Source organism: Camponotus vicinus, unplaced genomic scaffold (assembly GCF_025532165.1).
Source record: "Camponotus vicinus isolate PSW18456_S1 unplaced genomic scaffold, iyCamVici1.0 SCAF_7, whole genome shotgun sequence".
NCBI lineage: Eukaryota > Metazoa > Arthropoda > Insecta > Hymenoptera > Formicidae > Camponotus > Camponotus vicinus.
The window spans coordinates 14,818,058-14,890,146 of NW_028141979.1; the positions used below are offsets into that span (position 1 = coordinate 14,818,058).

Here is a 72,089-nt window from a genome sequence, read left to right on the forward strand (position 1 = left end):
AGGAGATGATTTAGGAGAGGAGGACAAGAGGACAACAGGAGAGGAAGTATGGAGGAAGTTTGAAGAGAGGAGGGAGAGAGTGAGGAAGGAGAGAGAGAGAAGGGAGTTAGAGAGGAAGGAAAGAGAGAGAGGGGAAGAGGCGGAGAAGAGGAGGGAAAGAAGGAGAAATGTGGTGTGGAGAGGTGTAGAGGGGGACAGTGCGGAGGAAAGGAAGAGGTTGATAGAGGGGATCATGAGGGAGGAATTGGGGAGGAGGGTGAAAATTAGGGAGGTTCGGGAAAGGAGGGGGAGCGTGGGAATGGTGTGAAGATGGGGAAGGTGGAAGATAAGAAGGAGTTGTTGGAGAGAGGATGGGAGATAAGGAGGAATTGGGGGGTGGGGGTAGACGAGGATCTGACGATGGAGGAGAGAAGGGTGAGGTGGAAGTTGGTGGAGAGGGCTAGGACGGAGAGGGCGAGGGGGAGGGTTGTTGTAACTACAAACAGAAGGATCTGGATAGACGGAAGGACTTGGGGATAGGATTTGGAGAGAGATAGGTGGTATGAGGAGACGGAGGAAACAGAGGAGGAAAGCGATGAATAGAAAGAAAGGGTGAGAAGGGTAAGAGTGTGAGGAAGGTAGGAAATGGAGAGAGGGAAGGGGAGGATGAGGAAGGGGGATGAGTAGGGACAAGGGGGGAGAGCAGGGGTAGAAGAAGAAAGGTAGGGAAGGGATAGAAGAGGGGGCTGAAGGGAAATGGTGGAAATGGAGGGCGTAGAAAGGAGGAGTCGATAGCCGCTGTTTGGAATAATTTTGTTCTGTCTAGGCTTTACAGTTATGTACGGTGCAGGAAGGAAAAGGGAAAGGAGAGGATGAGAGCGGAAGGAATAAATACGAGAAAGGAAGAGAGACAGGACGGAGGAAACAAGGGACAGGAGAAAAGAGAGAAGAGGGAGAGGTGGAGAGGAAGCGGTCAACCACGAAAAGGAAACATAGGCGGGAGAAGGAGGGTCAGGAGCCAGGCGGGAGACAGAGGGGACGAGGGAGGGAGGGCAAGGAGGGGGAGGATACGTGGGGAGGGTGAGGGTAATATAGTATGTAATGGTCGCACAAGGACCAGGTCGGGGGGGGGGAAGTTGTACATTTTAGTTTGTGAGAGGTTCGGGTACGTTCTTAAAAAAAGCGCCTTCAAACCCCAAGGGGATGAATAAAGATATTGATTGATTGATAAATACTCATACTGTGATTGTTAAAATACTATAGAGGTTATTTTTTTCATATATAGTAGAGATTATAAATTATTAAAAATACAAATGTATGTTATTCTTATAAATTCTATTTCATGTTTGTTTATAATTATTTAATTATATTCAATTTAAATAAAATAAAGAATATAAAAACAAAATATTAATACATATGTATATTTTATTTACTATTAAAAAAATATGTGATACAAGATATGATATCTCATATATTGTTTTGTATTTACGAATTTTAATTAATCCTTTCAAAATTATCATGAGCAATTATATTTATTAATCTGTTTCTTTTAATATTCCCTTCTTCCTTCAAAGCATTAGGAATATCTAGTGGTTCCATATCATGTAATATTTCAGGTACAATAATAGGTATTTCAATACCATCATTTCGTAATAAACATATGTTATGTAATACACAACAAGTAATAAGGAATTAAATTTGTTCTTGTCATAGGTAATTTATCTAATAAATATCGCCATCGCCCTTTTAATAGTCCTATGGCTCTTTCTACAGTCATTCGAGCAGATGACAAACGATGATTAAATTTTTTTTGTTCTCTAGTTAAGTGGCCGTTATCATGAAATGGCACCATAACATTTTTCTGAAGAGTATATGCTGCATCGCCTAATAAATGGCTGTTGTCAGGAAAAAATTCTGGAGTGCAATATTGTTGAATTCCAGAATAAAGAAACACGCGCATATCATGGATACATGCTGGCATTCCCGCAAATACGTGAATAAAAGATAATTCATTGTTACATATTACCTAAAAGAATATAATTTATTGTACAATAGTTTGCTAAAATTGCTAATAATATGTATGTATTGTTAATAATTATTACTTGTAATTGTATAGAAAATCTGCCTTTTCTGTTTATATAACTATTGGGATCTTCTTTCGGCCAAGGAATGTTTATGTGCGTTCCATCAATAATACCCAAAACTTTAGGAAATCCATATAATCTCTGAATGTTTGTCCAATTGTTTTCAGCTTCTTCATGAGTGGGCCATCTAATAAATTGATTTCGGATGCTATATATAACACGAACTACTCTCTTTACGTTAACCCATGCACATGATTTGGATACATCAAATCGTTCACTTATAGAGCGATATGAATCTGGCGTTGCTAACACATAGATAGTAATTAATATTTGTTTTGTTATATCTATTTGTTTTCTTCCTTTAAATGGAATATTATCCAATTTTGGGCCAATCAAATATACTAAAAAATTAAAAATATTACGTTCCATCCTGTAAGAAAAATATATTATTAATACAATTTTATTGTATAATGTATGCAACATTTCTTATGTATAAATAATATATATAATATATATATATATATACTTACCTAAGATGTGATTTAAATTCAATATCTGTGTATCGTGCAACAACATGCTCTAAATAATTTCTAATTTTTGGTACTTTTCTTCTATTTCTATTATCTTCCATAATATTTAATAATTCTTCATTATTATCATCGCTGTCACTTGAAGAAGAACTGGAAGATTCGAAAATAATATTTTCGAGTAAAATATATTCTTCCATTTTACTGATCTTTTTATTTTTTCTATGCTAATCTAAAAGAATAAATGCTTTTACTTTGGCACACAACTTTTATTGACTTTACTGGCACTTTACTGGCAGTAAAATAAAAACGCAGCACCAGTAATTTTCACTGCTGCCAACTGCCCCGGTTTTACTGCCAGTAAATATAACTATTTTCGAACACAACCTATATAATATAATAATTGCGAGTTTCGTTTATCTCCATATTCATTGCTTACAGGTTGTCAACAGTATCAAAAAGGTCATTTAATTGACATCGCCATCCTCTGACATTTTATGTAGCATAAAGTATTTTATGTAGCATTTCAAAAGGGTTGCTTTTGATGCGTAGATTGATTCTAATTTGTCCCAGATATCCTTAAACGTCTTGCAACCTCGGATTTGTTTAAGTTCTGATGGATTAATGGATAAGATGAGATCCGATTTTGCCTTGTGATCCTCGATGATCCATGATTCTTATGCTGCTTGTGAGGATGTTCATGTAATTGAATCCGTGAAATTACGGGTTTTGGTTTCTCTCCGGAAATATATGCCTATGTCATTCTTTATTAATAGTGCCTCTACTTGTATATATCATGTGTCGTAGTTATTTCTGGAAAGTAGTTCTAGGCGAGTAGAGTTTATAATATTGTGCGATATATCGTTTCGGTACGTGCAAAACTGACACATGATATTTCAGATTGCAATATTGTTCGGTACCGAGTTTCGTTTATGGTATCGTCCCAAAGTGAGATTTGCTATCGTATCAAAAAGACTGTACGATGAAGAAGATTGATTCAAAATCTCGTTTATCAGAGTACGTTTGTGTTCGTATCTAACCTCAGTGGAAGATATTCCAGGAATACTGGATCCATAATCTGTTGGGCAGAATATACGGCACTACGTACTGGTAGATATAAATTTATTAAATCTCACGTAAATGAAATGACAATGCAGAGTGTAATATAATAACATGCGTCAACTAATCTTTTGTAATTGAATGCAATAATGTTAAATTAAGAGAGTAACGCAAAGACATACAACGGTGACAATGCGGTGTACACGCACCGGCAGGAATGGTGTCCCAGTCTGTATGTGTGGACGGCCGATGTCATACGCACACACCAAACCCGCACGTAGCTAAGAATTTATTCTTCATTAAATTTATCTTTTTATATAATTTAATTATTATTTAATTTAATAGAATGAATGCCGACCTTTAGTGTACGCGATTAAGCCGCATTTCTTAAAGCAAGAAAAGAAAAGTATGCATATCGATACTAGAACGCACGAGACACGTATAGAAACAGCGCGGTGTCCCGCGCGGTATATAACTGTCTCGCTCGCACTCTCTCGTTCGAGCGTCGAGCGAGAGAGACGGCTATCGGACACCTCTAACTCGGTATCATGTCTTATAGTGCTTTCTCTCTCGCTCTTGTGCCGTGCGCGAAGGACGCAACATCGGAATGCCCCCCACTACTCTACCCCTACTTTCTCTCTCGCTGCCCGGCCCGCGTACATGCGCGCTTCGCTTGTATGAGTGTGACGTCAGTGAGCGTCAAACAAGCATACCGGGACACCTGTCCTGCCGGTGCGTATACATAAAAGGATAACATAGAGAGGGCGCAATAAGGGCGATCGTGATTACAGCGCCATTGGCGCAGTGAGCATTAGAAATGAATTTCCAACAATTTTTTTGTTTATTTGCTTGGTTTTTTATTTGCTCGTCACGGTTTCATGTTTACTTGTGTGTTTATATTTTTTTATTTATATTTGCTTATTGTAGTTGCAATATCGTTAAACTATAGAATTATTCTTTTCTTATTCTAAAAAACTGTGTCCTGATATCTGTGGAATTTGGACCATGAGCGAACAGATGACTTATATACCTATGTATTAAGGACAGTCCGAGAAACAGTAATATCCAGATCCTGAATATCTACAATGTATGCACGGAGTTATAAGAAGAGTTAAAGTATATATACTGACCCAAGCTCTTGTGTGCAAAACAGGAAAAAAGATAAAATACAGTTCCGAAAATGATAAAATACAATCCAGACATACATACTAATAAAACAAAGTACGGCGAAGGAAAGCATTACTGCAAAAATGGCACTTGTACTGTAAGACGCTGTGCTCATGTTGATTGCACGATAATACGATATTTAGGATACGTTCGATATTTAAACGTGCCCATAAGGCTTTTCCGATCCAGCCACTTGCATCTCGCATATTTTTCTAGTCCACGAATATTGTTTTCTAGCAATTATTCGTTGGGCTGAAAAATGTGTGCTCTCTCCACACGATATACGTCGATGCCGGATGGATTTTGTCGTCCGTTGACCCAAATGGGCGTATAGACACGTCTGACTTCCTCCCACATATATCCCTATCTTTTATGGCTACCATACGTTTAACACCTCTGATAATGATCCTTGATTGAATCTGATTTTCTAACCCTCATACTTTTTATACACATACGAGCTTAGGAGCCAAAATGTTTATTTTCTTAATATTTTCAGTGTACCCTACACATTGATGTATAAATCATCAGTGTTCGTTACATGGCTCAATTCGAGACATGATTTTTTCCAATAAATGTTTGTATGTAACTTTGCTTGCTGATGTGAAGTTAGCACTTCATATTTAAAAATGGAAAGATTTATCAAGAATTCTATTTACACGCCAAATAGTTCTATAGTTCCTGATAGGTTTTAGAAATAGTTCCGGCGATTTATCTAAAAAAATTGCATTTTGAAAATATGAGGTGCCAACTTCCCAGTGGCACTGTAACATGCGAAAAGTGCCATTTAAACTATGCAATTCTATATAGTTCTCAAAGAATTTTATAGTTCCTGATAGGTTTTAACAATAGTTCTACCCGCTAAATATTTTCAAATAATTTTTTAATATGGTAATCGACACCTCATCTTTCGCTAAAAATGGTCAGAACTTTTTCGCCCTTTACTCTACGGCTTTCGGACATTAATACTTATCGAGAGAACTCTTCGAGGTGCAAACGGAATTGTCATCAGAACGCCGAAATTAAAAGAAAATTTTAACTTCTCCGGACTTGAAAATTTTCATGTATCTTAAAACTAAAAATGTTGAAATTTCTGTAATTTTTTATTGTAATTATTCGTTGCTTACTAAATATCAGCAGAATTGGTAACAATTAAAGATATATGCTAGAGAACTAAAGATATATACTAGAGAAGTTTATAAGTAATTATTTAATTTTTAATTATTTATCTGCAGAAAGTTATTTTTTTATTTTTATTTTTTGTGTGTTTGCAAATTATTATAATGTAATCACAATGAATTAATAAAAGTACTTTACACACACACACATACACACAGACACACACACACACGCACACATATATATACATACATACAGGGTGAGTTTTATTGCTTGTGTCAATCTTTCTACCATGCGGGAGATTACCGACTGCATAATAAATTAATCGGTACATAAATATCAATTATTTAGATCGACCATATCGAAGGCCCGAATATAATGTATATCATTAAAGCAAATTAAAAGCTGAAATTATGTAGTATGAATTTTTATTATTATATGGATTATTATTATTATTAAAACTACATATTTAGTATTATTATTATTATTATACACATTATATTCGGGCCCTCGATATGGTCGATCTAAATAATTGACATTTATGTACCGATCAATTTATTATGCAGTCGGTAATCTTCCACATGATAAAAAGATTAACACAAGCAATAAAACTCACCCTGTATATTGGTTGCGCTGTCGCTCGTTCTGACGCTCGTAGGTAGAAAAGATCCGCACAATTATGAAAGCGTGGTATATGATCTATGTACAAAGTTTATTACATATTACTATTTACAAGGTTTTTGTTTTGGTCCTGAAAAGGACCGTTTGTACAGCCGTTTCCGATAGGTTAGATGGGATCGTCCCAATTGCGCACATTCCCGATCGGACACGATGACATTTCCCGATCGGACACAGACCCGATCGGACACATGCTTTCGCCCTGTGCTTTTAATGCGAAACGAAGTCTATTATTGTACGGTTCCACATGGGTTTGCAACTTTACACGCGAAATGAGTTCAATTCACACCGCCCTGTGCTTTCAGTGCGAAACGAGGTTTATTATTGTACGATTTCACATAGGTTTGTGTCCGATCGGGACTGTGTCCGATCGGGTCTGTGTCCGATCGGGTCTGTGTCCGATCGGGACTGTGTCCGATCGGGAATGTGCGCAATCGGGACTTACTCGGTTAGATGAGGGGCCGCTTTGGTGACCTTTAGGGTCCCTAGGCTATTATTATTGGGATCCTTGATTCCTTCGATCAATTCCGTCTGTGTGACCGCAGTCTTTGTCGTTGCCTCCCAGCCAGAGTCTGATTGGGTGCCTTGCTCTGAGGTAGCGCTGCTGACTTGAGTCCCCCTATGCCTTAAGGAGTCCGTCTGGATACTTCTTGTTACTCCTGGCCGAGGCGAAGGTGGCAGTGGTGTATTGCCTCGGGGACAGACCACGGTCCTGTGGGCAAGGTGTAACGTCGGATACGGATATGATCCCATACTTCTAGGAGCTGCTGAGGAGGTTGAGTCAATCGCGGTGGCTCCAAGGCGATAGGCTGCAGCCTCCATGGCAGAAGCTCGAAAGAGACTTGTGTGTCGGCCGGAAATCGATGCCTGGCTGATGCAGCGTCCTCGTCACACGGTTGTTTGACTGGCCCGGGTGATCGGGGCCGTCAATGGCCGTGACAGGCGGCTTCGCCGGATCCGAACTTTGGCGAGTCGTAAAGCCTCGCTTGCAAAAATGTTTATTGAGTTTTGCGACTTGTTCGTCTTGACTAGAGCGAACTCACTCTGTAGACTACTGAACCGTGACTCGATGGCTTGGTGCCGCATGCGGTCTTATATACCGCTCCTGCTTTTTCTTACAAGAAGTTGTTCGTCTGTCTTGCCATCTAGTGCCGAGGCGTGAAGCTTGTGGGGGAATCCCCTTATGCGTCGTAACAATCTTGGATAGCGTGTGTGGCGCGTGGCCTATCGGCAGGTGTCCGCTTAATATGTGTGGCGTATGGTTAACCGTCACACACAACACACACACACACACATATGTATATACAGGGTGTATCAAAATTCGCGCATGTGGAATGCACAGTGTGATTGTTCGTACCAAAACAAACAACTTTTTCCTTTGGGAAAATTGCGTCTGAGCATTACTTTTTGAATGAGAGCAACTTTAAGCTAACGAATAAGCGCTTTAGATTACGCTTGAATCAGGGGCGGCGCGCGCACGGCATGTGTGGCGTTTGAACGTGTAAGCTATTTTACCATTTCATTAAAGTTTTACATGAATTATGCCCGTTTCTACCAAGTTTGGTTTTAACTAAAGTTCAGTAAAACTTTAGTTAGAATTAACTCTCAGTTTAATATTGATTGGTTTCTATAAACACTCCATTTGGAACGTTTAACAAAACTTATAACTTGTGCGACATAACTCCAGAAAATTTAAGGATATCGCATATGATTGGTTCAACATTTGCTCTAACGGACACACGTACAATATGGTAAATCTAAAAATTTATCTTCTGTTATTTCCGTAGTATCGTCCTGAGTGAAGAAAAAATAACAAATAAAGCACAACGCAAACGTGCTCAAAATTTCTCCGAAGCAGAGAAAATGATTTTAATAAATTTAGTACAAGAAAATAAAGATGTTCTTGAAAATAAGAGGTCTGACGCGGTAACCTCAAAAGACAAAGACAAATGTTGGAAAATTATAGAACATTTATTTAATAGTAGATCTTCGAGTGAATATCGAAGTTCTGAAGTTTTGAGAAGCTGTTGGGATAATTTAAAGAAGAAAACAAGAAAATTTTTTGCTGATGAAAAGATGCAGCTGTATAAAACAGGTAAATATTTTAGTTTCACGTTTTTATGTGGTATCATTAACCATGCTGTCTTTGAATTATTTAATGATTATTCCAAGAAAAATAAAAATTAATTTGCAGAAATATATTTTAAAATAATATAATCCTATATTATATAATTTTAACATTAGGTGGAGGATTTTATCAATCAAAATCAGATGTGCTTCTGGAACATGTACGGGAAGTTATTAAACCTTCAGTTGATGGTATAACTAATAATTTTGACAGTGATACAATAGGTAAAATATACTCAATAGGTGTCATCATAGAAAGACATATTAATGATGTATGAATGTATCTAATATATTATGACATTATTTTTCTATTATCTTTTAGATGACAATTTAAATTCATGCAAGCTCCCTATTACAAATACAAATACAAATACAAATTTATATGAGGCAACAACAAGTAACATTAACAATAGTATAATCGAATGGCTCGATGATACAGATGAAAGCATTAATGAGAATGATATACTAAATGTAAGTATTAAGATATATCACATCTATTTATATCTTGCAGAAAAAGCGAAAGCAGAACGTTGGGAAAAAATCTGTAATAATTAATTGATTGTTTTCAGTTTCTTTCAAATATATATTTTATATCCAAATGTGCACGCGAGCAGCATAATAATATATTCAATGTATTAATTTGTAGGTGTTGAAAAATCGAAATGCTACTGGTATGGAAGAAAAATCATCTAACAATGTTTTAAATATATATACAGCATTAAACAACGACAATGAAAATAACATTAATGAAAGTAGCGATTCAGATTTAAACACTAATAATAGAACACCGATAAACTTACATGTAAGTTTAAATAAAACTATGGCACATATTTTAAACTTTCTTCATTCTGAACCTTCTTATCGATAAAAGTGCTTCAAATGTGTGGCTTCTAGCCAATTAAGTAGTTTGTAAGTTTTTTTTTGGAACTTTTATTGTTCGCGAGCGGAATCCGACAGCGCGACGATAGGAACGAAAGGTCTTTCAGCGAAAAAAGTGCGCCACGTTTGACGAAACGAAAAGTGACATTTATTAAAGCCAAAAGTAAAAACAAGAGTGTTCAGTGCAGCGATTGAGTGATTCGCGGAACAGCGGTGTAACGGAGTAAGAGTTCCGCGATCTTCGCGAGCGGAATCGCGAGCGTTGCAGCGAGATAAGAGCGTTTTTTGAATTCGTAAGCGGTCGTATAATGCAGTTAATCAGCGGTTTAATAAAGAGATAGCGGAAGTCCGAGTGAGTAAGCGGTCGTTATAAGCGGTTTTACTATGCGGTTTAACTAAGCGGTTTAACAAAAGTGCGGTTTAGCGAAAAGTGCGAGACTTCGACTTGCTCGCGTGCGGTGCCCGTTATAAAGCGAGCGGAATCTTAAGCCCGTTGCGACGTGGCCCAATAAATTTTGTACTTTAGCAGTGACCTCAGGGCGCCGCGTACAATTGGCCGCCGATGAAGTCCGACGTAGACAATTCTTTAATTGTCATGCGCGCAACCTTTTTCGATCAGCTGATTGGCAATCAGCTGATCGTGACGTATGGGCGCGCATGCCCGTACGCTACGCTGATTTTGTCGACGGTTGACAATGTTATTGTCAACCGAATGTTTATGATCAGCGTTTCTCGATCGATGAAAAAAATGCGAGATAACGGGAACGATCGAGTTTTTCTGAAGAATCGAAAGCTCGAGAAGATTCTTGACGCCCGTTATATTCGAATTCTCGAATTATAGAATATTATGAGAAATTTAATCCGGGATGATTTTTATGATTTTCGAACATTTATCGATAAGAAAATGTGTAGAATACGAGTCTATTTTTATTTTATATATTTCTTATTACGTATATATATTATACGTACATGTTTTTCTTTTAGTGCATGGATAATATTTGAAAGGAAAAGGGCAGAAAACAGAAAAACAAAACATTGATAAAACATCTGCAGTAGGAATACTAACTAGCAAGATAAGTACACTACTTAGAAAAAGAAACCTTTCGAAACATGAAGATAGTCTAGGAAAAGTCTGTAAGGAACGCAAATATAAGAGACAAGAGTCTATAACTGAAAAAATATCGCAATATAAGATATTGGGGGACACAAAAATTGAGCTTGTGCAATTTATGGTAGAAGATTTAAAAACAAAAAGTGATATTGAAATAAAAATATTACAAACGCAACTAGAGAAGGAGAAATTGGAAGTACAAATATTGGAAAAAGAGCTAGAGTTAAAAGAAAACATGCTACAAAGCAAGCAACAAAAGTTACGTTTCTAATGTTTAATTTATATTTTATATTTTTATATTTTATTTAAGGTTTTCTATACTCTATTTAAGATTTTCATATAAAAGAGCCACAAAGATTAATTTTATTTTATAGCAAGTTTTGAAATTATTTTATCAAAAATATTGAATTTCTTTTGTTAGAACAACACAATAAGATTGTTTAAAAATATTAATTATTAGTTTTTCTATAAAATACTGAGTTTTTATAAACATTCTGCCAATATTTATAATTATTTTAAGAAAAATAAATATATTTCCGTTATTGCGATAACTATATATTTTAGTTTAATAATCTAATATTTTAGTTTAATAAATAGTTTTAAAGAAAATGTTCCTGTTTTTGTGATATTAAAATAATATTAATTATATATTTTGTTAAACAATAAATATATTTGAACATATAATATATATAAGTATTGAGCGTATAAAATAATATAATATATAAAAATGTGTATTTTTGAGTTAAATATATATTTTATAACAGACAAATTACATAATGTATTTTGTAACTTTTTATATTTAAACCTCTGTTCACATACACATTTATATCTGTTAAATTATTTATTTATAACTTGATTTCCAATATATCTCTTCAGATATAAAATTGGTATTCGATATTGTATTTATAGCAAGCTGAAAAAGATAAATATATTATATACAACATTGAATAATTTACATACATTATAATTATGTTAATATACAAATATTGACGAGTTTTTTAATTCATTGATTGATCAATCGATGAATTAAAAAACTTGTTACACACACACACATGTAATCTATCAGATATCAAAACGTTACTTTTATACAAAAATTTATGCTAACATACTTGGCAAAGTAGTTATGAATTATTTCTGTTCGAGTTGCTGCACCGTTAATTTCGTCGTTATTAATTCTATTGTTAATGTTGATATTACATTCTCCTAACATTTCATTCCATGGTAAGAGTAAATGCAATTCTGGATCGAGATTTGGCACCACATCATTATTCCTTCTGGCAATATTATGAAGTACATCTGTGGCGACAATGACAGACATTATTCTATGTAAATGGTATCGCATCCCAAGTGCTAGTATTGGAAATCTTCTTTTCCAGACACCAAACAAGCGCTCTATTATATTTCTTGTACGAATATGTGACTCGTTGTAAAGTCGCTCTGCAGCAGTTTGTGGATTTAGCGATGGAGTTACAAGATACTGCTTTGAAGGATAAGCAGAGTCTTCTAATAATAAACTATTGCCGTATGTTCCATCTTCAAAGTTTGCTCGCAAGCGACTATTGTTAAAAATAGTGCTGTCATGTACTGATCCTTGCCAACGAGCAACTACATTCGTTATTTCTAAATTACTATTGCATACTGTTTGAACATTTAAAGAAAAATAACCCTTTCTGTTGCGAAATAGTTCGGCATTTTCTCCACCTGCAATAATCAAAATATAAATGCAATATAATATTAATAAGCCTATTTCAGATAAATAAAGATAAAGATAATAATTAAATAAAGATAATAATTAAATATATGATTGTGATAATACTTACCAAATGATTGGACACGTACATATGTACAATCTATGCAGCCAATGACCCTTGGAAAGCAAGCAATATTATAAAAACCTAATTGTTCTTTTCTTATTTCTTCTACAGTACTTGGAAATTGAATATAACGAGGTCTCAGTCTAGCAATTGCTGCACTGACTCGATGAACTATATAATGCGCAGATGTTGTGCTTACACCAGAAAAATCACCCATTGTTATCAAAAATGAGCCGGTTGCATAAATGCGAAGTGTTAACAATAATTGCTCCATAGAAGATATGGCACTATTCCTAAAAAAATATTGTATATACACACCTTTTTCTTAATATTTAAAAATTTAATTATATAGTAATTTAATTATAATTTAATTATACAGTATAATTTTAACTTACCGGTTAGCAAATTCTAATTCTTCTCTTATTTCTTCTAATATTAACAATACAGAATGTTTATTTAATCGAAATCGCATTTTAAATTCTATATCATCTAATTCGTCAAAATAATTTAGACGTTGTTTAAACATTCTTCTTCGACGTTGTTCTTGATGATCATCAAGATTTTCATCACCTGAGAATGAAAGCACAAGATTAAATAAATTGGCCATATCTGAAAAATATATATTTAGAGCTACTTTTTTGTATCAGATAGACTAGTTACATTTTTAAACTGGACAGTAAAGAAGCTTTAAACGGCCAAAATTGGTCGCTTAAATTGAACGCAGTTTACATAAGTTTAAACTTGAACAAATCGTTGATTGAAATCAATATTTTGTTAAACTTTGGTTGATCGAATGTCATTAGGGATTAACGCTTTAAACTGCGTTGGTAGAAACGGGAATTATGCATTTAAATATCGCTATTTTCAATACAACTTACAAAAAAACGTCCAACGTATACAAAAAAATCTCATACGCAGAGCGAATATACAAATAGAAAGTCTACATTTCGAACATGTGCTAAACATTTAAAACATTTAATCGGCCCTTTTCAGAGCCAAAAAATATTTAGAACGTAGGAGCAATAATTTTGGATCAAAATTATTCGCATGTTTGGATCAAAATTATTCTAATCTACTTATTTTATTTTCAGTCGCTGCTTCGATGATATCAATTTAAAAAATCTCTTATTAAGTACGTTGTATTGAAAATAGATATTTAGATATCATGCATAATTCTTGTAAAACCTTTAGTGAAATAGTAAAATAGCGTACACGCTCAAACGCCACATATGCCGCGCGCGCGCTGACCCTGATACAAGCGTAATCTAAAGCGCTCATTCGTTAGCTTAAAGTTGCTCTCATTTAAAAAGTAATGCTCAGACGCAATTTTCCCAAAGGAAAAAGTTGTTTGTTTTGGTACGAGCAATCACGCTGTGCATTCCACATGCGGGAATTTTGGTACACCCTGTATATATGTGTGTATATACAGGGAGTTCTCGGTATCTCGGAACAAAGTAAATCCATAAGTAGATCTCGTTAAACTAAACTAAAAAATTCTATACCATTTCGCAAGAAATCACACAAAATTTCGAGATATTAATTAAAAAAGATCGGCCAATGTGCGTGGTTAGAAGCGCGCGCCGCCATTATGTTATAGTGAAACCGCCTTCGCCGCCACACGCTTCTAGTCAAACGCATTGGTTGATCTTTTTAATTAATATCTCGAATTTTTACGTGTTTTTGCAAAATAATCAAAGACTTTTTAGTTCAGTTTAACGGGAAGTTCAGTTTATCTACTTACTGGTTTTACTTTGCTCCGAGATACCTGGAACTCCCTGTATATGTAACGTACTTTTATACAGGGTGTCTGAGACGAGTGGCTTTCACTTGGACACAATGCAAATGGACACGGTGCAAATAGACACGGTGCAAATAGACACGAAACTTTGCACACGGTTCAATTGGACACAGTGCATTTGAACACAATAATTTTGGACACAGAAGAAAATTCATTTGGACACTGTTCAGTTGCACACCGGTCAGTTGCACACCGTTCAGTTACACACTGCTCAGTTGCACACCACTCAGTTACACACCGTTCAGTTGCACACCGCTCAGTTACACACCGTTCAGTTGCACGCCGTTTGCTTGGATATGTTACATAGGCGAACGGTTTACTTGAAAAAATTAGAAATGTGATTTTATTAATATGATTAGATTTTTGCTGCATATTTTATTTTTTAGAATTTTATTGCATAAATCTTCGCCTTAATAAATACTTGATAAGTCTACATTATACTAAAAATGATAGATACTGAAAAGATTAGCGAGGCCCCTACGCAAGGTAGAGTGTATTATGAATCGCAAATGAAAGCGTCCTATCTTGCGTATAAGTTTTGTTAATCTTTTCGGTATTTTTATATATATTTGTTTCTATAATAGATGTTAGCTTTATGAAAGATGGACTACCACCCTCCCCGCCAGCGCCCATACTAGAAACATTTAAATATTTACAATCATGAAACGCAATAAGATAGCTGATTATATTTTTTCAAATAAACCGTTCGCCTCTGTAACATATCAAAGCAAATAGTGTGCAACTGAACGGTGTGCAACTGAGCGGTGTACAACTGAGCGGTGTGCAACTGAGCGGTGTGCAACTGATCGGTGTGCAACTGAACGGTGTCCAAATGAATTTTTTTCAGTGTCCAAAATTATTGGATCTGTGGATTGGCACTGTGTCCAATTCAACCATGTTTCGTATCCATTTGCATCGTGTCCAATTGTAATGTGTCCAAGTGCACCGCTCCCGTCTGAGATCACCCGTACACCCCTTTTGTTTCAAAAACTAAGCATTTTTAAGAAAAATGTTTTAGACAAAAATTGTATGATTTTGAAGGGAACATAAGATGGTGTCATTGGTTACACCCTCAATAGTCGTTTGAAGGTCACGTAAAGGTCACTTTCAATTTCTTAAGTGGGACTCCTTACTTTTCATTGCATATTCTTGTAGCTTATCTCAAGAACTTTCGAAAACACTATAATTAAATATTTTTTCATTAAGTATTTTTCGAGTTATAAGAAAGGCTCTTGAAAGTGACAGTATTTTGACATAATATTTTGTTAAATAAATAAATATTTATTTTTCGAATTCCTTACTTTTGATTTTTGCAAGCAATACGAATGAATTAATGTAAAGAAACACATAATTGTTTTAAAGAAAAACTTGTTCTATAACTGCTTATTGCATATTCATTATTTTCTTTGCCTTTCACGATTCGAGGGTGAAAGTAGTATGTACTATGTGTTTGTGTTTGCTCAAGCGATGTGTTCAAACTGAGCACCATTTTCTGCGATGCATCTACTTTATTTTGAAAGCAATTGGCTGTTCGAAGAATTTCATCGACATCTAAGGATTGAATTGCTTCATTTATTCTACATATCATGTTGTTCCTCGTAGTCGAGCGTTTATGGTAAACCAAGTCTTTTATTTTTCCCCACAAATAATAATCAAGGACAGTGAGGTCTGGTGCTCGGGATGGATAATTGATGGGACCGTATTTGCCTATCCACCTGTTAGGAAACATAACATTGAATACTGCACGAGCAACTCTGGATGTATGCGATGGACATGCATCTTGCTGGAACCACATGTCCAGGCGCAATTGTAGAGGAAGATTTTCTAGTAAGACAGGAAGATTTGTCTCTATCAAGACGGAATATCTATCACCGTTTAGATTTTCGTCGAAGAAAATAGGACCTACGATTTGACTTCGAACAATGCCGCACTAAACATTGACTTTCCAAACGTTTTGATGATCCATTTCTCTCAACCAGTGAGGATTAACTTGTGCCCCATAACGGCAGTTCCAAGTATTAACAGATCCATCACTTTTAAATGTACACATTCGTCAGAAAATAAAATTTTTAAATAAAAATCAGGTGGTTGCTGTCTTATCCAGTTGCAAAATGCAAATCTTTGTCGGAAGTCGTTATAATTCAACGCTTGGTGAAGAGACATCCTATAAGGGTGAAACTTGTTTCCTCTTAAAATGCGCCAAATAATGTCACGACTAACACCAAAATATCGTTCTCGGCGTCTTAAGAGGATGCTGGACTTTCTTGTTTTATCGACTAAATCGATTATCATTTTGGACACCGAAATCTTTTTATTGATTACACAGAACAATAAACGTTTCTCCACGATTAAAGTATACATAGAAATAAAATGGGAACCTCCCGGTTGTATGTCAAAAACAAAAGAAAATTGAAAAATTATAGTTTTTCTATCGGCTCTTAGCGTCATGTCGTAACAATACTTGCTTTATATAAAAATTGTGCAGTTTATATGCATAAAATGAGATAGCTTCCTGTTCGAGATTGCATGAAAGAATATAAATGAACTTTCAGAAATGTTTAGAAGCCTAGTAAAAAATATTTAGATGTCTAAAATTTTCATTCATATGTGTGTGTGTGCGAGATCGAGGCTCAAGAGTAAAACAGAGCAGTAGATTAGTTGCGTGATATCGCGACAGACGGCGCTATAATCGGTTTGTGTGATAAGGAGAGACAATCTCGTACCATCCTTTTCTTCCATCTTGCGTGTAACAGTATACGTCAGTATACATGTACGCGCACACTAAAGCATTACACTCTTGCTTTTCCTTTCTCGTATTCCGCGTCATAGATATTCGCTGTCGCGCGGCGCCATAACAATCATACGCGAAACAAGCTGCGCGAAAACACCGTTACAACGGTTGTGTTGTAGAAAATATTCTGTGTGATATACATATACAAAATATATATATGTATATATATATGTATATATACAGGGTGTCCGGTTCGTGAGGGACCAAACGAAAAGTGGTGATAGATTGGGTCAAACTGAAAAGAAAAGTTCTCTACCATATTGCAAAATTCGCAATAATTATTAAGTTATAGGCAAAAATGTCTCAGCGCATGAGAAACGATCTGTCTACCGCTTCTTATACTCTGAGACATTTTTGCCTATAACTTAATAATTATTGCGAATTTTGCAATATGGTAGAGAACTTTTCTTTTCAGTTTGACCTAATCTATCACCACTTTTCGTTTGATCGCTTGATAATCACACACTACAAGCGATTTACCGCTTCTCATTCGCCGGGACATTTTTGCTTATTACTTAATAATTATTGCGAATTTTGCAAAATGGTAGAGGACTTTTCTTCTTAGTTTGACCCAATAAATCATCACTTTTCGTTTGGTCTCTCACGAATCGGACACCCTGTATATATGAATGTATATATATATAATATGTATATATATATATATATATACATACATACATACATACATTTTTTTTGGTATCGCGGGGGTAATGCGTTACGCATACCCTCACCCTAGGAGATTCGGGTGAGGGTTATGTGGGACTCTCGGCCTGACCTAGTAGCCAGACCGGTATACCCACTAAAACCCCCGCGGCGGCCTTCCGCGCAATGGAGGGGCCGGCAGGGAGCCGGAACTAGCTGATGCAATACATCGGTTACCCTGGCTGTTGCTCCCCTCCGCGCTTGGGACAGGACGGTTTGGTGCTTACTGCCGGGTCTTCTTCCCGGGGAGGGAGAGCATTTTGATTGGCCCTCCCCCTTACTCCTTCCTATTCACGGGTGGGCGTGGCCACGCCGCCCACCCGTTTTCCTTGGGGACCCGTTACTAGCCGCCGGGGGTCCCCACCCCACGGCGACTGGGTCCCGAGGGAATGCACTGCGACACCCCCTCTCAATGGAGATGGCTGGCGTAGTCCTCTGAGAGGGAGGGGGAGAAACGTGTCCCTCGCCTTCTATCTTGATATCGCTGCTATTTACCGGGAGTCTGCACGTGGTGCTCCCGATCCTTCTCCTCCACCCTCACGGTGGCTTCGTCGGGAGAGGGCCAAGGCCCTCTCCTATAACCCATCCCGTTTGTCCCTATGTGTGTGGGGGCGGCGGGTTCAATTGTGACAGGGGTGGGAGCACTGGCGGAAAATTCCGCTATCTTGCGTCCCACCCCCTCTTTTTTTTGTAACTCTGAGGAAATGCTTTATGCATACCCTCGCCCCCGGGGGAGGATCGAGGGTTATGCGGGACTCCCGGCAGTACCAAGTGTTGGTCCGCCGGTTTACCCGCTAAAACCTCAGGAGTGGCCTTCCGCACGTGTCTGGAGGGGCAGGCGGGGACCCGGAACTGGCGGGTGCAATACGTCGGCATCCCCGACTGTGAATCCCTTCTGCGCATAGGACCCGATGGTCTGAGATTTACCGCCTGGTCTCCTTCCCGGGAAGGGCTTTTATTTGTCCTCCCCTTCCTTCCTAACCGTGGGCGGACGGGGCCACGCCGTGGACCCGCTTGGTCACCTTGGCCCCCCCGCCCTTGGTGACCGGGTCCAGAGGGAATCGCACTGGGGGTCGTCCTCAGACGACTCCCGTGCATTCCTAGGGGGGGGTGGGGGTTCTCGGTCCTCCGTCTTTATCACTGACTTCGTCCTTAACTGGGCTTGAGGGAGCCGTAGCTCCCTCGCTTCGCTCGGTGCCGAGCATCTGACACAGCGAGGGGGGGAGGGGAATTTACCCTCCTTCCACCTCCTCGCCATCCCGTCTGTTACAATCTAGCGCTCGCGTACAGGGGAAGACTACGGGGGAGGCGTTGTCGTGTCTCCCCCTCTGTCTCAGCTCCCCTGTATGGGGGGGAGTATGGCCCCCCTTGCGAGCGTCAACCTTTGGCTCCTCCTGATAGGAGGGGCCCGGGGGGGAAGATGGAGGGGATACCAACGCCCCCCATTGTCCTCAGCTTCCTCCTCCTCCTCATCGCCGCTAACAGCGGCCGCCGCCGCCATCCCCCCCGCTGGTGCTGGTGGTGCTACCTCCCGACGGCGGATTCGTTCCGCCGTCTCTTTCAGCAGCATCACCTCCTCGCAGAAGGTGACGACGGCCCTCCAAGCCTCCCCACTGCCGGCCATTTTGGTAACCAGGACCGGCAGTGAGAGGTCCTCCCCAACTACCCCTCTGAGCGCACGGCGCTGCGCGTCCCACGCCTCGCAATCCGCGAGGGTGTGCTGCGCCGTGTCGCACAGGATGGGGCAATGGTGGCACACCGTGGTGAGTTCCCGGTTTATTTGACGCAGGTACTTTCCGAAGCATCCATGCCCTGTCAGTACTTGCGTCAACCGGAACGTAACCTCCCCCTGAGCCCTGTCAATTCACTCCGAAAGACAGGGCCGGAAGGCCCCGACGGTCCTCTGACCCGCAGTACGCGGGTATGAGAGGTGGGCATCCCACATCTCCAGCATTGACCGTCGGGCATGGATCCGGATGATCCTTTCCGCTCTGAGCGGCGGCTTTCTTCCCGTGGCCTCTAGAATCTCTCGCTCGCGCTGATAGACTTCAGCATACATTGCAGCGAGAAACTCTAGGGGGGGCCATCCTGCCAGGACGGTGGCCGCTGCATGGGACACAGTCCTGTAGGCCCTAACCACCCTGGCGGCCATGCATCTTTGGATGCGACGCAGCCTATCTTTGGCTTGTCGCCTGGCCGCCAGGTCCGCCGCCCATATGGGTGCGCCATATAGGGCCACCGAGTTGATGGTGGCCATATACATCCGGCGCACCCGACCATCCGGACCCCCAAGATTCGGGAGGAGCCGGGCAAGTGCCGCCGCGACTCTCTCCACCCTGGGGGCTAGGGCATCGAAATGATGCCCAAATGTCCATTTGCCGTCCAGCAGGAGACCTAGATACTTAATCCGGTCCCCCACCAGGATAGAGGTTCCACCGACACGGATGTGGGTCGGCGGCGGTACTCCGGAGGCTCTTCCGTAAAAGAACATCGCCTCCGTTTTCTGTACCGCCACTTGAAGACCCATGTCGGTAATTTCCCTCACCACGCGTGCCACCGCGATTTTGGCCCTGGCCGCTACGTCCCCCCAGCTGTCCCCCACGGCCACCACGAGAGTGTCATCTGCATAGCAGATGGCGTGGCAGCCGCGAGGGGGGAGGCAGGCAGAGTACTCTGTCGTACGCGAGGTCCCATAGTAGGGGTTCCAAGACGGACCCCTGCGGGACCCCGCAGCGGATACTCCTGGCATGCCGGCCACCATCCCGTCCGACATACTCCAAGTCCCTGTCCCGGAAATACTCTCGTATTACCCCCATGAGGTAGTGGGGGATCTCGCGTTCGCGCAGGGCGTCCGCCACCCGGTCCCAGGGCAGGGTGTTAAAGGCATTCTTGATGTCGAGCGACACCGCCATACACACCCTGCCCTCCGATGTCGCGGCCTCCGCGAGGAATCTGACGCATTTCACAGCGTCAATTGTGGATTTTCCCTCGCGGAAGCCATATTGTTCCTCATGGAGGTCTCCATTACGGGACAGGTGCTGAGTGAGGCGGGTTGTGAGAATTCTCTCGAAGATTTTGCCCACCTCATCCAGCAGACATATCGGCCGGTACGCCGACGGAGTACCCGCTTCTCTGCCTGCCTTTGGAAGAAGGACCAGCTTGGCCCTCTTCCATTGCTGGGGAAACTGCCCGTGTCTGAGGCACTTGTTAAAGATGTGCGCCCAAGAAGTCTAGGGCACGGACCCAAATATTTCCCGGTATGCCGTCTGGACCTGGGGCCTTTCGTGACCCGATCCTCCGGACGGCCCGGGAAAGCTCATCCCCGGAGACCAACTGTTCCTCGGCCAGTTCGTGGGGTCCGTCTAAGTTTGGACCCCACTCTAATGTGGACCCCTCCACCCAACGCGGGAAGAGGGTGTCCACAATTTCGCCGAAGAGACGTGGCTCCAGGGTTTCCGTCGCAGGGGACGTCCAGGCTCTATGCCTTTTTAGTACAATTTTATACGGACGCCGTGTCCTCTGGACACGTCCAGAGAAAGATGGGGATGTATGTGGGAGGAGGTCGGACGTGTCTTTACGCCCATTTGATCAACGAGCGACAGAATCCATCCATGGCAACGGCATCGACGCATATCCTGTGGAGAGAGCATTCACGCATTTTTCAACCTAACGAATAATTGCTAGAAAACAATATTCGCGGATTAGAAAAATATGTGAGGCGCAAGTGGCTGGATCGGGAATCGAACCCGAGTCTTTCGCTTTCCGGGCAACTGCTCTAGACCACTGAGCTATCCAGACCTCACACCTAATGCTGCTTTTTAACACAGTGATATGCGACTCCAGAGCGATGTTGGTATCTCACTCGATGGATGCAATGCCGATTGCCACGGAGGATCCCTGAAAGATCGCTCGCTGACCAAATAAGTGCCGGTGGAGGTATTCGCGTACATGCTGGCTTCCGACTGGCCTTCCGTATGAAACGGCACCGACGAGCACAACGCCGTAGAGTGACCACATCCCCCAAGATCCCTCTAGTATATACTAAAATCCCCACTGTACCAAATAGCAGTGGCGGATGGATTCTAACATAGGGCCGGGGCAGGCCTCCAGAGAAAGATAGGGATGTATGTGGGAGGAGGTCGGACGTGTCTTTAAGCCTCCAGAGGAAACCTCGAGAGGGCCCGGCGGGCCTGGACCGACGAGCGCCGAAGTTCGGTTAACTCGTCGGTCCACCAGTATGTGGCCTGTCTGGGGGGGGTGGGACTTGGCGCGGGGCATCGCATCATTACAAATGCGATGCATGCTGTCCCGCAGCCAATCCACCTCTCGGTGGATGTCCCACTCCCCCTCCTCCTCTCGTAGACCCCATGCGGTGGCCATGAGGGCGGTCTCTAACTTCTCATCATCGAGCTTCGTGAGGGCCCAACGCTTCTCGCCCTCCCCGGTGGATGAGCGTCGCACTTGCTGGCACGCGGTCCCGAGGACCACCTCTATGTATTGGTGGTCCGAAAGGGTTTCCCCCCTCAGATCCTCGACCATGCGCCAGCTACTGACTTTGTGTGCGGCACTCGGGGAGGCCATCGTGATGTCGACGATGGACTCCCCCTGCGGCCGCACACACGTGCTGCCACGGCCCACGTTCAGTAGACTAAGGCCGTGCCCGCCAATCCAATCCTCCAGGGGCTGACCCCTGGGATTCCGGCGAGTGTCGCCTCAAGCCGGGGACCTCGCATTGAAGTCCCCGGCTATTATGATAAGGACATCGGGGGCGTCGCGACGGATGTCGTCCGCGATCACCCCCACTCGCTCTAGGAGCGTATCAAATTCGCCGGAATCCCATCTCGGGGGGGCATAGCATGAAACAACATGGTAGGCTTCCCACTATGCTGCGATGTATCCCTCTCCTCTCCCGATGGACTGGAGAGGAGGGGAGAGATCGACCGCCGCCCTCACTATCGCCGCCGAGCCGCTGCTATACCCGACCCAGTTTGGGTTCTCTTCGGGGATCCTATATGGCTCGGCGACGATCGCCAATCCCATGCCACGCTCTGCCAGGCATTGCATCATCAGGTGCTGCGCCTGACGGGAGTGGTTGAGATTGGCCTGGAGTAGTCGTGTGACCATGTTTAGTTGCCACACGGCTCCTCCGATGCCACCTCCATGCGGGTGCTCCACATTTATAAGTGGAGAGCCGTCCGCGGGCACAATGCCCATCCTATCCTTCTTCTCCCTCTGCGGGAGGGGTTCGTATCCTCTCCTCCTCTTTGGAGAAGGGAGGAATGAAATCACTGTCCGCTTTCTTCACGGTAGGGGGGGAGCTTTGGTTTCCCCCGCTCTGTCGTGAGGTGGTGAGCTTGCCTCCTTGGGCTCTGCCCACCCCTCCTTTTCTCTTTTTGGGGGCGTTGCACGCCCTAGACCCTGCCCTGTGCGCGGCCGGGCGCCCCAAGTCTAGACAGGCTGGGCAATTTATTGGCCATGCACAGTCCCTCGCGACGTGTCCGGGTTGACCGCACCTATAACATTGTGTGCTCCGATCCACATTGCTCGGGCATTGGGCTCTGACATAGCCCTTTCCGAGACACTTGAAGCACTGGAGGGGCCTAGCCTCCAGTGCCTCAACGCGGGCGTGGGTCCAATCGATCTTAAGCCTCCTGGCGGCAGTCAGCATGTTCGTCACCGCCAGGGGGCATCTTGCCCAGGCCGTTCCGAGGCCTCTGCAGGTCGCCCTGATAGGTCCTACTTTGACCTGCTCAGGGGAACACTTTCCGGCAGAGGCTATCGCTTTCGTGAGGTCCCCCTCCTCCACGGTGTCGCAGAGATCTCTGATTCGAATCTCCGTGGGAGAGAGGCGCGACACCCGTACTCCTTCCCTTCCCGCAAGGGCCTCGCTGACGCGCTTAGTTAGCGCGTCAGCCTTCTCATGGTGGTTGGAACTCCCCACCTCGAAAATTTGGGCCCCCGTGAATGACAGCCCTCCTGGCCGTCATTCCTTCGATTCCCAGGCTGGCCGGATCCACCTGATCCATGGCCAGCCTGAGAACCTCCTTATATTGCCCCTCGGGGCATGTGATGATAACCGCGGCTGTGCGCAGTACCCTACGTTTCTTCCCCTTTTTTCCTCCCCTCTTCGAGGAGTGTAGGGGGTTGAGCCCGCAGTTGAGGCTGAGGAGGAGCTAGTCTCTTCCCGGCTACTTTCGACTTCGCCGGGGCAGAGGCGTTTTCTACGCGTGCTGCGTCGGCTGGGCCCTTGCTTTTGCGGACTCCTTTCTTGATCACCTCCGTTCACTCGTTGTCTCCCTTACCAGGAGGCTGCAGAGCGGGTTTAGCGGTGGTGGTCTGAACCCCCTTTTGGAGGGGGTTTCTCCCTTCCCCTGGCCGGGCCTCAGTTGGCCCTTGGGAAGTTGAGGGGGGCGAAGCTCCCCTCCTTCTCTTCGGGTCCCTTGCGGACCGGCTGGCGGGGCAGGGGTCTCCCCCTTACTCCCCTTTTTCCCCTTCTTCTTCTTTTTACCTCCCCTCGGTGCCTCCGCGCTCACAGCGGTAGGCTCCGGAGGACTCGCCTCCCTCTGGAGCTGTGTGTTCCCCCTCTGAGGCTTGGAGGCCTTTGCCTCCTTGTCGATGACTGAGGGGGACACATATTGCTCTAGAGTTAACTGGGCGGAACTAGACCGAGCGGAGCGGCTTGGAGCGAACCCATATGAGGTTGACTCCGAAGGCATGGGGGGAGGAGTATACTTCTACCCTCTTAGGGAGCTCAGCTTACTCTTGATTGAATTTAGCTGGCTCCACAATGTCTTATATTCCGGCCCCTTCTCGTCACCTTGGAGGTTGATGTTCTCCAGGATAAGAGTCAGAGCGTCCCACCCCTTAATGTCACCTTCTCCTGATAGGAGGTGAAGCCCCCCTTTGTAGTCTCCTGGTTAATGGCCAGGAGTCTGGGGAGGAGGGGCTGTCTTCCTCCTCCGCGTCCGTCTCTTGATCGCTCGCCATCGCGACCGCCTCCACCTCGCTTCGGCGAATTCGTTGCAGCATTACTGCTTCGCAGAAGAAGGAGACGGCGAACTACGCCTCCTCGCTGCCGACCATTTGGCTTACCAAGGCCGGCAGCGAGAGGTCCTCCCCCACAACATTTTTCAGGGTACGGCGCAGCGTATCCCACGCTGGACACTCCTCCAACGTGTACTGCGCCGTATCCCTCCCATTCCCACAGTGGTGGCAACCGGGAGTGGCTCATTGGCGCACCGTTCGATTGGACACGTTACATTTGCCCACCGTTCAATTGGACACAGTTCTTTTGCGCACAGTTCTTTTGCCCACAGTTCTTTTGCGCGCATTACTTTTGCCCACATTACTTTTGCCCACATTAATTTTGCGCACATTACTTTTGCCCATAGTTCAATTGCGCACATATACTTTTCCATGCGAAGGAAGGTTCCACATGGGTTTGCAACGGGGTGGGGGGCGGGGGTGCAGTCTGTGCGTGTACTTTCCAACGCAAACTGGGATTCCACATGGGTTTATAAAACTGTGGGCAAAAGTAATGTGGGCAAAGTAATGTGGGCAAAAGTAATGTGCGCAAAAGAACTGTGGGCAGAAGAACTGTGCGCAAAAGAATTGTATCCAATTGAACGGTGGGCAAATGTAACGTGTCCAATCGAACGGTGCGCAAAAGAACTGTGCGCAAAAGAACTATGTCCAATTGAACGGTGGGCAAATGTAACGTGTCCAATCGAACGGTGCGCAATCTTATGTGTCTAATAGCACGGTGTGCAATTGCAACGTGTCCAATTGTACTGTGCGCCAATGAAGGCTTCTCGTGGCAACCAGTGGTGCGCTCTCTTTCTATGTGACACAGATACTGGCCGAAGCATCCGTGGCCTGATAGTATCAGTGTTATCCGGAAGGTGACCTACCCATTCTGCGAGGCAGGGCCGGATGGCGCCGACTGTCCTCTGACCCGGTGTTCGTGGGTCAGAGAGGTGGACATCCCACCTCTTCAACATGGACTGTTGGGCTTGGAGCCGGATGGTCCTTTTGGCCCTTTCCGGTAAGGGCCACAAACTCCTCCTTCGAATCTCCCTTTCTCTCTCGTATCTGCTGATACATAAGAGCGAGGAGATTCAAAAGGGGCCAGCCCGCCAATAACGAAACCGCCGCGTGAGACACCGTCCGGTAGGCCTTTACTACCCTCGCGGCCATGCTACGTTGAATTCGACGAAACACGTCTCGTGCTCGCCGCATGGCCGCAAGTTCTTTGCCCAAACGGGCGCTCCATATAGGGCCACCGAGTTGATGGTGCTCACGTAGAATCGGCGGACTCTGCCATTCGGACCCCCCAGATTGGGGAGGATTCGGCCTAACGCCGCCGATATCCACCCGGAGGGCTAGGGCATTGAGGTGATGCCCAAATCTCCATTTGCCATACAATAGGTGACCGAGGTATTTTAGCCAGTCTCCTACCATGATGGAGGTCTCACTTATCTGGATCCGGGTCTCGGGCGGCTTTCCAGAGACGCGTCTGTGGAAGTATAGCGCCTCCGTCTTGTGTGGTGCCACCTGAAAACCGCATTTATGCGGCGGCTGCAACACTAGTTGTGGCGCAGAGGGGCATCACCTCCACGCCACGCCCCCTCGGTGGTTCCGGGGGGCGGAGTCGGAGCTCGTGTTTCCCGCTCGAGCCCCGGCCCCCCCGACCACGAAGTGGGCCTCCCTTCCCCCCAAAGGGGATAGGGATTCGGGCAGACACTCCGGGGCCGCACCTATCTTGTCCCTCAAGGGGTGCGCTCCTTCCTCTCCCCGTGGAGGAGGATGGATTCGGCACCTTTCAATTTCGAACACCCCCGGAGGACGCCGTCTTTTCTTCTACTGGAGTGCCGCTATGGGGAGCAAGCGCTCCCCAGAACGGCACCCCTCTCTCTCCTCGGCAGGGGGAGGGGCGACCGGATTATCGGACCCCCGCCCCCTGTCGAGGTCATCCTTCCCCGTGGGTGCTCGGGGGAAGGTGGTGAGGGCTTTGGTGCCTCCGCCTTCGGGGAGGCGGACCCCCGTTCGGCGGAGGAATGCCCCTATCTCTCGGCGGATTGGGAGGGCCCCGCGCCGTGCTTTGCCTCGCCTCTCCCTCTCCGCGTCCTCCTTCTGCAACATAACTTTACCGCAGGAGGACAAACTCTTCCATGCCTGTTCGCTCCCGACCGCTGCCGCCAGCACGCCGGGAGCGACAGGTCCGCCCCCACCGCGGCCACGAGATCCCCGCGCTCGGCCGCCCACGCCGGGCACGACTCCAGCATGTACTGCGCCGAGTCGCGGGGGTGACCGCAGTGATGGCATTCCGTGGTGTGCTCTTTCCTGATACGACACAGGTACTCACCGAAACATCCATGTCCGGTGAGCACCTGTGTCATCCTAAAGGTGAGTCCGCCCATGACTCTTTCCACCCATTCGGGTAGACAGGGGCGGATGGCCTCGACGGTTCGCCTCCCTGGCAAATGGGGATCCTCGAGTGACCTCAGCCACTCGAGGATCATGTTCCGTCGAGCGTGGTACTTGATCGTGCGTCGGTGTCTGGGGGTTACCTGGATCCTCCGTTCTCGGAGCCCACGAACCTCTCTGTACATTTTCGCGTACATTTTGGCCGCGAGCTCCAGGGGGGGCACGCCCGCCAGCACCGTCGCCGCCGCATGGCTCACGGTTTGGTAAGCCCTTGCTGCCCGTAGAGCCACCCGCCGCTGAAGTCTGTGAAGCAGGTCTTTCAGTCGACGGGTGACTACTACCTCCTCAACCCACACCGGGGCTCCATAAAGGGCCATCGAACCGACAACCACGGCGTATACCCGGCGAACCTTCCCGCCCGGTCCCCCGAGATTCGGGAGCAGCCGGCTGAGTGCCATCGCTGCTCCCTCCACCCTCGGGGCCAGACGGCGGAAATGTTCGCCGAAAGACCAGGTCGCGTCCAAGTGGAGGCCAAGGTATTTAATACCCTCCCCAACCTGGACACGAGCATCACCAACTCGTATGGAGGTCTGGGTCCGTGCGATCCGTTATGGAAAAAGACCGTTTCGGTTTTTCGGGTCGCCACCTCCAACCCCATCTCCTGGATAGACCGCACCACGCAAGCAACAGCTACTTCGGAGCGGGCCGTTGCTTCCTCCCAGTCTTGTTCGCCAACCAGCACGATTGTGTCATCCACATAGCAAACGACCATGCTGCCGGCGGGGAGGACAGTCCGAAGGACATGATCGTAGGCGAGGTTCCCAATAACGGGTCCAAAACTGAGCCCTGTGGAACCCCGCAGCCGATCTCCCTCTCTCGCATCGCCCCATCGCGATCTGCGTACATTAATCTCCTGTCCCGGAAGTAGTCCATGACCACTGCGGTGAAATAGCGGGGTACTCTGTGATATTCCAGAGCCCCCACGATCCACCGCCACAGCAGGGTGTTGAAGGCGTTGGAAATGTCCAACGCCACAGTCAGCAACACCCCGCCGTCCTCAACCGAGATCTCCACGACGGACCTAACACGCAGAATGGCGTCAATGGTTGATCGTCCGCCGCGGAAGCCATACTGGTTCTGACTCAGGACCCTCCCGAGACAGGTGGGCAGCGATGATCCTTTCAAGGATCTTACCCGCCTCGTCCAGCAAGCAGATTGGGCGATACGAGGAGTTTTCCTTCGGCTTGCTCTCCTTGGGGATGAGGACCAATTTGGCCCCCTTCCAGACCGGGGGGAATGTTCCTTCATAGAGGCACCTATTGTAGGGGTGCCTATGTTCGGTCAACTCTGTATAGGCCAGGGCTCATACTTTGCCATGGACGCCATCAGGATCCGGGGCCTTTCTGGCCTCCTTTATGGCGTTTTTCATCTCACCTTGGGTAACCCCGAATTCGTCCATCCACTCCGATCCGTGATGTGGGCCGGTATGTGGGATTGCACCCTCTCCCCTCGGGAAGAGGGTGTCCACTATTTGTCAGACGAACCGGGGCTCCAGGACCTCTGTCAGTGGGGACGCCCCCCCTCTCAGTTTGTTAAATACTATTCTATATGGGCGTCCCCACGGGTCCTGGTCCAGGGCGAGTATTAGCTCGTCCCAGGCCCTGGCCTTCTCCTTTCTAATGGCGGCACTGAGGGCGCATCGGGCGGCACGGTACGCTTCCAGCGCCGCTTCCAAGGTCTCGGCCCTCCTGGCCGCATTACTGCCCCTTCGGGCTCTTTGGACCACTCTACTGGCCCGGACGGAGGAGCGCCGAAGGTCGGCAATCCCCTCCAGTAGGCGGTCCTTCTGGGGGAAGGGCGGACCCAGGGCATAGAAGCGTTACACGCATTTCGTATAGTGCCCCGGATCCATTCTACCTCTTCCTCGAGGTCCTCTGCTGCCCTTCCCCCAGCCTCCCTGGCCCAGATGGCGGCTTGTATGGCCGCCATCAGGGCATCCTCGTTTAGTTTTTTGAGGACCCATTCCATATATCTGTGATCAGACAGCGTTTCGGCGTCTCCCTCTAGTTTCTAACAAGGCGCGCGGCCGAGGGGGTGACCCATGTCAGGTCCACAATGGATTCCCCTTGTGGCCGCACGCAGGTGCTCCTTAACCCCATGTTTAGTACACAGAGGCCAAGTACCGCCGCCCACTCAATAAGGACCTCGCCCCTACGATTTTGTCGTGGGGAACCCCATACAGGCGACTTCGCATTGAAGTCCCCCGCGACCATGATCGGGACCGTTTGGGGGAGTCTTCTCATGCTCTCTTCCATTTCTTCCAGTCTTGTAGAGTACTGGGCGAGGTCCATGCTAGGCGTCAAATAGACGCTATACACAGCGATGCGCCCCCATAGTACAGCGATGTATCCCTCCCCTCCCTCAGTACAAGTGCAGGGAGGGGCATCCGCCGTAGCTCTCTAGTGGATAGCCACTCGGCAACACCGGGATTTCATCCACATTGGATGATGTGGTGGTATCCGGTATGGCTCTGCAACTATACCCAAGCCGTAGTCATGCTTGGCCATGGTGTGCAAGATCAGGTCCTGTGCACGTCTGGCATGATTCAAGTTGATCTGTAGGATCTTGATCATCCTACGGATCTCTGTCTTTCATCTCCACAGTTCTATCCGATGAACTGTCCGGGGAGTCTTCGGAATACCTCTGTCCTACTCCTCCCTTTCCCTCGTTGTGAGACTTGGCTCTGACCTGTTCCTTCCTCTTGGTTTTAGGTTCTGACGCCTCTGCATCTGCGTCAGAATCCTCGGTACTCTGCTCTTTCGAGGGTTTCTTCCTTTTCCCTATGCGGGAAATGATAGATTACATTCATCTTCTCGTCTTCCTCTTGGGAGTAGCCTCCTTGGATTCCCCCTTCTTCGGATGGAAGTGGGGTCCTCTGAGGCTCTCCTCCTGGGAGGTCCTCCCCACCCTGCGGTGGATGAGGGGATCTCACACTCCCTGTTCTTTTCCTGTTGAGGGTTACCCCGTCCTTGGATGGAAATGTAACTCTCGGCCTCCTTTGCTCTTTCGGTTTCTCCCCTGAGATAGAAGGGACTAGGAGGGCTCCAGGTTTTGCCGTCTACAGTCGCTCTTTCCTCTTTGCGAAAGTTGAAGAGGCTGAGGGGGTGGCAGTTTTCACCACCTCCAGTTTCCCTCTCTTCTTTATAACGGCAGATTGGCAGTTTGGGCTGCCGGTCTTGTGTTTGGCATCATAGCCCTTGTTTTGACAAGCGAGGCATTTTACCTCTCCTGTGCAGCCTTGGGCTTGGTGCCCCTTTTCTCCACACCTGTAACACCGACCTCTATAATCGGCGGTATTCGGGCATCTCTCGGCTACGTGCCCGCCCTCCAGACATTTAAAGCACTGGAGGGGGCGTTCTCTGAGCAGTTTAACCCTCGAGTTGCTCCATCCTAAATGTATCCTTCCAGCCGTCACAATTCTATTGGCCGCATTTAGCGGGCATTTGAGCCAGACGGTCCCCAGTCCATTGGGCACGCGTCTAATGGTGCCCATCGTGATTTCGTCGGCATTGTATTGTTCAATTTGTGTCACAACTATCTGGATCTCTGTCGGTGTTATGGTGTCGTCCAAGTCTTTTACCCTTAATTCCGCAGTCTTATGCGGGCGGGTTACTTTGACTTTCTCTTCCTTCTCGAACAGTTGTCGGAGTTTGGCTGCGAATTTGTTGGATTTTTCGTTCTTGTCCTCACCGGATATTTCGAACTTATATCCTCCATTGATCGCTCTACTCGTCTTCATGTTTTGGATACCGAGGTCGGCCAGACTGATGTTAGTTCTAGCCTTCAAAAGTATCTCCCCGTATGTTCCTTCCGGACATGTTAGCAGAACAGCCGCCGAACGTGGCTCCTTCTTTACCTTCCGTGGAAGTGGAGGGGAAGTGGTACTGTCCCTTCCTTCTTTCCCTTCTCTGGGGCAGAAGTGTGGGTTTCCCCTTCCTTCTTTGCCCGCCTCTTCGCCTTTCTACCGACCACCGTGGCAAATATCTCCGTCTTGATCGTCGAGTCGGATCGGCTTACCTCGGCCACTACGTGTCCCTTGAGCGGGATCTGTTAGCGCACGGTGTGATAGCGCACCAACTCGATAGCACACGAAAAATTGAACACAATTCCCGATAGCCCACGTCCCTTTAGCACACATCCCGATAGCACACAAAGTAAATCGCGCACAATCCCGATAGCACACCAATGAGAAAGTACACGCACAGACTGCACCCCGCCCCCCGCCCCCCACCCCGTTGCAAACCCATGTGGAACCTTGTGTGCTATCGGGATGTGTGCTAAAGGGACGTGGGCTACCGGGAATTGTGTTCAATTTTTCGTGTGCTATCGGGTTGATGCGCTATCGCACCGTGCGCTAACGGGACCCTCCTGTGTCCCTTCTCTGGGGCAGAAGTGTGGGTTTCCCCTTCCTTCTTTGCCCGCCTTTTCGCCTTTCTACCGACCACCGTGGCAAATGTCACCGTCCCGATCGTCGGGTCGGATCGGCTTACCTCGGCCACTACGTTGTGTCGAGTGGCCGCTGTTGTGCCCGTCTGTACCCTTTTCGCCGGTGTCTGGGTCTTTCCAAGAGGCGTCCCAGTCTTCTTCCCTTGCTTTCCCTTAGCTGAGGGTTTTCCCTCTTGCCACTATGGGTTTTCCAGTTCAGACCTCAATTTCTCTCTGGTCTTTTGCACCTCCTCAAGTTCCCTCCTTAGCACCGTCTCTTTGAGTCCCAACTGTTTCTCCGCTTCCTTTTCCTTTCAGGTAAGGGACTTCTCACTCGGAGGAGCAATCACCTCATTGCTCTTCATCTTGAGTAGGTTTGTAGAAATAACTTTTTGGTGTTGGACTTTACTGGCACCCGATGTGGTACCGTCCACCATTCTCCTCCTCTCCATTTTCCTTCCCCCGTCCTTGTTCCGGTCACCTAGGGCTCCCCCATCATTAGATGGAAGTGGGGCTCTCTGTGACCTTCCCTTTATGAAATCCCCCCTGCCCTTAATGGGTAGAGGTGGGGATCTCGTGTCTTCCTTCTTCCGACCCCCGAGGGCCGCCCCATCTTGGGGTGGTTGTGCGATTCTCGGCGGTTTTCCTGCTGATCTTCCCCTTCCAGTTGGTCTATCTCCATGAGGGAGGAGTCAGGAGGTTCCCCTTCTAGTGTCTGCTTTATTACGTCATCCATCGGTTTCCTTTGCAGCATGCTCTGTCTGCCTGCTTTAAGCTCGAAGGCTTTTTTCAATTGCACATTCTCGAGTTCAAGGTTATCAATCCTCGCTCTGAACTGCTCTAATTGTTGTGCCATCTCTGAGTCGTTGACCCTTTTTATCAACATGACAAGGCCGCAAACATGCCGCAACCGCGGCTGTAGCCTCTTTCATGTTCTTTACGCTGTCTCCTTTCATGCCGTGGGCGCAACCGGATACAGCGTTCATTCTGCCAATTTGTTCCATTACTATGGCCGCAAGATCTCTGGAAGAGGTTTCTTGGAACTCCTCTTCCCAATTGGCTGCTTTCTCCAGCCACTTCTTGCGGCCCTTTACTGGAGCGGGATTAGTAGGAGCCGTCTAAATGGCATTGATTCGCTCAATTTCCTCGCTCCTGTCTCTTTCCTTTCGTTTGGTTTGCCTCATTTGCTTAACAGCACACGCTCCTGTAGTCGCCTTCCGGCCCCTGCTACTATACGACTGCCTGGCTTGAACTGCCACTGCCCGTTCCTCCTCTGTGTATGACGAGTCTTCATGTTCGGTTTGTTCGTATACGTCTTGCACGGTTTGGTTATAGTGCCCGGTTTGTACCTCGTCCTCGGAGCACGTTTCCCTCTCCGAGGTATCGCCGTTGTCCACCCTAGTGGGTTTCCTGTGGCGTACTTTTGAGTTCTCCTTCGCATCCACTCTGTGTAGGATTACCCTGGGATCTTTACTGGTGGCTTGTGTCACCTCCTGTGCCTCTAATGTGTTGAGTGTGGCACCGTCTTCCTGCGTCAGTGTGGGAGCCTCCAACGCGTCCATAGGCGTTACCCCATTGGACGCCTCAGCGTCAGCTACCGGACTCAGGTCTCGGTGAGGATCGGTAGTATCCTCCTCAGCGGGATCCTTCCTTCCGCAGCCTTGGCTGCGACTGCGCTCGCGGCTCTCCTGCTTCGTGGACGAGTGTCCAACGGAACGCAGATTCCGGCGCTTGGAGCGACCTCTTCGCAGGTCCCCCGGTCTCTCGTTGTCGAGCAGGCTTGACATGGCTTTCCGGCTCTTCACTGTTCTTTTCATTTTTATTATTTTTATTTTTTGAAGAAGAAATGGAATTGTTTAAAGAAGTCATCTTTGGTTGTTCCCATTTTCCGTGACGGCTCCGCCGACCAGGGTGTACTCTCACCGATTGGGGGTGCTCCAAACTGGACACGCCCCCGACCGGGTCCCGAATTCCCCCGGGGGGTCGGAATATGCTTAAGGCTGGGGGAATGTGCATCCCCAACACGTAGCTCCGGCCCCTTACACACCCGTGAGGGTTGTAACGCCCCCACGGGCTTTCGGGATCCCACGCCTCCGACTACGTGGGCACCGTCACGAGTGGCGCCACCCAGTGGGCCCCACGGACGGATGGGACCGGGGCAGCCGCTCCCCTACTCCGGTCTTGCTCGCCGTGGCAACCAGCCACCCCCCAACCGGTAATTACGTCCGGGTCAAGGGGCATATTCCGTCCCGGTGGGAGCAGTGATGCCAGGCGGGTCAGGTTTTTCGCGCATGCGCAGCGAACGCGGCCTCAATGAAGTATCTAATACAGATAAAAAGGTGTGCCGCTGATCGCCCGAAAAAATGTTCTCTTAGAAAATTCTTCCGAGTAATCAACGGCACACATTTTTATCTGCGTATATATGCGTATGTGTTTACACACACACATAATATAAAATACATAAAATATACACAATATAAAGTACATAAAATTACTTATAAAACATTGGTTATTAAAATACATAAATTACACATACACAAAATAAATAAACATATTAATAAAACTAAAAAATAAGCATCTTTTTTACATATAAATATAAAAAACAATCTTATATGTATATTAAAAATAGTATTAATATATAAAAACAATAAAATAAATTTATTTTGTAATAAATAAAAAATATTTATAATTAATTTTTAAAAAATAATATTATTGACCGTTTTTTTTTTTTTCGATCGACGAAAGGGGAAAATGCATTATGCACACCTCGCTAGCCGGTCAAGCGAGGTAGTGTGGGACTCTCACCCACTAAAAACCCCTTCTCCAAAAATAAATAATTAATAAAAATTAAAAAATAAAATATTGCACATGAAATTGCACAGCAAACTATATAATATATAAAAATAAATTCTTATTGTTAAGTAAAAATAAATATAACAATAAACTCTAAAATAATAAACTTTGAAAAATAAACTCTGAAGTAAAAACTCAAAAATAAACTCTAAACTAATAAACTAAAAAAATAATATACATGCAGCGTGCATAAAGAAAATAGTGTCATGGCTAGATAAGTAAAGCTAATAGAATGCAAAAGCTTTCATGCAAAATAGTACAAAAAAACAAAAATTAAAAAAAAATTTTATTATTTTTATAAAACCATCAGATTTGCGCTATGTCTCCATATAAATTTAGCGTATTATGCAGTTCTAAATGCCTTGCGTTCACGTCAAAATTAATACAATTTTTTTCCGCGTCTTGAAAGCTGGACCGAATTATACAAATCGCGGAAACTGTATCATTAGATAATCGATTTCGTTTTTTATTTCTAACATCAGTTACAATAGAAAAAATTCTTTCGGCCTCAGCATTTGAGTGTGGAAGAGAAAGGATTATTTCAACTAACAATTCTAAATTTGGAAATATTTTTGTTCCATCTAAATTTTTAGAGTTTAATATATTTTTCCACATCTCATCTATTTCAAGAGAAGCTAATTCTAGTTTCTTTTCTTCATTAAAGATTGAAGGTAAAATCCTCCATTCAAAAGCTAATTGAGTGATATTATTGTGTCTAATTCGCGTAGCAATATGAGTCAAATCTTTAATTTTATTTCTACCTTCATTATATAAAGCTATTTTCGGATCTAAAAACGTTAATTGCTGAAAAAAGAAATCATTACACGGTAAACGTTTTAACATTTCTTGAACTGCAATAATATAAAAATCTAAACATTTAAATTTAATTTGTTGCGCACATTCTAAAGATAAAGTTTCTAAAAAACTTTCACATTCCGATCCTACATATACATTATCTATATGTTTTATATTCTTTCGATCATTTAAATTTAAAATAAAAATATCATTTAATACGTCAAGATTTACAAAATTTTGCGCAAATTGAAATACTAATTGTTTACTGCTTTCATATAATTTATGTATTAAAATATTACGCGATTGAAATAAAGCGTTAAAATTATTTAAAAAATTTAAAGAATATTTCAAAAATAATAAATATGCTTTAATTGAGTTATTATTCAAACTTTCTAAAATAATCTCTGCCGATTTTAATTTATCTTCAACTACTGCTAAAATAAAATAATTTTTTAACACTTCCCAATTTTCCAAAAGTCTGAAAACACATTTATGTAAACTAAGCCATCTAGTATTGGATAGTTTTAATATTTTATGTCGCTCTATATCAAAAAAATTTTGAAATTCAACCAAAATTGCACATCTCTTTGCACTGCCCGAAATGTAAGTGGCAATTCCTTTAATTAAATTTTCGCAAGATGAAGGTAATTTTTCACAAGCTTTACTAGCTACGAGTGCAGACGAATGACAAATACAATTTAATGTTATTAATTCCGGTATTTCTGATTTTAAATGACTCATAAAAGAATTATTGCATTCTATCATAACAGATGCATTGTCACACGCTAATCCAATAATATTTTTAATGGGAATTTCTTTTTCTTCCAAAAAATTTTTAAATGTTTCGAAAATTTTATTTGCTGAACAATCTGTCGCATCTAAACTTAATAATTCTAATAATCGAGTAGAAACTTTTTTATTTAAAGGAGAAACATACCGAACTAAAATGCACATTAATTTATTATCTGATATATCTGTGCTTTCATCAACTAAAATCGAAAATCTACGCATTTTTAAATATTCAACGATTTTTTCTGATTCGTGTTTTGCAATAATATTTGTGACAATACTTGAACACTTTGTTCGAGCAAGTGAAAGATCTTGTGCAATTTCAGAATCTATACAAATGTCTTTTAATAATGGAATTAAATGATCTACGGTGGAAAAAGCAACATTATGCTCCGCGAAAAAAGCAGCTAATTTTATTTCCGCGCGTTTGACTCTATCTTTATGTGATAATATATTATTATTATTATCATCGGCTTTATAATTCAACATTCTTATTTTCTCAATATGTTTGACCGTCCATGTGAATGTTCAATTAAATTTGTTTTCCGACAACTGATAGTTTTATTACATGCTGTGCAAAGCGCTTTATTTTCTGAAGGATGAGGAGCTAACCATCCTTTAAAACTACTTTCATCTAGCCAAGAAATTTGAAATTCCCTAATTCTACGTTTCTTAATAGCTCCTTTATTAAATTCCATCTTTTTTAAATATTAATAATATTTATTAACTTACCCAAAACTCTCCTAACCAGACCTGATCGTTTAATCCCGCCAAATCGTTCTTTATTTTTATTGCACCAAAGGTATAAATAAACTCACTATTATTAACACTCACTATTAACACTCACTACTGTTCAGATAAACGATATTAAATATCACTAAACTTTTAATAAACTGTTCACTATATCTGTGCACACAGTAACTTTCCTTCAGCCCGCCAAATCTTCCATGTGATACCCGATACCAGATACCAGTGATACAGCGCTGGTTAGCCGCCATTATTGTCGCGCATGCGCGAAAAACCTGACCCACCTGGCAACTCTGGGTGGGAGCCGCTTCGGAAGGGGAAACGGCCGCGGACTCCCACCGGGTACCAGCCTCTCGCCGCCAGACCTCGACCTGAGAATACGTCCCAGCGGTTCTGGCGGCAGGTCATGGCAGGGATCGGAGAGAGGGGCGAATCCCTCACTCCTTTACCGTGACATCTCCGTCACACCGACCCGAGGCCGGAATACGTCCGGGTGGCCCGATGACGACCCAGGCGGGCAGGGGGCGTACCCCGGTGTCCGTAGACACGCGCCTGCCGACCTGTCGTCTCCCCTATACCTGGCGTGTATCCTGAGTCCACGACTCAGGCCGTTTGCCAGGCGGTGGAGACCGACTACCCTCTTGTGGGACGCCGCACCCTCCCGCGCCGGCGCGAACATTCATCTAACGGTTGCCGCCCCGAACGCGAGAGGACCGACCACCACATCCCTCCACGGCCGATGGGACTAGCCCCCACCGGCCAACTGCGGGACGCCGGACACATCCAGTGCCAGGATGCATCTCCCTAAAGCGGGAGGTCATCCCCAGACACCAGGATGTGCCCAGCCGATCGCATCCTCTCCCAGAGGCGACCCCCGGCACAAGGCCGAAACCCCCCAGGCGAGCACCCGCCACCCCGGCCAGGAAGGAGGATAGAAATCCTCTCCTAACGGCTCCTTTTTTTTTCGAGAGAGGGGAAAATGCACTTACGCACATCCTGACCCCCGTAGGCCAGGATAGTGTGGGACTCGGCCTATTTAACGGCCCCTACCCACTAAAAACTCTCTTTCGTCCTTCCTGTATAGACCCCCACTGGTTACTGGTGGTACCTGTTTGCACATTATCCACCAGACCGGTAAGGATCCTAAATGGGCTTTTACACCCTCGTCCGTCCGGGATCTTCTTCTAGTCTGGTCTGTAATGTCAAGGTAAGTAAGTGTAGGTGTGTGCGTGTGGGCGTATATATGTGTGCGTGCGTGTATGTGTGTGTATTGTGTATATATGTGTGTATATGTGTATGTGTGTGTGGGTATGCGTGTGTATATGTTTGTATGTGTGTGTGTATGTGTATATCCCTTCCCCCCAAGTTCCCCCTTATATAGATCCCCTATCCCCCACTCCGCTTCTCCAATCCTCCACCCTCCATTACCCCCGTGTGTACCCTGTATCATATATGTTTATATAAGTGTAAATGTGTATGTGTATGTGTATTGATCTTTCAGTGTGAGTCACCTAATAGGGACCGGCTGAATATTCCAGGTAAGTATATCAGGTAAGTCTGCTAAATTAGTAATAATTAGGTATGTATTTATCAATTGCTCCCATCACTAGAATTAGTGTCTAAAAGTCTCTCACGAGCTCTTTCGTCCTCTTCTTTTTGGACATAACCTTCGGTGAACTGAAGAAATGCACTCCAATCTTCCTCGGATTCACAAATTTTACCAACGATTGTAGTCAACCGCAAGTCGCCACCAAGTATACTTTGGAGCTCCTCTCTCTCGTTATCTCATGCGCTACATTTCTGGAGCGTGTGTTCAGACGAGTCGTCCTCAGCGTGGCAGAAAGGGCAAGTTGGCGTGTTGGCCTTTCCGATTCTATACAAGTAGGTATAAAAACAACCATGCCCCGTTAAAATTTGTGTCATGTGAAAACTAAGCTGTCCATGACAACGATTCATCCACAGATCAAAGGCTGGTAGAATAGCCTCACAAGTCCACTTCCCAGCAACTCTTTCTCGTTGTAAATAGAGTTGCCATTGTCTGTGGAGCAACGTTTTTTCATCACTCCGGATCTCTTTCTCTTTCTTTTTGCTCCATTCATCGAGCCTTTTTAGCTCGTAAATCCACTCGAATACCCTCTTAAAGTAGTACGCATGTATAGGAGTCGGGGGAATTCTTGCCAGCGGAGTGCCGCATCAGCTGACACAGTCCTATAGCCGGAGATCACCCTTATCGCTAAGACGCGTTGTATTCTACGTAATATGTCACTAATTTTCCTGGTGTTTGTAGCCTCACACCAAATGGGTGCCCCGTAATTAATGATGGAACTTACAGCATTCGCGTATAACTTACATTTCTTTTCTTTAGGGCCGCGTAAATTGGGCATCAGTCCACTTAGAGCCCGGATCACCTTGGATACTTTCTTATCTATGTATTCAACATGTTCGAGAAAAGTCCATCTCTGATCGAGAATGATTCCCAGGTACTTCATTGAGCCCTGCGTCAATACTTCCTCTTGCTTAATACGTATTCTGTACATATTAGTTAATTTCTTCTTAGAGAAGATAACCACACCAGTCTTTTCCTCCGCAATGGAGAGTCCCAATTTGTGAATTCGTTTCAGAATTTTACTCATCTGTAAATTCGCAACGGCGATAGCATCTTCAACGTTTCCAGCTCTGACCAAGATCAAAGTGTCATCTGCGTATCCAACGATAGTGCAACCAGGTTCCGTTGGCGTGCGTAATGCCCAATCGTAAGTAATATTCCAAAGCAGGGGTCCCAGGACAGAGCCCTACGGAACCCCTGTAGTGATGCTTCGAACCTGAGTGATACCGTCACAAGTAGGATATTCAATTGTTCTCTCCGATAACGGTTCAACGACCGTTGAACGGCAATTGAACGGCTATCGAACGGTTGTCGAACGGAAATGAACGGTTATCGAACGACCGTTGAATGGCTATCGAACAGCATTGAACGGCTATCAAGCGACTATCAACGCAAAACTATATTCAATTATCTATTAAATATTTAAAATGTTTTATCATGTACCACAATGTAGTAGTATCGAAATGTAATATCTGGCGTTTACGTAAAATGTTTAGGAATGGATAAATCGTTCTACTCTTGGATATATAAAAATTATGTATTGTATACGAAAACATCATACTATCGGTATGAGACTTGTCGATGTCACTCCCGCAACGTAGATAAACTTTTAAATATGCTTTACGAACCAAATCATACGATAAAAAAATATGATTCAAAGTAGATGATTCGGTCGTTCATTTCCGTTCGACAGCCGTTCGATAGCCGTTCAATTCCGTTCGACGAGCGTTCATTTCCGTTCGACGGTCGTTCAATTACCGTTCGATAACCGTTCAATTATCGTTCGATAGCCGTTCAACGATCGTTTATTTCCGTTCGACGGGCGTTCGTTTCCGTTCGACGGGCGTTCGACAGTCGTTCGATGACCGTTCAATTCCGTTCGACGAGCGTTTGTTTCCGTTCGATTGTCGTTCAATTACCGTTCGACCGTTTAAACGGCCATCGAACGACCATCGAACGGAAACGAACGCTCGTCGAACGGAATTGAACGGTCATCGAACGACTATCGAACGTCCGTCGAACGGAAACGAACGCTCGTCGAACGGAAATGAACGGTCATCGAACGGAAACGAACGCCCGTCGAACGGTAATTGAACGGTCATCGAACGGAAATGAACGGTCATCGAACGCCCGTCGAACGGAAATAAACGATCGTTGAACGGCTATCGAACGATAATTGAACGGTTATCGAACGGTAATTGAACGACCATCGAACGGAAACGAACGCTCGTCGAACGGAATTGAACGGTCATCGAACGACTATCGAACGTCCATCAAACGGAAACGAACGCTCGTCGAACGGAAATGAACGGTCATCGAACGGAAACGAACGCCCGTCGAACGGTAATTGAACGGTCATCGAACGAAAATGAATGGTCATCGAACGCCCGTCGAACGGAAATAAACGATCGTTGAACGGCTATCGAACGATAATTGAACGGTTATCGAACGGTAATTGAACGACCATCGAACGGAAACGAACGCTCGTCGAACGGAATTGAACGGTCATCGAACGACTATCGAACGTCCGTCAAACGGAAACGAACGCTCGTCGAACGGAAATGAACGGTCATCGAACGGAAACGAACGCCCGTCGAACGGTAATTGAACGGTCATCGAACGAAAATGAATGGTCATCGAACGCCCGTCGAACGGAAATAAATGATCGTTGAACGGCTATCGAACGTCCGTCGAACGCCCGTCGAACGGAAACGAACGCTCGTCGAACGGAAATGAACGGTCATCGAACGGAAATGAACGCCCGTCGAACGGCAATTGAACGGTCATCGAACGGAAATGAACGCCCGTCGAACGGCAATTGAACGGTCATCGAACGGAAATGAACAGTCATCGAACGTCCGTCGAACGGAAACGAACGCTCGTCGAACGGAATTGAACGGCTATCGAACGGCTGTCGAACGGAAATAAACGATCGTTGAACGGCTATCGAACGATAATTGAACGGTTATCGAACGGTAATTGAACGACCATCGAACGGAAACGAACGCTCGTCGAACGGAATTGAACGGTCATCGAACGACTATCGAACGTCCATCAAACGGAAACGAACGCTCGTCGAACGGAAATGAACGGTCATCGAACGGAAACGAACGCCCGTCGAACGGTAATTGAACGGTCATCGAACGAAAATGAATGGTCATCGAACGCCCGTCGAACGGAAATAAACGATCGTTGAACGGCTATCGAACGATAATTGAACGGTTATCGAACGGTAATTGAACGACCATCGAACGGAAACGAACGCTCGTCGAACGGAATTGAACGGTCATCGAACGACTATCGAACGTCCGTCAAACGGAAACGAACGCTCGTCGAACGGAAATGAACGGTCATCGAACGGAAACGAACGCCCGTCGAACGGTAATTGAACGGTCATCGAACGAAAATGAATGGTCATCGAACGCCCGTCGAACGGAAATAAATGATCGTTGAACGGCTATCGAACGTCCGTCGAACGCCCGTCGAACGGAAACGAACGCTCGTCGAACGGAAATGAACGGTCATCGAACGGAAATGAACGCCCGTCGAACGGCAATTGAACGGTCATCGAACGGAAATGAACGCCCGTCGAACGGCAATTGAACGGTCATCGAACGGAAATGAACAGTCATCGAACGTCCGTCGAACGGAAACGAACGCTCGTCGAACGGAATTGAACGGCTATCGAACGGCTGTCGAACGGAAATGAACGACCGTTGAACGGCAATTGAACGGCTATCGAACGGTTGTCGAACGGAAATGAACGGCTATCGAACGACCGTTGAATGGCTATCGAACAGCATTGAACGGCTATCAAGCGACTATCAACGCAAAACTATATTCAATTATCTATTAAATATTTAAAATGTTTTATCATGTACCACAATGTAGTAGTATTGAAATGTAATATCTGGCGTTTACGTAAAATGTTTAGGAATGGATAAATCGTTCTACTCTTGGATATATAAAAATTATGTATTGTATACAAAAACATCACACTATCGGTATGAGACTTGTCGATGTCACTCCCGCATCGTAGATAAACTTTTAAATATGCTTTACCAAATCATACGATAAAAAAATATGATTCAAAGTAGATGATTCGGTACGCGTGAGTAAATACAAGACCATCTTTGAAAAAGGTTTCACACCTAATTGGACGACCGAAGTTTTTAAGATTGTCGAGGTGCAGAAAACTAATCCCGCGACATTCATACTCGAAGATTCGCGTGGAAATCCCGTTGCTGGAGGATTCTACAAATACGAGTTACAACGCTAATCCCGACGTATATCTGGTGGAAAAAATTTTGCGGGAAAAGGGTGATGACGTATACGTGAAATGGTTGGGAATGTATAAATCATACAACTCTTGGATACATAAAAATAATGTATTATAAACATTTATTAAAATAATATACATATAAACTATATAAATAATTTAATATATAAATATTTAATAATATACATACATGGTTATGTATGTACATTATATACATGGTTATGTACAAAATATACAATTAATAATAAACAAAATATACATTTATTTACAAAGGTATCCTATAATGTCCTCACGGTAGCATATCGGTGGTTTCGGGTACGATATATCGCTTATCGTCCTACGGACTCAGAGCAATTTTCGTCTCGCAGATCGTGTATACTTGGTGCAGTTTAGATCGTATACACGACTGCTGACGCGTCATTTCAATTTCTTCGTTTAAACACCGCGTGTAATCGTCAAACGTTATCGTTCTCACGACAACGTTACTCTTGACACCTTTAACTTTCTTCGTGTCTTTTTTTCCATTCACTCGTAACGCGTACATCTTTGCTCTGAGCCGACGAATTCGGTCATTATGGCACCGTTGTTTTCGTCCTTCATCAGGCCCGGTACCTTTTTATTTACAAGCGGTATACCGTACGCATTATCCACCGCATAATCGCTCGTGTCGAATCTAACGATATCACACTTCATATTCTCATACACATCCGCGCACTCAATGTGATATATGAGACTATCCGTATCGGTGTACATTACCCGGCATTTGTCGCGATACATTGGCGTCATATACTCGTGATGAAATTCGTACAAACATGTCTTGGATATGTCGAGTATATACATACCCACGTAAATCGGTTTGTAGAATTTCAGCTCGAGTTTGCGCAATTTCGCAGCGATTAAATTTTCTGAAAAAACGCTTCTGCTGTGGAAATTTGGTTTCGCGATCATTGCCTCTGCGCCGTACCGACCATCCTACTTTGTTAATAATTTAACATCGACACGATTGCGCACATTTTCCATCGTTTTACCAAACACCGCATTGTTCATTAATTTATATAAATTTTTTTCAAAATCATTTTTAGCCAATGTTCTGAAATGTGTATTTAGTTCTATGTAATTTCGAAGCCATGGAGATTGAGAAAACTGTAAAATTCGGTGTATTTTTGTAACACGAAGGTCAGCGCATCGTGAAGATGTTGTGGGTACTCGAGGTCCACTTCGAGGATATAGCCTGTAGGCGAATCTAGCGCGATCGATGATACGTTAAAATTCAACACATCGTCGACCCATCGAAAATCGTCGTAAGGCAACGGTTGACACATTGCCCATCCGTACAAATTATTTACATCAAAGTACATCAAGTACGATGATGGTTTCGATGGATCGTACGACTCCATGTATTTGTTATTAGCGCGAGCGTATCTACCCGAACATTGACTCAGACCGCCGCGTATACCACGTTAGATGAACATAACCATGTCGATGTCAGTAAGCAGCTCGAACGTAATTTTCGTATGCTTCAACATGGCGTCCCACGTGTATCCGGGGAGAGTATAGTAATACGCGGGGTCGAGTCCGTAACTTTCGATACATTTATCTCGAAAGTTTTCGAAAATGTCGGCTAATAACAAGACATCGATTTTAAGATATAAATCGCTATATTCACCTAGCGTTCGAAGGGAGAATCAGTTCCAGACGTTCTCAGCGTGCGCGTAATCGCTCTCGGATACAGTTTCGCCGGTCAAGGAACTGTAAAATGATTCGCGCGGTGGTAAACACGTATCTTGCAACTTGTCAACGGAATCGATGTATTCATACGGAAATACACCTTTTCGCGTTAACAAATTGAAATTTTTCTGTTAATAAATTTTGAAATTCCGATTTTAAAATTTTGAGTTTGTCTTTGTCCAAAAATGATGCCAATTTGTCGAGACTCGATGCGAGAAATTTGAATGAATCGATGAAACGTAATTTTACATGAGTTTTTGATTCTTCTTCCATACAAACATTTTTGGTAAACGAAATATATTTCTCTTTAGTTATTGGTAATAAATCGATTCTTCCTTCGAATGCTGTAGCTATTTCCTCGATAATAAAGTGCGAATCGTAACCAGATAAATTGTGAAAAACTATGGGAATACAAAAAGATTCTTTATAATTTAAATTGCAATTTGAGTGTGCTGGACCTCTGTAGCGCCCGGTCAGATGGCAATGATCACGAACGCGTGTATCGTCTTGCACGAACGGTTTTTCGCATATATGACATTGAGTGGCGCTATGGAATTTCTCCCACTCTTCAGACGTCAAATTTACCATGGGGACATTTGTTTTCAAAATATTTTTTACACGTAACGCTAAATTTTTGAGGTCTTCGGCGAACCATGTTATACAATCGGCGCTACGACACGAATAATACGCCGATAAAGATTCATCGTATGAACAATGTACATAGTAAGCTATACTAAATACTTGGTGATGTTGGTACGATTTTTGTTGTTCTTCTTCCGTCTTGGCCAGAACGCATTCCAAGTCAGCGTAGACCACAAATGGAAGCCGCTCCTTCCGATTAACGTTGTTGAACGATAACCACTTGTCCTTATCGCTCGGTAACCGGATAGCGCAGTCATTCATTTTTCCGCAGTCGACCGTATGCGACTGCAACTTGTCGTCCGAGCTAAAGTAGTGTAGGCATCTATAAAAGAAAGAAAAATTTTAATTAAAGATTTATATAACAAAGTGTATAACCTATAATTATTCAAATAATATAAATTAAACTTACCGATCGCAGATATATTTCTTGTGATCCTGTTTGCTCAGTTGCGAACTCACTAGCCGGGATAAATTCTTAATCCACGCAAAATGTCCAACGCTGTTGTCATCTTCAATGTACAGCAAGTTGACATGCTTGTTCCGCTTCTGCTGCGAAAGACGTATCGGGACAATGCTGTTCTTGTCTTCGATGCCGTACACATTTATAGAAATGTCATTAACAAGTTCAAAATTTTTTATTTGGTTCACAGTCACTGGAAACTCAATGTTCTGGAGATTCAGCACTGTCGCGTAATGCGGGTACGATGATTCCCGTTTCGCCTTTCTTTCAGCGGGGTATAGTGCGGCGACCACTGCCCACGCGAAACATGCATTGTCCTTTGATTGTACGTTAATCACCGCTCTTTTCATCATAATCTCCCGCGGTAATTTGATGTAACATCCCGCGCGCATAGGATTATACTTATTTATATTTACAGTTAAATTTAGTATTCGCGACAAAGCCCACCCGCTATCGCGTTCTTGAAATTCTTCTAGCGACGCTAGGGTGGACTCGATAACGCGCCGTTCGTACCACTCGCGTAAATCGGATGTGCGAAAGAGTTCATAGTTTCTCGCATTGATACTTTTGTTGGCGCGTTTATCTCCAGCCACGAATTCACCGTTAAATATAGTATTCACTTTCACACAATTGTGTCTTTTTATAACGTCCTGCACATGTTCTATCACAATGTCTTTAGCGTCATCGAGAAATTGTCGAGGTTCGATGTGATTATAGTTTATCACCGCACCAATCAATATACGACTCTCGAATGCCGTATCAATCTCGCGCCACACAAGTCCATTTTGACGCGCACTACATCCGGCACCCGCGTGTACGAAACGTCCGCGTACCAAATTTTTCAACCCTTCGAGGCGTGCGATCCGAGCAATCAGCGATTGTCGATTTCCGATCGATAATCGCGGTCGTTTGATTCGACTTTTGCTCTTCCAACGACTCGATGTACGTCACATCGTTGCTCCCACACAATGTAGTCTTCCAGCGAATCAATCTATGTGGATTGCTCTCGCAAATTTTGTTCCTCCATATTGTAACACACACTTGCGAAATTTAGCGTTTCCAATGACTGTTCTGATGCACTTTAGCTACTGGCGGGGTGTACCTCTTTATCATGATTTATATACCATCTCATGCATTGTTTTATCATCGAACATTCTAGAATGATTTCATCTTAACAAAAAATTCCCCGGAATAGCGTGTGCAATTCAACCTTGATAATTTCACGTTTTGTCACGTACATTTGAAGATTCTAACGTGATTGCATCAGGAGCAGCCATACATCGGCGCTCGATTTTAGCGCATTCAGCTAAATCTTTGTCTAGGGATGATACGCATTTTAACCTTGGCGGTTATTTTTTTCACGTTTTGTCACGTACATTTGAAAAATCTGATGTGATTGCATCGGGAGCAGCCGTAAATCGGCGCTTGATTTTAGCGCATTCAGCTAAATCTTTGTTCCGATGCGCATTTTAACCTTGAAAATTTTACGTTTTGTCACGTACATTTGAAAAATCTAACGTGATTGCATCAGGAGCAACCGTACATCGGCGCTCGATTTTAGCGAATTCAGCTAAATCTTTGTTCTGGGGATGATGTCATCGCAGCCGTACATCGGCGCGACAAAATTTTAGAGGAAATTAAAATGTTGTGTCAGCAATAATCCCCTCTACATCGCAATTTGCGATACTATTTGAATTGATATTAATTCTAATACGATCAGTATTGCATCAATTGCGCGTGTAAAAGGTTCACTGCTGAAGAAATCAACATGAATTTTTACGTTCCGATTCGAAACGGTGAAACTCCACCGTGTAAGAAGCAAAAATATGACACGTAAGTTTCGATCGTTTAAAAATTTTGTTCTTTATTAAAATTTTCTTAAATATTGATCTAATTTATATATATTTTTATAGCATTCAGCTTCGTCGTGCGACTCGTATACTTGGAAGAAGATACGCTCTAACCCCGACGTCGTACAAGTATTTGGACATTGGAATAAGCGTTGCAGCTGTATCGTACGTGGAGCTGATTCTCGGTGATAATCGAGGCAATCAAATAGTGTTGCCTTTTTTCAACGTGGAATTTGTTGATGCAGAAGCAAGCAGACATTGACTGTTTTCTACAATCGACTGCTCCCCCATTAAGGATTGGAGATTTATCGATCGAAATGTATCAATCGAAAATTGTAAAACTCACATTATGCGAAAATTCTTTGTACATGAAACCATAAACATTATTACATTTATTTAATTTTGAAAATTGTATCGACCATATGCACAATTGGTTATGCGAGAATACGTATCTCGTGAATGAAAAATTTAAACAATTTGAAACTGTATTACAACGTAACAATATTACTACTGTATGCGATGCTGTAAAACGATACGCGAGAGTGATGTCTTTAACAGCGAATCATTAATCGATTGTGAATTATTAACATGAGCTGTAAATGATATTCTTTACGATGCGTGCAATAAATAATTATTTATAATAATTATTTATAAATAATTATTTTTATTCCATCTGTGATTTTAATTCTTTCCTTCCATACGAATAAGAATAGTTGACAATTTTTCTCATCACGCTCCGCTAAAGATGTAGAGAAATGCTGAGGTAGATGAGACGTGATGCTCTAGTTGGAATGAGACAAAAGATATTAAAAGATATATAATGAAGAGGAGTCTGTGACATTAGAATATCATTTCTTTCGTTGTTCTTCTGTGTTTCGTTGGTCTCGTGTAATGGCTGAAGAAGACGTTATTATCATCGATGATGAAGATAATAATGAAGACGTTATTATCATCGATGATGAAGATAATAAAGAAGACGTTATTATCATCGACGAGGATATTGAAGAGATTATTATCATTGAAGATGATAATTTAATGGAAATCGATAATCTGGACGAATCAGACGAGGCTGGGTCTGATATAGAATTAGAATCCTTGGAAGACAGTGATTATGAGAGTGATAGTAGTGATGAACTAATACAAACTAAACATCGAAATTTAAACGACTGAAATAATAACATTGGATCAAACGAAGATATGTTGCATATCCTACTACTATGTGGAAAATGAGTCTAAATATTGTACCGAGTGCTTCCTTAGATTATCATATCTATTCTTAGAAGCTGGTTCTGTTCGGGAACATAGAATCATATATTATGAACATTTATCTAATATGTCTTGCAAAAAATGTAAAAAATCTTTGCATCAAATAATATCATGCAACATGTGTCCCATTTGTACAAATTAAAATGAATGGATCATGGATAACATCATAAGTAACTTTCAATTTATAATACATCAAAAATATCTTAAAATAAATTATTAAATAATTTAAAAATAATGAAATGTATTTCTGTTCCGGGAACGGCCTCCCCTTAGCCCGGCGCATCGCCCCCCCAATATATATATACAGAGTGGACCATTTTAACCTTTAATGGAGAATAACTCGAAAACCAAGCCCGGGAGAGAAAAATGTTTCAGACAAAAGTTGTTTGATTTCGAGGGGGCCATAAGATGGTATCATTGGTTTGACCTTGAAGAGTTATTTAAAGGTCACATGAAGGTCACCTTCAATTTCTTAAATGGAACCTACTATTTGTCATTGCATATTCTTGTAGCTCATCTCGAGAGCTTTCCAAAACACTATAATTAAGTACCTTTTCGTTAAGTACTTTTTGAGTTATGAGGCTTGAAATAATTTCTTAATTTTACATAAACCGTAAAATATCTTGTAAAATATTCATTTTTCGATTATCTTACCTTAATATTTTTATGTACAAAATAATGAGAGGAATCAATTGGTGTAAAGAAAACACATAGTTGTTTTTAAGAAAAAATATGGAATTGTTAATTGCAAATTACATATTTTTTCTTCATTATATTTTTTCTGTCTCTCTCTCATTTTTTTCCTCGATGTGAGTGACGTCGATCGACTGATCAGTTTTGTCGAGACACCGTTTAATTTATAATAAGACCAACTTCGCGAAGTTCATCGATGATCGACAGGATTTCGTTGTCGTGAGCGTTGTGACCAGCTCGGCGCGAAGCGTCGAGCAATCGTAGACGATCCACTAGCTCGTTGGGATCGTCCCAGTGCACGTAATCGATCTTATTGTCGGTTAGCGTCATCGCGCGAGGGATGAATACTCCCGTACCGCATTTTTTCTTTTTCGATTCGATCGACATCAACGGTGCAATTATGTGTTTATACTTGTATCCCCTGTTGCTCTTTAATTGACCTTGCGCATCATATTGACGTTTATGCGCACTCGTCGCCATTAATATGGTCTTATATTTTTGCATATCGTCCTCAGTGTATATGTCATCATCGGGAATTCTCTTGAAGATCAACTCGTATAATCCAGGTGTACCAATGTACCTCACTTTGTCTATGATTATAGAGTCATCTGCGCCGATGTCGAATCGTTTGTTACCGAGCCACATTTCATTCTCGTCGAAATAGACACCGTACACGTGATCGATCTGGTTTTTTTTATCGCCACTAAGGAGAGCGCCCATGTACTTTTGTGCCAGTGGCCCGAAGTGCTCTCGTAACATTTTTTGACCTTCCAACGTTTGTAACATGTTTCGAACAGATGGTGATTCGAGCGGGTTGTCCGTGGTTTCGAAAACATTTTCGATTGCGAGTGATTCGGGTATCGTGGGTTGTACGATTCTCGTTGTCGCGGACGGTGTGGAGGTTATCAGCGGTTCATCCGATGTATGCGGTGTCGATAAACGATTCGCCTTCAATCGTTGTCTCTTTTTCGGTGTCGTATCCTCCTCCTCCTCCTCTTTCTCTTCCTCCTTGTACCGCTTGATGGGTAACGTTTTAATTATAGCGTCAGCGTTACTCTCCGGCTCGTTTTTCACCGCGATTAAGCTAGAGTTGTCGACGATTTTTTGTAGTGGCTCGATAATAGGCCTAAAATGGGTCTTGACCGCGATATCGTCGTCGATCTTACCGGTCTTCAAAGCGCGATGTTTCTTGCGGATCGATTCGCTCGTTTTCTCAATCTCCCTCGCAATCTTTTCACGCTCGCGAATATTATCGTTTTCAGCCATGTCGACAGAGTGTGTCGGCAGCGACTAATCGTTTTGCGATATCGCGAACACGTTAAATCCTTTTCTGTATCGCCCGTTCGTAAATGAGCTGTCCTTATCTATCACTAGGAATCCATACTTTTGTTGCCAACAAGTACGACATAATTCACTGAAATCCCCGTACGACATGTCGGTATTCACGTGATCGTTGTACACGTGTTTCAAGTTGGTACCGTCCTGTTTAAACAAGATCAGCAGGTTCGCGTTGTCGCGTATAAGATGTTTTGGTATTCTCGCGTACGTCTGACAGAGATAGAAGCAGTCGACGTTCGAGTGACGACCCATTGAGAAGTACTCTCTTATCGTATTTTGCTTCGCACGCCACGTCATCGAAGGCGAAAATCGAGTTTGGACGTGCCTCGCTCGGTGGAATCACTGTTATTGGAGAACATAAAATAACCGATTTCGTCAATCGGCGTCAACAAATTCTCCAGATATCGATATTTCGGCTGTTGCAGCGACTTCGAGTACACGTTCTCGAAACGTACACCATGCGGACTTTCCAGTAGACTTATCAGAACGTTGGTTTTACCACAATTCGAGGGGCCGCAAACGATCGCGCGTATAGTAGTCAGTAGCATCGTACCATGCCTGCGCATCTCCGCGTTGTCCTCCATTGATCGTAATCTGTCGTCGCAATTTGTCACGCATATCGTCAAAGGTTGTCGTACGAATCTCATTTTTTCAACACTGCTGATTGGATCGAACGCCTGCCTATTTATAGGTGCGCGAAATCACGAGTCGCTCAGTAGAGAAAAAATGTTCATCCTGCTAACAAATCCTTCCGATATTCGCGATTTGAGCGTCGAACAACTACAATTTGTGTCGAAAGCAGGTCTATTGAGAACGTGCGGTGATTACGTCCACTACGTGTGGGACAAACTTCCGGAACACATAAAAGCGGATCCGGAGGTTCAGACGTATCGTCGCTGTTACGAACACTACAATCAGCCGTGTCAGGAAACGCACATCGACGGTCCGGCGTCGTTGATAAATAATTGCGGCGAATGTCAACGAAAATAGGTAGAGGCCTATTAAATCACGCGATAAACGCACTTCCGATCGAATTCCATATTCCCGGCTATCAGTTTTGCGGACCAGGCACGCGGTTGCAAAAGCGATTAGTCAGAGGCGATCGAGGTGTCAACCCATTGGACGCGGCGTGTCGCGAACACGATATAGCATACTCTCGGAGCAACGATCTCACCGAGAGACACGCGGCGGATAGGATACTCGGTGAGAAAGCGCGGAATCGCATCGTTGCGAAAGATTCGACTCTCGGTGAGAGAGCCGCCGCCACAACTGTCTGGGCAGCGATGAAAGCCAAGACGAAGCTCGGTATGGGTCTGAAGACGAAGACGAAGAAAAAAACGGTGAAGAAACGGATACTTCCGGTAGCGAAATGCGGCGGTGTATTGTCGATTCTACCAATGTTGGGTGCGCTCGGATCCCTGATCGGTGGAGCGGCTGGTGTAGCGAAAGTGGTGAACGACGGAAAAGCCGCGCAACGTCAGTTGCAAGAGATGCTACGTCACAATCGCGCCATGGAAGGTCACGGATTATATCTCGCTCCTTACAAATACGGACGAGGAGCCTCAACAAGGAGAAAAAAAAGCGTCAAAGAGACGCTAAAAATGCCGCAGGGCGCAACTACCAACGTACAATTGCTACAACTGGCAAAACGTATGCGCATTCCATATTTTAGAGGTGTTTTCATGCGCGACTCTTTACCGATCGGTGGTATATATCGAAACGAGAGCGGCATCGTAAATTTGGATAGCGTCGAAGGACCAGGTACTCATTGGGTAGCGTATGCAAAGAGGGGGAATCGCGCTATATATTTCGACAGTTTCGGCAATCTTCGACCGCCGAATGAATTGGTGCGATATCTCGGACGAAACGTAACGAAGATACAGTACAATTACACACCTGTTCAAACTTACGATCAGAGCATCTGCGGACAATTGTGCTTGCAGTTTCTTCGAATAGTCGATGCATGTGAATTTAAAGACAGATATTGCGCTATTTAACTCAGTATTCGTTAAACAGTTTCGTCGACATGTCTATGACATTCACGTTGACTGGGAAGAGTAGCGTTCTCACGGCAAACTTCTTTCCCACCGTAGATTTGAGCGACGGCGAATACGAGCTCGGTCTAACGGATTTTGAGACTTATCACACGATACCGAATGTGAATTCCTCAAATAATAAATTTTACTTTGGCAAGACGACGAAGAAATTACGATTCCCGAGGGATCGTATGAGTTGCAAAATATACATGAATTTTTGAAACATGCAATTTCACGGAAACATCGCGATGAGAAACACATTGACGGCGATGACTATGAAGATGATGATGAATATCCGATAGTGCTCCGCGCTAATTACAATACAATGAGGAGCGAGATCAAATGTGCCTACAGAATAAACTTTACCAAACCCGTCAACATTGGATCGCTGCTAGGATTCTCGAATCGTATTCTCGAGCCGCGAAAATGGTACGAATCAAACATGCCGATTAACATTCTCAACGTGAATATTATCCGTATAGAGTGTAACGTGACCGCGGGTGCGTACAACAACGGCATACTCGTTCATACGATACATGAATTTTCACCGAGGGTACCACCGGGATATAAGATATCGGAAACGCCTGCACAGATCATTTACCTGCCGATCATCGCGCGGAGCATTACGGATTTAACGTTACGCGTTGTCGACCAGAACGGACGATTGCTCGATTTTCGAGGAGAAGAGATCACCGTAAGATTGCATGTACGTATGCGACGTATGAGATGCTCGTATTGAACGGATCGAAAGACGTGAGAGATAACGCAATCTTTACGAGACCAGCAACACCATCACCAACAACAACAACAACAACAACGTCGAATGCTAATATCAAATCATCCAAGAAAAAGAAACTCAGCGCATCGAACGTTACGTTTTTACAATCTTTGGGATTTGCGGTGCGAAACAGCTGAACGATGACCGACATTCTCAACATCGGTGATGAACCGATCTTTGACAATCGTATCGTCAAGATCGAGACTCACACGTATAACCCGTTCGCCAATACAACGTTCGGACACAGTGACGAGATAAGAATACCCATACAACAACAGGATCTGTATACGCTGTCGTACGAGAGTTTCCTATACATCGAGGGGAAAAAAACAGCAACAGTTGAAGGAGAAAGTGATACTGGGACATAATTGCGTCGCATTCATGTTCGATGAGATTCGATACGAACTCGATGGCGTTGAGATTGATCGCAATAGAAACGTAGGAATAACTACTACGCTCGAAAACTATGTAACGGTATCATCCGATAGAATTGTGATTATGAAAAACGCCGGCTGGGAGCCGCCGACCTATTCGCATGGACATTTTAATTTTTGCGTACCGCTCCACATGTTATTGGGATTTTGCGAGGATTATAAACGAGTGGTGATTAACGCTCGTCACGAATTGATCTTAATACGATCGCGCAACGATAATTGTCTGGTTGGAAGTTCAACGCTGGAGCCTGTGATGACCATATTCAAGATACAATGGCGAATGCCTCACGTGCTGTTGAGCGAGATCGAAAAACTGTCGATGCTGCGTGCTCTGGAAAGCGGACGATATCTCAGCATGGGTTTTCGCTCGTGGGATCTGTACGAGTATCCGCTATTGCAGCTTACAACCAAGCATTCGTGGGCCATTATGACCGCGACTCAGCTGGCGAAACCACGCTACGTTGTCTTCGCCCTGCAAACAGGCCGGAAGAATGCCTTGTCTAAGAATGTATCTCAATTCGACGACTGCAAATTGATCAATGTGAAACTCTATCTGAACTCGGAATGTTATCCGTACGACGATATGAACCTGGATTTCGATAAAAGCAGATGGTCCATTCTGTACGACACGTACGCGCGCTTCTGCAAGAACTATTACGGATACGAGTATTTCGAGCCGAGTCTCTCCGTCTATACGTTTCAACAACTCGGTCCGTTCGTGATTATCGATTGTTCTCGACAAAACGAATCGGTCAAGAGCGCAACGGTGGATGTGAGATTGGAATTCGAATGTAAGGAGAACGTGCCGGCGAATACCACTGCGTACTGTCTCATCATACACGATCGTGTGATCCAGTACAATCCGTTGACCAACGTTGTACGCAAAATCACCTAAGCGATAACATCGACACAAGAGAGGGGAGGAGGAGGAGGAGGAGGATATAAATCAAAGTGCTACGAGATGATTTTAGAGTTTGCCATTCCTCTCGACTGACGTATCGAAGAGAGAAAGAGAGAGAGAGAGAGAGAGAGAGAGATCTCGTCATGTCTATACCAACGTTTGTGGATCTGCAAGGATTTATTGTCGGGAGAAATTTTGTCGTGAAGGAAGCTGCGGTTCTGAGGAAGGGATATGTTCTCTCGCATTATTTTTTCGCAAGTCCTGTACCGTGGAGCGTGCTAACAAAATCTGAGCGATGTCAAGTCTCATGGGTGATTAGAAATCATCACGGATTATAATGGGAAGACGGAAACGTATGGCTTGGCTCAGCGTGTAATTACAACAGCTATCGTTGGTACGATACACGAAGAAGAAGAAGAAGAATCGTCTGTCGTGTACGTTAAAGGACTTGAAAAGCGAAAATGGTTGACCGATATACTAGGCGATGTGGGAAACGGCTATATTATTGAAACTTTGGATGCTGACTATGAAGATATTGATTCTCTAAATAAATTAGATATTACCAATAGTATGCGATGTGGAAAACATGTTAAGAATTGTGCATTACAAAATGTATTTAAAATATTTAACTGGTGGTCGCAACGCCAGAAAGAATTGCAAGAAAATAAAATATGTAAACATTAATATGTTTTATCTCTTATTTCCCCACCCTAAACCTTTCCATGCGTTTCTAAGAATTTTTTTGTCTGAGCGTTATCTCCCCTTCTCCTAAAACTCAAAACGTTAGAAGCATTGATCCCCCCCCCCACCACATTATACTTTTGGAAGATGAGCGTCACGTATACTCGGTTATTTCTTATACGATCAGTGTCGCGTTAACACCGCTCTCGTGGTTCACTTTTCATAACTCCCAGAGAAATGTACTACGTCGAAAGAAGCAGCAGCGGCAGCGGCGTCGGAAGACGCGTGAATAATTACGTATCGAGTTGTGATAAAACTCGATCGTTTGAGAACAAATGTGACGAGTAAATTTTTCGTTTAACTTCTTTCTATTTTTATATTTTTACAAATTGTATTATTACTATTATTTTAATTTTTCTGTAGCATTTCGTTGGAATGTCGTGCGGTTCGTATACTAGGTAGACGATACGCATTGACAGCTACGGGATTCAAATTCCTCGAAATTGGTATCAACGTGGGTCCACCGAGTTACGTGGAGATTGCCATAGGAGATCATCGAGGAAAGGAACTGATATTGTCTCTCGAAACGTGGAAGGGACTCTACGAGCAACGTCGCAATATTCAAAATTTCCTTCGGAACGACTCTAAAGATGACTACAATTTCATAAGCGTTGGACCGCTAACAGTGAGAATTCGTACGATTAACGACGTCAAACTCATAAATCTCGAATCTTCAAACGTATGCTTGATGATGGTCGAATCGACGTTACATCGTATGTTCGATCTCGATCACTGCATAGATGTAACTTTTGATCGATTGGATAAAATTATCCAAACAGTTGATGTCAAGTTTACGCAATTCTCCAATATCGCGTCCACTGTAATAAATCCGAAAGAAATATCAAATGTAATACGCGCGAGTGCTGTATTCAACAAGCATCAACTCGTCGATTGCGAACTGGCAGCTTTAGTTTTTAGTCCATAGTACGTAAGAAAAATATATAAAACATAAATAAAGAGTTTTAAGTCAAAATCATGACGTAATTTCTTCGCACGCATTTCCATCCAAACACACACATTTAAATTATATATATTTTTTTAATTGTAACAAAATCATGACGTAATTTCTTCGCACGCATTTCCATCCACCCAATCCTTCAAAGAATACTTCTATTTATATTGTTTGTTAACTGGTAATATTGTATAATATCTCAAAAATGTGTTGTTATCTCGCTATGATTCACAGATTGCTCGAAAACGTCGGATCCCGAAATATCTCAAAATATAAGTTTATGACTAATATTGTATACTTGCGATAATACAGAGAGAAAGAGAGATAAAAGGGATAAAGAGATAAATAGAGGGATAGAGGGATAGAGAGGGAGAGAGAGAGAGGGATAGAAATATAATGGGATAAAGAGAGAGAGAGCGAGAGAGGGAGGAATAGAGAGAGACCCAAAATCTTCTTCATAGGAATACCGCCATTTTTTGTTTATACGTGCATCCCCCGCCCCGCAGCCCCCGCGCCTCCGAAATTCCCTCCGTCCCGCGTGACGTCATCCCTGATAGGACCTGAGTTAGAACCCGTGTGACGTTATCCCCCCTCCATCCTGCGTGACGTCATTCCCCCGCGCCGCTGAGATCCCCTCGCCCCTCACCCCCCTTGAGATCCCTGGGTTAGAACTCTCCTAGTGCTAACTACTGCCAAGGCCCAGAGCAAGGCCCCGGCTCTCTCCTCAAAGAGGACCCCGCCCCCTAAAAAGGTCACACGAGAGCAAATTGTAAATCGGAAGTTGACCGCAGCGGTCTGTGTTACCGCTGCGGTCAACCAGGCCATAGGGCCTCGGGATGTTCCGCCAAGCCCAAATGCCCGTATTGCACGAGCAGGAGGCTCAAGGCGGAACACAGTTACGGAGGGTTGGCTTGTGCCTCTCTCCGGCCTGAGAAGAAGGATGTAACGATGCATCCCCGAATGCATCGTTTCCCGGCGAACACCGGCCGGAAGCTGCCGCCCGACGAACATCGGTCGGGCAATGGCAGAGGCGCTGTGCGCCCATTTTTAATAACGTAGAAAACAACCGGGTAGGGACTCTCAATTATTGAGACACTGCCGTCGGAAGCCGTTACCGGCGGTTGAGAACCCGCGTTCGGCACCTCGAACTCCCCCGGGCGGACCCGAACCGTTCCGATTTTTACCGCCGCTCGGTGGGGGTAATTACCGAATACGCCGGCGCGGGTAATTAGCCAAGTATAAAACAGGCTCTCGACGGCACATCGAGACAGATCCTTCCGATCATTCTCAAGCAGCCGAGCTCGTCTGAAGGCAAGCAAAGCAGTCTAGAGAAAATCCTTGCGAAAGTAACAAGGCCAGAAGGTAGTGTGAACGCTGCCTCTGCCCATCGATATCGCCGCCTTTGAAATCGCCTCCGAACCGAGATCCTCATCAGGCATCGCGCCTTCACGGGGTGGAACACGAGCTGCCTCCAACGCTTGCTAGCGTCGCGACGCCTTCCGAAACCTTAACATCCTTAAAGAGGATCGAATCATACTAAATTACCGAAGCACCGGGATTTAAAGCGCCGAACAGCTGTGCGGTAAACACCGGCCGAAAGAAACGCGGGCAAAAACGCGCCCGACGGGTTGCAAAAACACGATAACGCGCCGATACCGAGAATCGGGCGAGTGCATCGCGCCCGGCATAAATTTATATTCTTTGTACATTATCGTTATACACGCGCACACACACACACACAGACAACACCTTTGTACATTAACATATATACACGCGCATACATTCACACACAACACCTTTGTACATTAACGTATATACACGCGCATACACTCACACACACATTTGTACATATACACCGAAACAATAAATCCATTATTTCACACATATATACGTCACCGAATTATTTGATTTCCGCCACCTGGATCCGACGGCTATCCGTATAATTCAGATTTCGCGGTATACGAAAAACCGCCCGTTACAAGGCAACCAAAGGGAAAGGGAAAGAATCCCCTCTCTCTAAAGAGAAGGCCGGGGAAAAGGAGGCTGCTTCGCCGACTACGGAGCGACCCCCGGTCCCCGAGCCGGATAAAGGCCCGGGTGTTGGCCGGGAGGAGGCGATGGATACCGAGTAGTTATGCAGGACCATCGCTTCCTGCAGGCGAACCTGAACCACTCCGCCAGGGCGCAGGATCTCCTGCTTCAGACCCTGGCGGAGTGGAACATAGACTTGGCCGTGGTGGCCGAGCCGTACCACGTTCCCGTTAGATCCTTTTGGATCGGCGACGTGAACGGCTTGGTCGCCATCATCGGCAAGTGCGGTGCGGAGGCACTGCCCCTCTCCCTTATCGGGAGGCTACGTGGCCGCACAATGGGGGAAATCGCCGTGGTGGGGTGTATTTTTCACCCAACCGCGATCTGGCCCAGTTCAGCGCATACCTGGACCGGCTGGGGACAGTTATACGTCGCCAGCTACCCGGTCCAGTGTTGGTTGCGGGGGACCTCAACTCCAAGTCGGTGGATTGGGGTTCCCCTGTGACAGATGCGCAGGGGCGGGTGCTCGTGGAGTGGGGGGCGGAGCTGGGCCTCGTGGTGCTCAACCGAGGCTCGGCTCACACCTGCGTGCGGCATAACGACGGGTCCGTGGTCGATGTGACCTTCGGCTCCTTGCCGGTCGCGCGCAAGGTGGTCGGCTGGAGAGTGATGACTGGGTCGGAGACGCTGTCCGATCACCGGTATATCCGGTGGGATGTTTCCGACCCCTCCCTTGGCGACCGGCCGTGCCCTCCCGGGGGTGCACCCCTGCCATCCCACTGGGCACTGAAGCGCCTGAATGAGGACACCCTGATGGCAGCTGCTTCGGCCAAGGCCCTGAAGGAACCAGAGCCGGGCCCCTGCGACGTTGACGGGGAGGTTTCCTGGTTCCGGGAGGCAATGACGCAAATTTGCGACGCCGCCATGCCCCGGATCCGGGCCCTCCCCGCGCGGAAGGCGGTGTACTGGTGGTCGCTCGAGATTGCGCAATTACACGCAACATGCGTAAGGGAGCGACACCAGTACACCAGATGTCGTCACAGACGGCACACGGAGGCCGCGCTGCACGAAGCCTACAAGGGGGCAAAAAAGGCACTGCATCGCGCCATCAGAGGGCCAAAGATAAGGCCTGGGCGGAGCTCCTGGAGACCCTCAATGACGATCCATGGGGGCGCCCTTACCTAATCGTAAGGAAACGCTGCGGTCAGGGGGGCCCCCGATCACATAGGGTCTCCACCCCCAGGTCTTGGAGGATGTGGTTTCTGCCCTTTTCCCCAATAGGGGAGGGGCGGGTCAACCTCCGAGACAGGCGGTCCAAGTACAAGATTGGACCGCCGATCTGGGGGTCACTGTGGAGGAGCTGGCCAGGGCAATCAAGAGGCTCCGGGCGAAAAATACCGCCCCGGAACCGGACGGGATCCCTGGCCGTGCCTGGGTCTTAGCCTTCGGTGTCCTCGGGGACCGAGTGAGGCGGCTTTTTACAGCCTGTCTTCGGTCGGGGCCATTTCCTCCCAAATGGAAGGAGGCGGGTTTGGTCCTCCTCCGAAAAGAGGGGCGTCCCGCGGAGTCTCCCTCCGTGTACCATCCGATATGTCTGCTGGATGAGACGGGCAAACTCTTCGAGCGTTTGCTCGTTGCCCGCCTCAAACGGCACCTGTCCCTGGTGGGCCCCGATCTGGCCGACTATCAGTTCGGATTCCGAGAGGGCCGATCAACCGTGGGCGCAATTTTACGCGTACGGGCCCTCTCGGATGAGGCTGTCTCCCGAGGTGGGGTGGCGTTGACGGTATCTCTTGATATCGCCAACGCCTTTAATACCCTACCTTGGGAGAGTATAAGGCGTGCACTCGAATATCACCGGGTGCCGCTTTATATGCAGGAGGTAATCGGGGATTACCTCCGGGACAGATCCGTGACATATCGGGCGCGGTACAAAGTGCCACATAGGAGGGAGACGCAGTGCGGGGTTCCGCAGGGGTCGGTCTTAGGACCACTCCAGTGGAACCTCGGCTACGATTGGGTGTTGCGGGGTGCTCCTCCCGGGCCTTAGTGTCATCTGCTATAGAGACGACACTTTGGTTATGGCCCGGGGAGACAATTGGGAGGAGGCCACCCGCCTCGCACGAGTAGGGGTGGCACTGGTTGTCGGCCGTATTCGCGCATTGGGGTTGATGGTGGCGCTTCATAAGACCGAGGCAATGTATTTCACAAGGCCTCGGTGGAAGCCGCCACCTCAGCCCCACATAATCATCGAGGGAGTCCGCATCGAGGTACGGCCTTATATGAAATATTTGGGGCTGTACCTTGATTGCCACTGGTGCTTTAGAGAGCACTTCCGCCGCATGGCCCCCCGTATTGGGGCAGTTATAAACTCCTTTGGGAGTATACCGCCCAACATTGGGGGGCCAAAGGACAGAGTCCGCCGCCTCTATATAGGGGTGGTCGGATCTATGATCCCACATGGGGTCCCCGTGTGGTCCAAAGATTTGGTGGCCAGCCGACGCAGTACAGCCGTGGTGCTTGGACTGCAGCGGAGGTTGGCCATCAGGATCACACGGGGGTATAGAACCATGGTGGAAGGAAATAGGTGAGGCAATGCGCATCATGAGTTTCAATTTGGGATCAGCCAATAGAGAACGCCGCACAGTTGTCGGCTATTACTAGCGGTTTATTTGAACAGTATTATACTTATTAACTAGGGAATTCAAACAAATAGGAATGGATAGGAAAATCTTTTTGGATTCTCACTCAATGGTTCCCTCTACAACTAATTTTCAAAATTTTTTAATAATGTCATAATTATTGAAAGATGAATGAACATTTTTCCGAAATCCAATGCCAAAAATATTGAATACTTTTTCCAAAAAATATACTGAAAATTGGCCCTACAAAAGGTGAATCCCCCCTTGATATTTTATTCTAAATCACCTGTTTATGGGAAAAATAAATGAAAATTAGAAAACAACGAAAGTAAATGGGGATTTGAAGTTCTATGGAAAAAAAACATTCATTGCTAGTTAATAGTTTTATTACACATTTTCTTAATTTTTTTCTCTTTTCTACTTTTTTTTTATGTTTTCTTAAACCTATTTTGTTCTCGAATTTCCATATTCCATTTCCTGAGCCTGATGTACGTTCTCGTGCGCACCAGACACAAAAGAGCATCACGAGGAACGGAGTCATTCTTCTCCATTACAAGATCTGCCACTTTTTGAAAAATATGTTTTGTTTTTGGTTTCAATTGATTCGGTCCGTGAAATTCTTCAAATACATCATCCATAATGTTTGCCACTTTGATGAATTCTTCAGAGGGATACATCAAACCCCCTCTCGATAACATCATTATATATTCCGAGTTATCCAGCGATCCTAAATCTCTTGTTGGATTCCCCAAAAAGGAATACTTGTCCCTAAACCGATAGGCAACATATCCCGCGATGTATTCTAAGCCTTGATTGCAGATCCATTCCCGGTCATCAATTTTGTCGACATTTTCGACCTGTTCGAGGAGATTTATTTCTTCTTCTGTTGGTTCATAGTCGTAAAACTGTGAAACTGATGATGGAAAAAAAATCCATGTAAATATGATTCTAGTTCACTCAATTATGTACAAGAATTTCAAATTCAACGGCAGATGCCATTAACAATATAGTGATGATGAAGAAAATATAGTGATGATGATGAAGAAAATTCCCTTCAACTCTCTGTTTGTCGCAATAACATGTATGGCAGTACTTCTACCATAGAAATGTTATAGCAAGACATGAGTTTGTTCGTTTATTTTGCCTCAATATTAACCTTCAAAATCATCGTCTTGTTCAATGGATTCTTTGAAACCTTCAGGAAGCTTCAGTAATTCACAATCGTCAGTTTCCATCGGATTGCTATCATCCACATACGTCATACTCATCTCATTTTCCATTATTTCACAGTCCTCTTTTTCTCTACCATCTTTTGGAGATTCTAACGAGTCCATATTTATCAAAAGTTCATTTTCATTTTGTTGTGAGGCAGACTATGAAGGATTTTCCTTCGAAGAAAAATTTTGTGCTTCCGTCAAACTTAAGTCGAGTGGGTCTGGAACGGTGTTTGCTCGAACCGAAAAGAGAGCTGTGGAGTATTTCCCAAGAACATACCACCGAAGTTTATTTTGTAGATCTATAGCATTGGGGTGATCATTATATCCCCCCATACCACGGAGGTAAGAGAACATATTCTCCAACCCATCTTGATTTAGTCGGCAAGTCATGAGAAATTGGATTTTTTCTTGGCCATAGGTCGTTTTCAAATATGCAAATAAACTTGGCAACGAGCGACAGCATAGCGCGATACCCTTCTGAAAAGGAAGCATAGATTTCTTCCCGAAAACAGTCATGTTTGTGATGAACTCTTCCATTTCTTGCAATACTTGGCATTGAGATTCAAGTTGAATGCCAAATCCGTGAAGTTCTGGATTTTTTCCATACATCGTTCTACTGTTGAAAATGTCGAACCACTTATTGAATATTTCCAGCATACGAACCACTGCAGAGCAATTTTCAAAACCAGCATGACCTTTTGCAGCGCAAAATTGAATAGCTTTTGCTGTACTGTTGGAAAATAGTTTTGCGGCCAGTTTCACATTTTGACGTTGAGGGCCTTTTACATCTAAATGATTTTGTGTCAACTTATGGGCTATTCTCAAATCTGTATTTGCTGTCGTTCTCAAAAGTAGGTACAAGAGATCCTTGGTTATGTGGATTCCATTATAAAGAAATCCATGATTCACAAAGTGATTTCGTGCCAGTTTTATCATATGGGGGGCGTCAGAAAAAACGTAAATACGATATTGATCGTTACTTGAGTGTTCAAAATAACAATGTTCATCTTTGCCTGTTCCAATATTCAATTTGTTCCATAGCTTTGCGTTCGTTGTTCCCAGATCTGATGCTGCAGCCACTACCGTGAATCCGCATTCAAAAAGCTGTTTGATTATTTGCTCCAGAGTTTCTTTGTCCATTGTTTTATCATAATCATAAAACACTGGCTGTTTCCATCGACCGAAAAGTCCTCTAGCCATGATAAATTGACATGTTTTATGGGGCCCAATAACTTCTTCATTCTTCCTGTTAATTGCCACGTCATTGGAGATGTAAACCTCATCAAAAGTTAATACTGTAAATCTCTCTAATTCTGTTAAGCTTCCAGCTTTGTTTTTCATAATGGCTAGGACGTCATTTAAAATACCTGGCATAACATCAAACTTTCGGGCCCAATTTCTCAAGGTTGACATAGCTGGTAGAGGGATTTTCATACTGTTCCTAACGAACCTATAAGCTTTGGGGCTAATGCTTCGTAAAGATATGGCCGATGCAATATCTTCAGAACACCATGTTGTTTTTTTTTATTTTCGTTGCAGAGTATTTTCAATTGTCCTGGTGTGAAAACACTTCGCAATATTCTCTGGTATTTCATCTCTTTACTCTCAGCTTTGGATATTCTTCTTTCTTGCACGCAAAGTTTCTTGTCTTTCTTTCCAAGCAATTTATCTTTTTTCTCAATTATTTTGTCTTTTTCCTCGAGCTTTTTATCTGTCGTAATCACCTTTTGCATCAATCCTTCGTTAGCCTCCCTCAATTGTTCATTTGTTTTCCTTAATTCTTCTATTTGCTGCAACAAAAGTATCAATTTTTGACTCTGCTCGGTAAGATTTTCTTGTTGAGACTCTTCTGGGGACCTAGAATTCTGAGTTTCTGAGTGAGCTAAAGCTAATCCAATATTGTTGTCAAGATGAAACAAGATGCGTTTAGGATTCTCTTAAAAAACAAGAAAAATTTAATATTTAATTACCCTTCAATATATCCACATTTATTATTCAATTACAATAACAGGAATACTTCAAATAACACTTGATGTAAACAATTTTTACCAATGTATGCTTCACCATATACTACACTGCGTGACCACACCGTGTTAGTGAAAAAAAGATGGCAGAAACTGTGCGGATCCCCCACCATGCCTGGCTGCGCAGAACAGAACGAAACTCGTCACGAGGATTGCCTCACCTTTATTTCTTCCACCATGTATAGGACCATCTCCTGCGAGGCGGCACTTAGCGGTGTTGGGGTCCATTCCGTGGGACCTGCTGGCGGAGATGTACGCCTCCGTATACGAGTGGCGTACCGCTCTCCGCCAGTGGGGTGTTGTCCCGACACTGCGAGCGGTGGAAGTTGCTAGGCACCAGGCCCGGCAGCTAGCTATTTCAAAGTGGAAGGAGAGGCTGGCTATACCAAGAGCCGGCCTCTGAGCTGTCGGGGCCATCTGCCCGGTCCTCGAGGACTGGGTGGATCGGCGGCATGGCGGACTCTCATTTAGGTTGGTGCAGGTACTCACCGGGCATGGCTGTTTCGGTGAGTACCTGCATGAGAGGGCTAGACGTGAGCCGACAACACAGTGCCACCACTGCGCGGAGGTAAGGGACACGGCGCAGCACACCCTGGAGGAATGTCCTTCTTGGGATGTGCAGCGCCGTGTCCTCAAAGACATCATTAAGGACGATCTCTCGCTCCCGGCTGTGGTTAAAGCCATGGTCGGGAGCGAAGATGCCTGGGGCGCCATGGTCTCCTTCTGCGAGGATATCATCTCGCGGAAGGAGGCCGCGGAGAGGGGGCGAGAGGATGATCCGTCCTCCGCTCCCATCCGCAGGAGGAGGGGAGGTGCGAGGAGAAGGGCATATGCCCGGCTTCCTTAGCGCCTCCTGCGGGGGTCAACTTTTCCCGCACCTCCTCCAGTGGCGGGTCGAGGAGGACTCACTCCCCCTCGACTAGGGACTTGGGGGACGTGCTGTTAAGGGCGCAGACGTTCCCCCCTATAGATCCCTCCCTGCAGGGGCAACGAAATTGCGTGGCCGCGTCTCGTCGTCATATTCGTCGAGGATTGGGGTGTATAACATCCCGACATTTGGTAAGGACCCCTCTCTGTTAACTGGAGAGGGGTCTTGCGTGCAGGGGGATCGCGGCCGAGTGCGTAGCGATCCCGTGGCCCCCCAATCGCGCGCGATAGCGACCACCATGGGGTTTTAGCGGGTAGTCGAGATTATCCCTCGGAATCCCGCATAATCCCCGCCTTTCCCTAAGGGCGGGGGTATGCGTAAATGCATTTCCCCATGTAAAAAAGAAAAGGGTGCACTAGGAAATCGATTAGAATAAGTATAGGAAGAAGAAGGGAAAAAATAAGAACATGAATCAATAACAAAAAACTTACTACTTGATTGGAAATACGGCTGGCTGTCGGTTGATCCGGGAGGTTCTCTGTTCGATGTAATCGGTTAGCGTGGCACTGACAACAATTTCCGCGTATTGATAACGATTACTGTATCAGCCGGAACTGTACTGATCGACAGATTGACGGCCGACGGAACTGTATTGATTGGATCTTTGTACTGACTTTAAAGGTTGATTGTGAGGTTTTCAGTGACTGCGAGATTTCTCGAGAAGTACCGACTGATAGCGAGGTTTCCGAAAAGAAACTGATTGACTGATTATGTTGATTTATTGACTCACTGACTGTATCGACTGTATTGACTTACTGATTTTACTGACTGTATATCTCGGCTTACTCACTGTATATCTCACTGAATTGACTTACTGATTTCTACTGACTGACTGACTATGTTGACTTATTGACTGACTGTATATCTCACTGATCCTACTGTATAATCCACGTATTCACTTACTCGTTGAAAGTTGACGTTTATATTCTATTTTGGGACTACGCTCTCCGTAAGGTTCTTGAAGAAGCATCGAATAGAAATTCTCGTTGGATTTCCATCGTCTCTTCTTTGTCCCTTCTTATGGGTGTTTAGAACAAATGTAACAAATCAGAATTCTATTACATTCGTCCGCGAATAGGAGAGCAATTTCCAAACGGGGAGGCTTAGGATTCTCAGTATCGGAGGTGACAGTAATTTATGTCTTTCTAAGTGCAGAGTGCATCTGCTAAAGATAAAGGGTGACTTTTGGGGGTACTAAACTACCCCCTTGAAGTTAAGATAGGTTCATGTGTCGCGTCGCAACATCCGGTTATTCACGTTTTCATGAATAGTTTCTTTTATTTTTTATAGCCTCTTGAGATTTTATCAGGTTTTAAGTGATAGGAAAATATCAATTTCGGCTGACTGGCTGGCGCCTTGACTGTGACCGGATGCTACTTCTTATAATTTTATAGCCCGCTAATATCTGGCTGTCGTTTTTGAAGCGCTTACTGAGAATCCTATTCCAATTTGATTGATATTAACGACTTTTTCAGAGTCATGCACGTATGCGCCGGTCATGAAAGAAAAGAAAGAATCGTGAAGTCGCTTGGACGTAACAATATTTACACGTACAATATATAAATGATTACTTATGTAACGAACAAAACGATGTAATTTTTGCAGAAAAAAAACATGGAAAAAAGCAGATGATACATACTTTTCTTTCTTTACATTTTCTCTTTCATCTTTATGTATCTTCTTTTCTCTTTACCTCTTTTTTCTATTTTTTCTATCGTCCGATGAAAGTCCTTTTTCTATTTTCTTTCCTCTCTATCTCCTTTTCTCTTTCTCTGTCCTACCATATTTTATATGGTAAAACAAAATAATACACATACAATGTATAAATGATTATTTAACTGTAACGATAAAAATGACGCAACTTTTGCAAAAAAAAACCACGTAAAATAAGAAGAGAATACACTTTTTTTTAAATGACTGTTCTTTCTCGTGCTTTCTTCTTAGTATATTTAATACTTTAAATATATTTTTTTATAAATAAATCTAACCCCGCTCAAAGTGTCACTATGAAAACTGAACTTTTATAATTTACCGTACCTCAAAAACTGTCATCAAACTCATCAATGTTCATTCTTATTCAATTCGACCACCAATCAGATACGCGGAAAAGAGGCAACAATACATCCGATTATATCGACTCCAAATCCTCATTCCTCGCGTCTACATGACTTTTTTCATAGAGGAACCATAAAATATCTTGTAAAATACTCATTTTTCGATTATATTACCTCAATATTTTTATGCAAAAAATAATGTGAGGAATCAATTGGTGTAAAGAAAAAACATAGTTGTTTTTGAGAAAAAATATGTAATTGTTAATTGCAAATTACATATTTTTTCTTAGAAACAATTATGTCTTTTCTTTACACCAAATGATTCCTCACATTATTTTGTGCATAAAAATATATATAAAAATGAATATTTTACTAGATATTTTATAGTTTACGTAAAATTAAGAAATTATTTTAAGCCTCATAACTCGAAAAGTACTTACTGAAAAATTTTATTATAGTGTTTTGGAAAGCTCTTGAGATAAGCTATAAGAATAAGCAATAAAAAATAGGGGATTCCATTTAAAAAATTAAAAGAAAAAATATAAATTAAAAATGGTTTCAAAGATAAGAATCAACGAACTGATAGTGACAAAGCAAACAAACCACAAGCGTTAATGGTCGACGAAAAACACAAAAAAATATAATAATTCAATGATGTATAAAATTACAGACATAATAATGTTTTAGCGAACGAAAGAATAAACAGTCGCAATAATCAATACATAAGTAAACGCAAACGTTTCGATCCTCTCTGGATCCATTTCAATGCTATTAAAAGAAACAAAGTATTTCAAAAAAAATCGCAAAAGCACTAGAATCATAACGCAATGTCAAACTCGGAGCCGTCAAAAAAATTGCTAACGTACATGAAATTACAGTCGGATCAAAATTTAAGTAATAAAAATAAAAATTTACAATCGAAAAATAAGATATACATAATATAATAACTAAGAATTTCGCAAAAATAAAATAGAGTCAAGCTGTGGCAATGCCTGCAGGTCCGCATGTTACTCACCTGTGCTTCCAAACACAGATCGGAGATGTGTAAAAAAATGGAGAAAAACAGAATGTTGTCGGTTACAAGAAGCCAGGCGATGAAGTGCAAAAAATCAGCCTCGTAACTGCGATTAATAAAGCATCTTATTTTGCAAATAATAATATCTCCAAATTGATGAAAAGCCGGGATCTGAAAAATAAAACGGGCAGAGCAACACGCATTCCCACAACCAAAAAACCAAGCAAAACAAAAAACAGCATAAGCAATAAAGTCATAAGAGAGTAAAAAGTAATGTGCAATAAATAAAAATTAATAGAGCGCAATACATACGAGCAACAAATTATGCAGGAAAAGCGAGATAAATGCAAGCATATCACAAAAGATCGGTGACAGAAAGCGAACGATGTATCGCAGGCGCAATACACTGAGCCGAGCGAAAAGAAGCTTTAGGCATACCAATGAAAAGGAGGGGTAGAGGAGTCCGAAATGCAGGAACGGAGCGAGCAAAGAGCGTGGCCCATAATTATTTGGAAGGAAAAGATTTTATGATGGAAAGATAAGCTTTGTCTAAATTAATAGTGTCACTTTGAACGTTCAAACTATTTTTTTGCAGCGTAATGTGAATCATTTCCGAAATGATTCTCCTTAAAAACGAAGGATCTTCATCCAAAATTCTCACTTCATCCCATCTAAATTCATGTCCCTCTAACCTGTGTTGAGAGATAACTGAAAGGGATTCAAAGAGCCTATTAATGTTTGATTTGTGCTCTTTAACTCTAGTGGTGAGCTGTCTGCTGGTCTGCCCCACATAAGATGCTGTGCAATTTTCACAACCGATTTTATAAACCACATTAAGGGGATCCTAAACCTTCCTTTTTTATCGACTAAAACGATTATCATTTTGGGCACCGAAATCTTTTTATTGATTACACAGAATAATAAACGTTTCTCCACGATTAAAGTACACACTGAAATAAAAGAGGAACTTCCGGATTGTATATTAAAAACAATAAAAAATTGAAAAATTACAGTTTTTTTATCGGCTCCCGGCATCAAGTCGTAGCAATACTTGCTTAATATAAAAATTGTGCAGCTTATATGCACAAAATAAGTTAAGTTTCCACTCGAGATTGTATAAAAGAATATAAATGAACTTTTAGAAATGAGTTTAGAAGCGTAGTAAAAATGATTTCGGTGCCCAAAAGTTTCGTGCATATGTGTGTGTGCGAAATCAAGGCACGAGAGTAAAGCAGACCTGTAGATTAGTTGCTCGATATCGCGACAGACGGCGCTATAATCGGTTTGTGTGACAAGGAGAGACAATCATATTATCTTCGTTTCTTTCTCAGAGTAAGGCTGATGGCAGAGAAAAACGTATATGTAAGTTGCATATACGTTTTTCTCTGCCTTACTTTACGTCCATGATTACGACAGACGTAAGCGCTTACGCTTACTTATTAGTTTTATATATATATATATATATATATATTTAGTGTATATATATATATATCCCACTATAAATATATATGTGTCATATATACATGTCCCACTATAAATATGAAAATGATCTGAATTGTTATTTAAACTAATAATATAACGATATATATATATATATATATATATATATATATATATATATATATATCGTTATATTATTAGTATAAATAACGATTCAGATCATTTTCATATTTATAGTGGGACATATTTGTGACGGAAAAAAACGTATATGTAAGTTGCAAATACGTTTTTCTCTGCCTTACTTTACGTCCATGACTACGTAAGCGCTTACGTCTGTCGTAGTCATGGACGTAAATGTAATTGTTAATTCCAAATTACATTTTTTTTTTTCGAAACAATTTTGTGTTTTCTTTACACCAATTGATTCCTCTCATTATTTTGTACATAAAAGTATTAAGGTAAGATAATAGAAAAATGAATATTTTACTAGATATTTTATGGTTTATGTAAAATTAAGAAATTATTTCAAGCCTTATAACTCGAAAAGTACTTGATGAAAAAATACTTTATTATAGTGTTTTGGAAAGCTCTCGACATAAGCTATAAGAATATGCAATAAAAAGTAGGTGGTTCCATTTAAGAAATTAAAAGTGTTCTTGACCTCACCTTAACGATGCCATCCAAGGTCAAACCAATGACACCATCTTATGTTCCCCTCAAAACCATACAATTTTTGTCGAAAACGTTTTTCTCTAAAATGCTTAGTTTTTGAAAGAAAAGGGGTGTACGGGTGGTCTAGGACACCCTGTATATGTCATCTTACTCTGAAAAATAAAATTTTTATATCTCGCATTTTTTCGATTTGAAAATAATTGCAATGGATTAGTGAGATTTTTATGATTGAAATGACACCAAACACGACATAAATCGGATCATTTTTACTCAAATTAATTATTAAATTTCAATTACATATTTAATTAAAAATGATCCGACTTATGTCGTGTTTGGTGTCATTTTAATCATAAAAGTCTCATTAATCCATTGCAATTATTTTCAAATCGAAGAAATGCGACATACAAATTTTAATTTTTACGATATTTAAATCCCTCAGTTATTATAGATAAGGAAAGGTCTCCGATTTGAAGCGAGAGCGACAAGGAGTAAGGAGCAGGCGAGATGACGAATCATCAAAGAGTTCCGAAGTTTCTCTCGCAAGGCTCGCTTTTTCTTATCTTCATATATATATATATATATGTCATCTTACTATGGAAAATAAAATTTTTATATGTCGCATTTCTTCGATTTGAAAATAATTGCAATGAATTAATGACATTTTTATGATTAAAATGACACCAAACACGACATAAATCGGATCATTTATAATCAAATTAATTATTAAATTTTAATTACATATTTAATTAAAAATGATCCGACTTATGTCGTGTTTGGTGTCATTCTAACCGTAAAAATCTTATTAATCCATTGCAATTATTTTCAAATCGAAAAAATGTTAGATATAAGTGTGAATGGCGGAGTAAGTCGACTTACATACACATACACACACATGCGTGCGCTTGCGATCATCTGATTACGCGTAAAGACTCGCAGTCGCGCGATCAGTTCGCGAAACAAGAAAACAGCGCTAGAACCGACCTTTATAGCGCGTTGTTACGTGTTCAGAAAACGAGTGGAAAAGAATTACTAATTTTTTTAGTGTATTATAGTGTAGTTCTTATAATAGTGTGTCCATACAATGGGACGGAAATATGATGACAAACATTTGTCTCTGAATCGCCGTCGAGTTTCCTTCAAAAAAGGCTGGATGAAAAGGTTAGTCATATTATCATATATTCACATTTGTTATAAAAAGGATGAGCAAAAGAAAGAGAAAATGAATCAATAAATGGTTGAGAGAGTGAATGAGTGAATGGCAAAGGAAAGCCGTAAAGCGATATATGATTGATCGTTCGCATCGAGCGTCACTGAATATTGAGTATAAGATATCGATAGAGAGGGATACAACTATTTCTTGTTTTTTTCTTCATTTTCAACATTTAGTTTTTCTTAGTAGTAGGTATACAAGGCGGGTTCTAACCCAGGGATCTCA

The 72,089-nt window shown here is 43.7% G+C and overlaps 2 protein-coding genes and 2 pseudogenes across 2 annotated transcripts; all 4 read right to left on the reverse strand.

Moving 5' to 3' along the window:
- Positions 1-11,630: 11,630 nt before the first annotated feature.
- On the reverse strand, positions 11,631-16,502 carry LOC145974205 (uncharacterized; annotated as a pseudogene).
- Positions 16,503-28,902: 12,400 nt separating this feature from the next.
- Positions 28,903-29,891, reverse strand: LOC145974207 (uncharacterized). The gene is made up of 3 exons (XM_083104019.1): positions 29,743-29,891; positions 29,413-29,628; positions 28,903-29,290 (listed from the first exon to the last, which is right to left on the reverse strand). The coding sequence occupies exons 1-3, from the start codon at positions 29,889-29,891 to the stop codon at positions 28,903-28,905; spliced, it is 753 nt and encodes a 250-aa protein (XP_082960145.1).
- Positions 29,892-33,973: 4,082 nt separating this feature from the next.
- LOC145974208 (zinc finger protein 862-like) lies at positions 33,974-36,878 on the reverse strand (annotated as a pseudogene).
- Positions 36,879-49,610: 12,732 nt separating this feature from the next.
- On the reverse strand, positions 49,611-50,725 carry LOC145974659 (uncharacterized). The gene has a single exon (XM_083104638.1). It carries the CDS (start codon positions 50,715-50,717, stop codon positions 49,611-49,613), a length of 1,107 nt encoding a protein of 368 aa, XP_082960764.1. The 5' UTR covers positions 50,718-50,725.
- Between the last annotated feature and the right edge of the window lie 21,364 nt (positions 50,726-72,089).

Coding starts and splice junctions, on each gene's coding strand:
- LOC145974207 (XM_083104019.1), bottom strand. CDS start 29,891: ATGATCAAGATCCTACAGATCAACTTGAATCATGCCAGACGTGCACAG. Junction 29,629..29,742: donor CCAATGTGGATGAAATCCCG/GTGTTGCCGAGT, acceptor CGCTGTGTATAG/CGTCTATTTGACGCCTAGCA. Junction 29,291..29,412: donor CTCTGTGTACTAAACATGGG/GTTAAGGAGCAC, acceptor GTCTGATCACAG/ATATATGGAATGGGTCCTCA.
- LOC145974659 (XM_083104638.1), bottom strand. CDS start 50,717: ATGGCTGAAAACGATAATATTCGCGAGCGTGAAAAGATTGCGAGGGAG.